General features: G+C 38.5%; 2 protein-coding genes across 2 annotated transcripts; both read right to left on the bottom strand.

The window, feature by feature from the left end:
* Nucleotides 1-1,061: 1,061 nt before the first annotated feature.
* LOC137387175 (short-chain collagen C4-like) lies at nt 1,062-21,053 on the bottom strand. Its single transcript, XM_068073501.1, has 6 exons — nt 20,908-21,053; nt 20,476-20,563; nt 20,034-20,072; nt 13,815-14,021; nt 13,352-13,630; nt 1,062-1,348 (listed from the first exon to the last, which is right to left on the bottom strand). The coding sequence occupies exons 1-6, from the start codon at nt 20,980-20,982 to the stop codon at nt 1,149-1,151; spliced, it is 888 nt and encodes a 295-aa protein (XP_067929602.1). The 5' UTR covers nt 20,983-21,053; the 3' UTR covers nt 1,062-1,148.
* Nucleotides 21,054-27,164: 6,111 nt separating this feature from the next.
* Nucleotides 27,165-36,187, bottom strand: LOC137387177 (short-chain collagen C4-like). The gene is made up of 6 exons (XM_068073502.1): nt 36,087-36,187; nt 34,746-34,821; nt 34,284-34,322; nt 32,026-32,187; nt 30,849-31,127; nt 27,165-27,667 (listed from the first exon to the last, which is right to left on the bottom strand). Exons 1-6 carry the CDS (start codon nt 36,138-36,140, stop codon nt 27,468-27,470), a joined length of 810 nt encoding a protein of 269 aa, XP_067929603.1. The 5' UTR covers nt 36,141-36,187; the 3' UTR covers nt 27,165-27,467.
* Between the last annotated feature and the right edge of the window lie 24,761 nt (nt 36,188-60,948).

Below are 60,948 nucleotides of genomic sequence, written 5' to 3'. Positions count from 1 at the left end.
CAATGGTCATTGGAAATGAGCATCTCCCATGATGCTTTGGTAAACAAAGATGTTAAAGGTTGACTTGCAACAAAATTCACATTACAGTTATTTGGTATCATAAGATTCACCATGTCTTACTCTGTTGTGTTGTAGGTGCAAAATATATGGGAATGTGATTACAAGCTCTTAAAAGCTCAAAAACATAAAGTTAATCGCAGCCACACGAGACCGCCGTAGTTTGGATTCGCTTTTCAAAACGGCTCAAATGGGACGTAGTTGTTACAGTCTATGTCTAATTTTTAAAGAGAACTGCTATACTCCCAGCATGTGAGCTGACACAAAGCTCTTCATCGGATTGCCATACCCTATATTATTACAATGGTTAACCATTGTAATGTAAAATGCTGTTGTAAAATTCAATTATAAGTCACAATCAAATAGTTTATTATAACAGGCCATGCACAAATACTTCCACATAGTACTGACTTTCAACACATTCATACACTTTACAATTCTGAAGCAATCGAAAATTTAAACCTTTTGGAGTTGTCCTTCCTATGTCGTGTAGACAACTCAACGTTTTAAGGCTATGACTAGGCTTCTATGACGCTGTTTATGTAATTTTGTGAGTAATTATGCATTAGCATGACTTTTGTGCCTGTTGATCAGTTAATTTGCTATTTATTCACCTGAAGATCAGTGCTATTAGATTCATGAAAACGCACAAACTTAAACCTACTGTTCTTAAAACTCTTCTCATTTTCCAAGATGCTCTGTTTCTCCTTTACCGGTGTCTAAACAGTAGACTTTTGTAGTCATATCATACTTACCAAACTAAAATCCATTAACAATATTGTTATTGTTTTGCATGTATTGCTATGAAACTCAGCATTTATAAAGCTAGACACAAATGTTGAACAAGCTGAAACAGACATTTATGTATTTCTCATTGTAGTTGCCATTTTAACAGGTAGAGAGGTCTTATGACATATCATTGTTGGATTTAGAAACAAATGATATACTCACTCCTAGCTGATATTAATAGAGTGTGACAAAAAATGCTGTCACAAAGTCAGCAGAGACTAAATGAAATAGAAGAGACTTGCATACACTCCAGCAAACACAATAACTAAACAGTTGTGTAAAAAACATCAAACTCTGTTAGACTACTTGGAGCAGACAACACATGTCAGCTCTTGTTTGTCAACATATGGTGGGCATTGACCTCCATGGTCACATTCAGTTCTAACAAAGTAAAACAGGGCCCCATCGTGATTAGAACCTTCTCCATCAATGTACTCTGGGTTTTCATCTATACATTCGAAAGTTCTTGAACTGCGTTTGTAGTAGCTAGTCATCAAGTAACCTAGAAATGAATAGAACATATTTTAGGAGCCATGATTCGGTTGCCCTTGATTACTGCACTCACTCAGCACTGTCACCATTTGTACATATTACAGATGACCAGAGCTTAAATATCTTTACATGGAGTATCTTTACATAAGTTAAACCGCAGAAGTAGTCCCATTAAAAACTTGCTATATACAGCAATTACGTTTTAATAGAATCTAAATGCTTGAAGATATGATTGCATTATTGAGGTCATTCAAATGGAATTAAGACCGATATAAGTCTAAAACATTAGCTACAATTTGATGCCATTTTAGTCTTTTTAGACTAGCTCTGTCCAGAGATATAAGCACTTGAATGAGATCAGTTTTTGCAGCGCTCATATTTAAGCGGGTGCTTTATTCGTGACGTACATAGTGAGCATATATGAAAAGAGTCAGTAAGCAAAAATATATGATCTCTTCTTTAGCCAACCATCAGCACGAGATTTTTATATAAGTTATAATAAATGTTATCGCTAGTAAAATGCGTTGACTGTGATCCCGAAGATTCCCAATGTTGGTAGATTTACTTAATTACTAGATCGCGCTTTTATTGATGAACAACAGAGTTTTAACAATGCTTCAAGTTCCAGCGAAGGTAACTCAAAGTTTTCTGAGCATCAGGTAGTTAAAGTTTGGGGCAGACAGCCTATGGTTAGAGCTGACAGGCGTCAGCAGCGTTATGCTGCAGAAGAAGTTAGGAGAATGAAGGTAAATCTTTCTTTAACGTTGACTCTCCTATATATTTATATATATATATATATATATATATATATATATATATATATATATATATATATATATATATATATAGACTAAACTAAAGATAATAATTTTAGTACTCATGAGTACATTTACTAATTCATAGAATCATGACTTTTTGCCATCACTAATCATTGTTTCACAACTTTATTATCGTTTCACCTAGCTATAATATTTGCTTCAAATTTTTTTTGGCAGTTTCAGCTAGTAAATTAGATTTATGATTAGAATTTATGTTCACTTCACACTTGTATAAAGTGAGAGCAATGGATTGATCAATGCTCATCTTTAACTCCCGGAAACAAAACTTCGAATTGTTAGCTTGGCATACTTACGCTTTTGTTAAACATTTGTTCATTTGGTAGTTTTACACCCCAATCTAACTCCCAAATTGAAAACTTTCACTAGATACACGTTAGAACAACATATCGATGGATGACATATACGCATTTAATACATTTGTTTTATTGATTACAGGATGTTTATGTGGCGCCAACAATAGAGCAGTGGTGTCAGTATAGAAACTGCCATACTTGGGGAATGACAGCTATGCATGTGCGCTGCACAAACTATGATATGTGGCATTCTGCTTCTCAGACTGGTCCTAAGTGTGTTGCAGAAGTGCAGGAGATTACAGACTTTATAAAACAAGGTCCATTGAGAGTCACCTTTCATAACTACCGACACTACCATGGTAAGTTTTGTAGCTAATGGTATTGTTTATGCTAATAATTTCACTAGATATCATATCACCTTTAAGCAACATTCAAAAAGTTATCTAAAAATAATACAAGTTTAATATTTTGTTAGTACTCAAGTATACATATGCAGAGTATCTGAAACCACCTGAAAGGCTGCAGGAACATGAGATGTACAACATGGTATGTAAAGACAGAGGATGTCATGCACCTACAGATCATTGGTATTTTTGCCGTACCCAGAAGGACTTACAAAAGCGGAGTGGCGATCACTACCAACCTGCATGTACAACATAGTGAGAGCTACATATCTTAGTAGTAGCTACATATCTTACATAGTAGGTGAGAACTGCGTTTTTTCCAGTGACCGCAAGAAACCAACGTTCGCGTGACCTTCTCGGTACCCGTTGGCAGTAAATATTAATCGCATGTAAATTACTATTCATTAGTTTATTTTATTTAATGATTAGTACATTTGTATAGCTGTATAGGCACCTTTGTATAGGCCACAGAACCTAGAACGGTGCTTTTTAACACGGCAGCAACTTTGCTGTTTCAAACGCACCAGTGTCGTTGGGCACCGTAAAGAGACACGCTAACCAGAGATGACGTAATTTTTGTGTAAAAACGATGAATAGGTTATGTATAGAGGCGTGTACTAACTGGAGATTCCCGTTAATGTGCCCTAGATACCTAGTAGCGGCTAATAGTCCAAAAAGTATGGTACTCTATGAGGCAGACACTCAATCACACACACGCACGCACGCACGCACACACAGACAGACAACGATTGCCGTTTATATAGTAGATTACTTGAGTTCACTCTATACAGTGATTACTTGAGTTCACTCTATACAGTGATTACTTCAGGTCACTTTATATCGTGATTACTTGAGTTCACTCTATACAGTGATTACTTCAGGTCACTTTATACCGTGATTACTTGAGCTCACTCTATACAGTGATTACTTGACGTTACTCTATACAGTGATTACTTCAGGTCACTTTATACCGTGATTACTTGAGTTCACTCTATACAGTGATTACCTGACGTTACTCTATACAATAGTTACTTAAGTTTGTTTTATACAGTTGACACTTAAGTTCACCCCATACAGTGATTACTTGAGTTTACTCTGTACAGTGATTACTTGAGTTCAGTTTATACAGTGAATACTTGAGTTCACTATATACAGTGATTACTTGAGTTTACTCTGTACAGTGATTATTTCAGTTCACTCTTTACAGGAGTTATTTATGTTCACCCATTTACAATAATTACTTCCGGTTACTCCATACGGTCAGGTATGATCAGGTGGCTGACTTTGAGGTTAGCTTTGTTTTTAGGAGCTAGAAAATAGTCACAGGTTTTGCAATTCACAACTTGTAACAGTATAAAGAATATTTTAACGTAGATTAATCTACTCTCGCTAAAATAGCGAGTGGTTGTGTACACCATCAAGAAGATCTTGCAGCAATCAAAATGCTTCTTACAGATACTCTAGTGAACTGCTGCGGCTGCTTTATCGTGTCAATGTTAGTATTCTGTTTGGGAGATTTTTGAGCATTCGCTTGCAACATGACTGACTGTTTCATCCTTTGTTTTGCACAGTCTACATTTAGCATCATTGATGCTATTGCCAATCCTTGCTTTTCTTTGATTGGCTCGCAGTGTTTGGTCTTGTGCTGCTAGGATCAGACTATCTGTTTTTTGCTTTAAGCTTCCACTTTTCACCCACTTCCATGTCTCTGGTGCTGTCTGCTCATTTGTCTGCCTTTGATATTGCCCATTCATCAGTTTCTGTTTCCATTCATCTAGCCATGCGCTTTTCTGTTTTTCTCTATATTCTGATCTTGACATCACTGATCTTCCTCATCAATAATTATCAGTTCACCTGAGTTATGTAGTATTCCCATTACGCTCATCTCTGTGTATTTCTTTAGACTGTGGTTTTTATACTTCACAGTTTTCTCAATACTCATGAGGCCTCTCCCTCTCTCCTTCCATTCTATATAGATCTTGTCTACATTCAGTCTAGGGTGCATTCCATGATGCAAGACAATCAATTTTTATGTCCTTTTTTCGATTTGCTTCAACTCTTCCTTAGTCTACTCTACAATGCCTGCTCTATATCTATACAAGTATACAGCCCAGGTATCAATAGCTTGGAATCCGTTTCCCAAATTCAACTTTGACTTCAAAACTCTCTTTACTCTGTCTCTGTGTTCTTCATATATTTTCATTGCATCATGTTTAATGTTATCTGCTTCCAGTAAACTAAGGTGTTGCATTCCTCATCTTCTTTGAAGTGAGGAATTTCTATTCCTCCTTGCATTTCCACTTTCTCTCTTACAGTCGAGTTTTCTCTCTTCGTGGTGATGGTGGCACATTTGTGTAGCTCAAATTCCATTTCGGTGTGATTGCTGTATATTCTAACAATGTTGATTACTGTGTTTATATCTTTTTGTGATCTTCCATAAACCTTTAGGTTGTCCATGAGAATTAGGAAGTTGGTTACATCTCCTTTTTTTGTACATTATGCTCATTTTAGAAACCTTAAAACCATTGTCAATGATGTCATGGCCATCGTTAGCATCAACAGTAACAAACTATCGCCCTGAAAGATTCCACACTTGATACATGCTTGATAGTTTTGTGGCTCTGCAACAATGTCAAAATTTTTTACTGTGTAGGGGTATACCATTTGCGAAGGTACAACACTTTGCCTATTTTAGGTACTGCTGTACCAAAACACCATTCTGTTAACAATGTTGTCTGAACCAGCAGCCATTCTTTTTATTGTCCTTTGGTCACGTTCGACAGATGGCCTGTATGTGCAACTTAGCAAATGATTTACGTTCCACATTTTTAGCATGCTAAAGAACTACACGCTTTTGAAGCATGGACTGGCGTCAGACAGCAACTCTTGTGGGAGACCCCGCTCTTCAAATATGCGTACCAAATGTGCTATTACAAAGTTAGCTGTCTCCTCTTTCAGATTTAACCATATTGCAAACCTGCTAGGGTCGCAATCCACAATGGTTTAATAAGGTATTTGGCCCACATGTGTGATGTCAACAGCAAGTCAATGCCACACTGTTTCTACTTCCAAATTTCCTTTCTCCCAACTCGCAAGTGAATGATCAATTTGTTTGCAGACTTGACACTCTTTCACAACCCTTTCAATCATATCTTTTGAGACCCTGTCACCAAACCTCTGATTAGCATATGAAGTACCCCATCTGATCAACTCCTTAATGATGAACTTGATGCATATTATATATTTCTTTATTAATACTTGCAGCCTCCTCTGCTGCTACACCCCGCATGATACTAGTGGTTTCAGCCATCTTTGATTCACCCTAGTTGAAATGTCAGCATGGTTATCATTTGATTTGAGCTAGGACATTCATAGAGTAATGCCATATTCTTCTACTAATTACACAATAACTCCAAGCGGTCTCTTGACTATCATTTCCAAAAATCTACTGACTTTGGAACGAAGGCTTTTCGTGATAATATAATTGACCCAGTTGTACACTGAAAATAAGTCTGTAACAATCATAGCTTGTTTTACTCCCAACTTTATTGCTAGGTTTAATCCTTTCAGTACTGCTTTAAGTTCAGCTACATTGATATGCATACTGTCATCAATTTTCCTCAGCCATGATGCATGTTCTACAATGGTACTTTCTATTTTTATGCTTGCACCAATAGCTATAGAGCTTGCATCACACCAGACCTTGCAACACTCAACCCTATCCTCAGACTATTTGCCTTGTACTGGATCATGTCTCAATACCATATTTAGTGTTTCATCTAACATTCACAGCAATTCTTGTGCTATTGCATCATCTCACTAGCCATCAGCCAGCTACTGGGTGACCAGTCAGTTTACCACCAGCAGAAAACAAATCTCTCTTTGTACTGATGCTTTCTATTGTTGGCACAGCTGAGCCACGCTGCCTGTACATATCTTTTTTCACTGACTGTCACGCAAAGCCCCAGAACTCGCGCTCCATGTAAATCAACAGGCTCTTTTGTGACTAAACCAAACTTTAACAAATTGCTGCAGACAACTTCGACTGGCACCACTGGCTTATTTCCCAAAATGTCATCAGTATATTGATCAGTACCATCATCATTGTTGACAATATCTTAAACATAATCTTAGGTGCCGCATTGAGACTGAAACCTAGTCTAGTCATGACACACAATGTTCCATTGAACATAACAGCTTGAAATCTTTGTAAACTAGCATCAACATGCAGTTGTAAACATGCTTTCTTTAAGTCTAACATGCAAGCATCACTGCCTAACTTACACCACTCATGGAGTTTATCTTGGCATACTGCGGTATTCAAACCAGGATAACTGCTGACATACTCATTCAGTTCTCTGCTATAATCCATTACAGGTCGTACCTTTGTTTCTTTGTTAAATTGTGAAGCCGCCAACAATGGAATAATTCAAGTCACAGGTCCATGAAGCGCTTCTCGGTGTGGCTGCAGCTAACAGTTGTCTATCCATTGCATAACCTGTTTTTCATATTAATTTCTGAGGATATCATCTATAGCATATTCTCCACATGTATTGAATACTGTATGCTCTCTACCTGACCATTTCCAAGCAACTGTCCACTTGTGACCGTTGAATTGCGCTTTAAAGTCTCGATCATCTATAAATATTTGCCGCTGCTGGTCGTCATTATGACTAACAGGACTAGCTGTGTTACATAGCAGCATACCAACTGTTCTTAACTGCCATGGTCCAAAAGACACCTCTATTTTGATCTATAGATACGCCACCTAGCTTTGCAATGCCATCCACACTTAGTATCCTCTGGCAACCACTTACTAGCTTCAGAGCAATCATACTCTGCGCTGTAATTTTACATGAAGTGTATAATTTTATCAAGAGTTGCCTCACTCTTGCATGTATTGATATATCAATTTAATATCATTATTTGTTGCTGAGCGCCTTTCGGCAGCAATCCTGACTGCTGTGCTGTATAATTGATTGCTTACATCTGCTATCAACCAAAGCTTTTATCTTTGTGCCTTTCACCCACACATAAACAAATGGTAGCACCGAGTTCTTTATTTTGGGGGAAGAGCCGGTGCATACACTTCCTCACTGGCTTTTCCTGCATCTGAAAACAGTTTCTTTAGATGTGTCCAAATCTTTTACATAAGTAGCATCTGACCTTACGGCACTGCCAATGCTGCCTTTTTTCCAGCAGCACATGTGGTTGTTTCACCATTTCCTGCAGCTAATATCATACACACCCTCTTTACTAATTCCGGGAGAGAAATATCTTCTACAGAAGCAATAGATGTTAGTTGTGTAGCCACTTCTGAAGGCAATTTTGCCATTAATGCTCATTTAAGCAACGGGTCAAGTTCTGATTGTCATATCAAAATCGCTAAACATTGTAGAGTTCTCTTAGTGTTCTGTTTTGCAGCTGCTCGTAAGCATTGAAATTGTTTACACTATCAACAAAACTGCCTTTAGCTTACGGTAATCTCCTTTAACATGATATTCTAAATGTTTATAAACAGCAAATGCTGTTCCTGACAAGAATACTGGTAAAAATGCTGAAAGATTGTCCACCTTTTGCAGCTTAGCCACCAACTCTAGCTTATCCAGATGCTAAAGTCACCGTTTTTACTATCTTCATATGTCTTGATTAACTTGGATACCTTCTCTGACATTTCTATTGCAGGTTAAGAACTGAAATAGCTTGTGGTTTAAAGGAACATATACAAGTTTCCACACAGATGCAATAGATGTATTTTCACTGATAGTCGCTTGAATAATGACTGCAAAAAGACAGATTACTAAAGGACAGACTCTAGTTACATAAAATAGGGGGTGTTGCATAGTACATATCAAAGAGTGTCTTACACCATTTGATAATGCAAACTCCATGAGTCAGCTCAGCTACCTCGGCTATACTCGGCTCACCTTAACCAACCTCATTATAATTTAGATAAAAAGAGCCGAGTCACATACACGAGTTGCATTACATAAGAAGATGACAAAAAGCGATAAGCATATAAAAGAAGCATATAAGCATACAAAAGCACACGTCAAACGATTTGCTTTATGCCATCTTCTAGCTTGGTCAGACACCCTAAAAGCCTGCTCCAGGAGTGTAGTCTCCCAAAGCTAGCCTAAAAACTGAGTCTGAGAGCAACTGACCGGCACGCAGTCGGAAGCCTACCTTGAAGGCAGCAGGGCCGACACACCGTCGTCGGTCAGACTCAGCAGACACATCAGAGAACTGTCTCAACAGATTCAGGAGTGTCTAGTCTCCAATACTTGCTTTGCAAAGCAGGGGTAAAACAGAACCAATCAAGGTGCAAGAGCTGATTTCAGCCTCACTCTGACAATTATTTCCTCTCTGGAAAGATGAAAGGGTGGCCCTTCCAGTTTCTGATTGATGCCCGGTGCACTACAAACTTGCTGAGCAAACAAGTGTTTGTCAAGCTCCTCCAGAGCAGGAAGATCTTGTTGAAGAGTCATAGCCACGGTTTCATGACCAAAGGAGTGGTTTATGAAGTCATATGCCTGCCTATACGATTCCGAGAAGTAAAGACCAAAGAGGTGTTTATGGTGAGCCCCATCAATAAGAACGCCATCCTTGGGATGCCCATATTGGTGGCTCACCAGTGCACTATGAAATTTAAGTAGTCTGTGATCTTCATGAACAGTCTGGTCCCTGCCCGGTACAAACAGGCATGGGCGATTGTTACCCAGCAAAGCGCAAATGATATGAGATTCGGTAATGTCAGCTAGAACCCAAAGAAACAAGATCCCAACTGATATAAGGGCTGAGCTGGAGTTGGCGAAATACAGAGCTGATGACTCAGAGTTTAGCAAAAAATTCGGGAGTTGGTTAAAAAAGCTCCGAAGGCAGTTATAAAGTAAACAGAAGGAAGAACAGAAGTGCGATGTCCCAGGAGAGTCAGCCTGGCCTGTGAGTCCCTCGCCAGCCCAGCCCTGGAGCCTGGGGCAAAGAGCACTTGGTGTCCCTTGCCACGGTCCTCAGCCACCTAACCTATATGAAGAGTGGACATTAGTTTCTGCTCTGACACCCGACTGTAGGAAAGGAGAGCGTCTTGGCCAAGCTGCCTCTATGAGCAACTGTTTTTATAACGGAGAGGCTCATGTTGAATTACACCTGGTTGGCGCTCTGCCAATCGATCAATCAGGAACGAACCAAGATGCGAGAAGTCTGGAGTACGAGACCTGCAATGTTGACCCTATGTCTGGCTGACTATTTCAGTGCCGGCAAGTTATTAGAATTGCTGATGTCTTTAATGGGGAGTGTGTAGTGGCGGCCAGCCAGGCACCAACACCAAACGGTCTGGCTAGAAGGTCATGAAGTAGTGGCATGTGTAATAAATTGAGTGATTGCTTAGCTGCCAACTCTGCTATTAGAATCAAGTTGGCACAGCAACGAGACCGTCCTATTTGTTATAAACAAAATGAGTCAGCTCAGCTACCTCGGCTATACTCGGCTCAGCTTAATTGACGCCATTATGATTTAGATATGAGAGCCGAGTCATGTACACCAAATTGCACCATAAAGAAAGATGGTGGAAAGAGATAAGCAGGAGGTGGAGCCTACTGTGTAGGAAAGCATATAAAAGATGCCTGCCTAGATCATTCCAGAGAAGTCACAAACTATGCACATGCTCTCTGTATGCACGCTTATTTGTTTACGGCATTGGCATTCATGTATATTTATATATTTTGCACAATTATGTATATTGATAGCTAACACTTGGTATGTTTATTGTTGACTGCCTTGTAGAGAGTAAAGGAGCAGGTAGTTTTGTTTACAATGGTACACTTCCTTTTCTAGGGATTTGGGAATTAGCTCCGTCTTACCAGTTGTCATCTACTCTGGTGGTTTCCCTTCTTCTAGGCATTTACTGAGCTAATTCATAGTTCTAGCATGTAGGCTAAAAAGTTTTTTAGCTAGTATCCTTGTACTTCATTTAGTTCGGCTGCCTTCTATAGTGTCAACTTACTTACGACCCTTCTTAAGCTTTCTGTGCTGATCTCCATGTTGTCTTGCTGTTCCACACCTGTCAAGTCTTTTTTTATTTCTTTTATCCATTCAGCATCTCGGTTATGTACATGAGTCTGTTCCTAACCGCTTCAGGACTTTAAAGCTGCATTCGGTTCAGGTAAAGGTACTTGTACCCGGTCTTTTTTCTTTTAGCCTTTGATAAAATTTTCCCTGCCTTTTTCTCAAACAGTTGGTTCTCTCGATGCTGGTTTACTCTGTCACTCTATCTGTTTAACTTGCTGCCATGGCTTTATGTCTTTGTTTCCGTTTTTCAATTACAGTGTCTATGCTTTCTCTCATGAGCCTGTATTTATATCTCAATGATTGTGTTACTTCTTGACGAGCTTCCTTGATATTAATCATCTTGTCAAGATCTTTCCTTATCTCTTCCACTTTTCTTTGCAATCTTATTTTCTATGCTGGCTCCTCTTGTTATTCTTTCCAATTGGTTTGTTCACCTTCAAGCATTTTAGCCCAAGGTCAGCTCCAGCAAGGACAAGCCTGTTGGTTTTGCTGATGTCTGCAGCTGCCATGAACCGCATCGCTTTTTGATCTCTGCAATTTCTCTACATAGCTTCTCTTTTGGTATTCTCATAAATTTAATAATTGCCAATTTTTCTTCATCATTAGCCATGATATCATCCAGTTTTCTAATAATTCTCTCTTTCTGTTTTGTTGGATCTCATTTCCATTTTTTACTGTTTGCTGTTCTGGTGTTTTTATGGTATATTCTGTTTGCTCGTGATGTGTAGTGGTTATTTCACTAAGGTCTTCATCTGGTTCTTCAGTCTCGCTTGGTGCGATATTCAGAAATCTACTCTTGACTTCTTCCATCTCCTGGTCTGACAGTAGGTCATCTCTTTTGATCACTTCAACTTGGTCTGCAATACTCTGATCAGTAATGCTGCACAGTCTCCTATCCTTCCACATCTGATGCATTTTTTTCATACACCCTTTTCTCTCAGGTTTGCTGAGGTAGTAACACTCCATTGTGTTGATGCTATTCTGCCTGTTTTTTCTCGTATTTCTAATATTAGCATTAATTCCAGTAGCAGATTGACGACAATTCCATGCCTGGTCTCCCACATGAGAACTGTTGGGCAAGAGTTGATTTGTGTTACAGGTCCACTCCGCGTTGTTAGGGTTCTTGCTTGTTTGTGTATTCATCTTAAAGTATGAGTATAGTTTTCTGTTGGGATTAGCTCTATTAGTCTTTTGAATTCCTATTGAACAACAGAGTTGTTCTGTTGAGGTTTTTTCTCTTAGCCTTTGACTGTCACAATGATTTATCCCGCAAAACAGTTATGTAGAGGTCCAGTGAAGCGCCGGGCACCATGCCAGTATTAGTGGGTCACCATTAACACCTATTCACTAATAGAGCCTATTATTACTAACATTATTATTATTATTATGTCCTTATTGATTTCCTCAGCTCTTCAGCCGGTGGTACGTTGGTATCAAGATAGGGCCCCTAACATGGGATATTCAACACCTTTCTCAGTATCCCTGCTGACCCTAGTAGGGCAGAAAATTGTACTCCATCTACTTCCTTTGTCTCTATGTCTAGCAGCTGCATTTGCTCGTGCAGGCTCTTCACTGTTACCAGTGCTTTCACGATGATTAGTACTACCTTTGCTAATGTTTTCCATATTCTTCATCTTTCTTTCCAGGTCTTGATACCTCTCCACTTTCTCTTTCTCTTTTTTGTTATCCTTGCGTCTCTTGGCACGACTATGTTGATGATTCATGTGTGGTTGGTTCTTTGTCTAGCACAACAATGTCTGGTCTGTGGGCTTGTATGATTTGGTCTGTTTATATAAAAAGGTCCCACAGTATTTTTACTTTGCCGTTTTCTGTTCCACTCTCTGCCTGGCGCTTATACCAATTCCTCTTGTGATCTAATCCATACCACTCACACAGATTTGAATGACTCAGTTGCGCAACCTTGTCGTGTCGTTTCTCATACTCGGTCTGTGCCATTTTCGAACACTCGCTGAGTATATTATACTCAGCGGGTGTTGGAAAATGGCGCAGACCGAGTATAAGAAACGACACGACAAGGTTGCACTTTCATACAAGGTTACAATTTTTCATATTATGAAAGAATGAATGGAGTGTTTCACCTCTTGGGTGAAGCACTCCATTCATTCTTGCCAACTTCCTCATTTTTCTATATATGCTTCTTATATCCTCCTGTGTCCAGCTAAGGATTTTAGTAGGGTATCTGAGTACAGCCACCAGTCCTGTGTTGGTTGCTCGTGTTATTTTTCCTCTATTTAAATTTGATCCCAGTATTAATGTAAGTCTTCTTCTGTATTCCTTCATCACTTTTTCCTTCATTTTAATAATTTTATTGTTCTAATTTTTTCTTATTTTTATGCAGATTACTATTATTATTATTACTATTATTATTATTATAAACATCTTATTGTACCTTCATATTCTTTGGTCCATCCCTCTGAGCAGTTCCTTTTTCCAGGAACCATCATCATTGCTGACCTGCTGTTGGTGTAGCATCTGGCACATGGGACATTTTGATTTTGAGCTGAATTAGGAAAAATACCATAGCTGGAGCTTTCATATTCTGCTCCTGCCAACCATGAGCCAACAAAGGTAACGGAACCAGAGAACTTGTTGTACTCTGGATCCAGTGGCATACATTGGTGGTTTGCTCCTCCACCAGAGTGGCTATAGTTAGAGCCTCCCGCGTAACCTGAAACAAATTGATTCTAGTCTATATTCTTTCTGGTTAATATCCCTTAATCAACAAAATTATCTGTCTTAAAAATGGCTGGCTATTAGCAACAACCAGAAACAATTAGCTATAAATTTTTGTAATTATATGATATTTAAGAAAAAGTTAGTCGATTTAGGCCGATTTTACAGGTGCTCTCTACCTGCATAGACTAATGTTGAGTCATTTCCACAGGTTTTCTTGCCCCACCGAGTGTAAACTGCTCCTGCAGATGTAGACAGACTTGTGGGCCCAGGCGGGCCGGGCGGGCCGGGCAGGCCGGGCGGGCCGGGCGGACCAGGCAGACCAGCAGCTCCAGAAGGACCTTGAGGACCAGTAGAACCTACGGGACCCGGCAAGCCATCCAAACCTAACAACATATTTTTCTCTGCATTGGTACGAAAAACACCTTATTGCTAATGTTTGGTTCAGGTTGTATATTCAGGTGAAAAAAGTGTGTATTTTTAGACAAACTCAACGATGACCTAAACTTTCTTGATATAACCATGGCAAACATCTATGAAATGAAAACAATGAAACACAGTATTGACAATGTAATGATACGCTTAGATGAATACGTATGCAACCTACTGAAGATGATTGAATGCTTTTGAGCGTCTGTATTTCTCATAAAAAAGCTTAAAAAATTTTCTAATGAAGTTTAGAATCTTAGATGAAAAGAAGAATTCGCTATTAGATCTATGCAATGTAATGTAAAGGAAACTTCCGGCTTCCTTTACTCTCTACAATAATGCAAGAATAAATACATTGAGTGTAGTAAATGCAAGAATATATATTCACCCAATATATATAAATATCCATGTCAAAACGCGTGCATGGCCTTATCGATAAGTCGGTCAGCCAACCTCTAGTCCGCAAGAAGGGTAAGGTAAACCATGTTGCCACTTTCAACCAACTGCCTGTGCCCTCCAGTGTGACATGACTTGGTCATGTGACACATGCCGATACCAGCAGAGACACACATAAATGGCAGAGTGCTAAACGGCGCGTTGCCAACTCCTGCAAACGCTAGTGGTGATTCGACATAGGACACAGGTCGAACAAGCCTTTCAAACGTTCCTCCTCTGCTGTCTCCATTGAGTCTATCAAGCTTAGAATATCAGCTAGAGAGTGAATTGCCTCACCTGATTTATCCATCTTGACACTATAGCAGGAAAGTCTATTGAGAGTGCTAGCTGTAGTAGAAAGCTTGTTGTGCTTCTGGGAGAGAACTGCATCACCGTAGGTGCAGAAAAATTGGCTCTGACTCACTAACTTCCCCCCACTCCACGGCCTCTGTACTCCTATGCTTCTGCTTCTTTAGATTGGTTGCCACTACTGATAGTCATGCTCATTCCCCATATCGGTCTGGTCACAAAATGAGCCGAGCTAGTTTGGAATTATGTCGAGCTACCAAGGGACTTGTGGGCCAGGAGTGTACTCCCGGAACATCACACTTCTGTTTCTCCAGCTGTTTTCAAAGCTCCTTTTGCAGTGCCTCGAGCTCCTCACTGAACTCAGGGTTAGTGGAGGTTCTGTTCTTCTGTCTTTTCTTCTTTTGTTCTTTTCTTCTGTCTGTTCTAGCTTGGCTTTACACTCAGCCTTTGGCTTTCCTGCTTTGGCCTTCATGTTACCATCCTTTTAAAGCTTTATGGTAATAGGCCCTCGTCCGAGCTCTTCTGGGCAAGCATAAAAAGCTTCAGCAAGCGCTCGCTCTGCACTGAAGATTGGCCCTGGCGCTCTATCAGACAAGTGTAGTTTAGCCATGCTTTCATGACCTAGTATGGTCTCACAAATTTGGCCTGTAGCTTGGGGTTGTCCCACTCCTTTTTCTTTTTTTTTAGAAGCCAGGCCAAGTCTCTTGGTACATATAGCAGAGGTTCCTCCTGGTCCTAATGATGACTACTTGCCCCTCTTGCAGGGTCCCTTGTACCTCCTCCAGCCGTCTCAGTATTTTTACCACATATTCATGCAATGTTAGGCCTAGATTGGTGGTGGGCTGAAGTCTAACTAGTCTAAAAGGCGCAATTCCCTCCCCAACATCAGCAGGTTAGTGTGTGTGGGCAGGGCCGAGTGTGGTGTACCTCAATGCGCTTGCATCAACAGAGGGAGCAGCCTGTATCGCTTCTCCTGACCACGGATCAGCAGCAGTGCTCGCAAAGATTCACTGAGTTGTCTTTTGTTGTGTTCGACTACACTGTTGGCTTGGGGGTGGTAGGGGGTTGTGTGAGTCTTCTCCACTCACTATGTTGGCACAGCTCGGTCGTCAGTTAACTTTCAAAGTGGGCTTGCTAGTTGGTGCGGACGTGATCCGGCAAGCCTTTGTAGCAAAACACCTGCTTTTTCAATGCACTACTGGCCACTAATGCTAATGCCACTACTGGCCTCCAGTTGGCCTCGAGCCTCCTACTGACAGCTGACCATCTATTGGCCTCCAGCCTACTTAGCTGTCACCTCCAAGAAGGCTAAGGTATTCTGTCATCTTTTGAAATGGTCCATGAGTACAAGGATATATTTATTGCCTCTTGGTGTTTTTAGCATTGGCCTCACCTGTTCCACGGCCTCCTTTTGCCAGGAACGTCCAGCAAAGTCTATGCCTGTCGCCGGCTGTCTTAGTCCTTCCGTGCTTTGTCACCTGGCAAACTTCACAGCTCCTGATCAGTCTTCTTACCGTAGCTATCATCCCTGGCCATTACCAGGCCAGTCGCAGTTGGCTGATAATTTTTCCTACACCAGGGTGGGTAAAGGTGTGCGTCTGTCAGATGGTGGTCTCTCTGATAACCTGTGGGCAAACGACACACCATAGAAGCTGGCTATAGGCAGAATTTGGGCCTCTAACACCCATTCCGGTCATTGCCTTAAGAATGGTCGGATTCGGTGCAGCGGTCAGAGCTCTTGGCCTCCCAACTCTAACTGCTCTCATGTCAGCTCCTCAAACTAAGTGATAATGTTGTATATAAAGGCCACAAGGTCCCTGTCCATAGCTTGTATCTGGGCCAGCTGCTCACCAATTTCTTTTTGAATCTTCAACTGAGTCGTGCCACAGAGTACCGAGGTGGCCTCGGTCAATTTTGGGCTAGCTCCCTTGGCTGTCGTAGCAGTGAACAGGTCCGTACGATCAACCACCTCACACTGGGTTCTAGCAATTCATGTCACGGTTGACAGGCTTTTCTCGAGTTCTTCCGATGAGCTCTGGTTCTTCCTAGCAAGCTCCCTTTGAGTTGGCCTTCTGTCTTTCAGCTAGAGGAGTTTGCACTGCCGGCAGTCCTTGCAGGTCTGTCTACTGAGCCCATTGTCATTCCCATGGCAGAGTCCAGCTCGGTGTTCTGCTGTATACTTGAACTCTGCTAGAATCTCCAACTATTTGATCACTTAGTTAAAAGGCTCCTTTTGCCGTCATAGCTATTGAAAAAACTGGCTGTGTTCGGTGCACAGAAGGAACGGCTTGTCATATGGCTAGGGCTAGAAGTCTTTTATAGTCTTTATCATGGCAAGAAGCACCCACCAGGTCATGCAATAATTTCTGTTGACAGGCCAGGGTCTTGCTAAAGAGCACAATCACTCTCTTGGTTGCCCTTTATACTTGAGAGAGCACAGCACTCATCTACAACCATTTGCATCTGTGTCCAACATGTACGGCCAATTTGGATCAAAATAGCCCATTACAGAGCCTAGGAAAAGTGTTCTTTTAGCTCATCAAAGGCCGTCTGATCTTCCTTTACTCCCTATCCATTTTTCACCCTTGCCAGTCATTCGGTGTAGAAGCCACCCTGTGGTGGCGAAGTTGAGTATGCATTACCGGTAGTAGCCCACTGTACCCAAGAAGCCTTGCAGTTCTTAAAGCTCTTTAGAGCCTGGCCACTCACAGACTGCCCTTAATTTTTTGGGGCAGTAAATGCGCAAGTATTGAACTTGCAGTTAAAAAAGCTCACATTTGAAAAATTTCAGTTTTAGTTGGGCGTCCTTCAAGCGTTGGAACACTTCTTCTAGCCAATGTAAGTGTGTGTTGAAGTTGGAGGCAATGGTTACGATGTCATCTAAGTAGATGCAACCCTTACAGCACATGCTCCATTAGTCTCTGTAAAGTGGCTGGCGCTGAAGTAAAACCAAAGGAAAAGACCTTCCACTTCCATAAACCAGAATGGGTGAAGAATGCCAATTTTTCCTGTGCATCGGTGTCCAAGGGTACTTACCAGTACCTACTGAACAGATCTAGTGAACTGTTATATTTTCTGCCGAATAATGCATTGAGACTGTCATCGATCCTGGAAATGGGGGGTTAGTGTCTTACTCAGTGATGGCATTCAGCTGTCAGTAGTAGAACCAAAACTGCCATCTGCTGTCCTTCTTCCGGACTAACACCACCAGGGAGCTTCAGGTGCCTCCAGTTGGTTTGATGACTCTTTGCTCAGCAGCTTTTTGACTTAGTGTTTAGCTTCTGCTTATTTTTCTGAACCCAGCCGATGTGGAGGCGGTCAGATGGGATGAGTTCCCTTTTTCAGTAGAACAGACTGTTCCATCTCCGTGGTTGAGCCCACATCTTGTCGCTGGTGCTGAATGTGCCCTAGTAATTTATCAGCAACCATACCAGCCATTCGGCATGTCCCAACTCAGTGCAGTTTTGTCTGGTCGTTGTAAAAAACCTATTAGCCGACCGTAATAGCCGCCATGATGCAGCCATTACAACGGGCTTCTGACACGGTGCTGACAAACTTTCTCTTGTTGGTGAATATGTGTTGGGGGCCTTAATGCAACTAGTAGTTGGCACTATTGTTGTGGCCTTTTGCTGTTTCCCTGGTGTGGTGGTTTCTTACAGGGACAGTTACGTTGAACGTGCCCCTGTCTCCCTACAGCCCTAGCATGGCAAGGGTTTTTTTCATGGCCCCTTGAAGGCAACTTTTTTTGCTGCTGTAACTGCTGTACCTATTGGAACAGCTGCTGCACTAGTAGGGCTAGCTGACTGACTGCTTCGTCCTGAACCACAGCTGTCCATTCCTCAGAGACCTCTTTCACAACCCAAACTTTTGTCACTGCGTGGCCTTTAGGCTTAACTTAAAGGAATTTGGTCTTAGCTCAAGCTGCTTCCGTCATGGTGGCTGTCAGCACAACCAACAGGTGTCACTGTAAGCTTGCCTCATTTATGGAACTGCAGAACAGCTCATGAGACATGTCGGCCCTATAAGGTGCCAGCAAGTCTCAATACGCTACACGAAGCAAAGGCTCTACCTGACAGGCATGCATCTGTAAAGTGGTACCTGCTGCTTGTCGGAGGATGCTCTCTATACACCGAGCCTGCCAAAGAGAGAAACTGAAGCAGCCTGGAATTGTGTCAATGACGACTTCTACGTGGTCAGTATGTCCACAGTTTTCTGCTTCTCACTTCAGAACCTCCCGAAAGTGCAACAGGCTGGTCCCATTTGTCTAGTCGTTAGCTTCTATCCCCTCCTAAAACAGCTAATAAAGTACTTTTAGACTCAAGTACTGGAGTGACTTGAACTGATTACCTGAAGCATGGGCCTACAGAACAAACATCATTTGCTCAAGCACCTCGGCCAACTATTTCGTGCCACCGGCGGTGCTTTTTGGGCGTTGGGCATTTTGTCTGCCTTTGGGAGTGCTTGCCCATGGCCGAGGTGAGTGGCGTTACTCCAGCAATACAACCTGCCAATATCAAGGTTAACCCTCATCTTTTGGTGTTCTCGGTTTTGTGTAAAGCCGGGATTCACAATCCTACTGCTGCTACCAGTGTAAAGGGAACTGCTCAATCTTTTTACTCTTCATAAGAATAAATACACTTACTGTACTTACATGTACATGTACTCACACTTACTGTATTATTCAGAAAAAAATTTGCTCAATATACACAAGGATACTTGAAGTCAATACAATAAACAGTAAACAATCGTAAAGAGAAAATGCACAAGCTTTGCTGGCTCTTTGGTAGCGCGCTCCTTATATCCTCTTGCTTTTCCAATAGGCCTCGCTTCTTGCGTATCGTTTACCGTCATATTTTTTTGTTGTGACTTGGATCATTGAACACTCACGTGCAGCTGAGTCTTCTGTTGTGGTACTGAAACTCGGCGCAACTATCACATTGGTCGTGTAGACGATCCTGACAACCCTAGTCATGTCGTCCCGTCAAAGTATAAAAACGAGGACAAGGTCATAACTTCTTATCACCTTATAGTCGGTGAGTAGTAGCTTTTAGTTAAAGTACACTGCTGTAATTATAATCTCTAAGTAGTATACTCTAGTAGAAGTACATTACAGTAATTATAATCTGTAAGTAGTATTTTTTAGTACTGTCGATTGCTGCCATTTTTGCTATAAAATGTTTGTCTTGAGTCAGCTAGACGCATCAAATCGTTGAATAGAAACTCACCATCTTTACCAGGAGGTCCGACAAGGTTAGACAGGTCTCCTGTAACAGAAAATATTGTAATCCACCAGAATTACACTCTATGAGTTTAAATTGTATAGAAAGTGTTCAGCCTTGCTCCCACTCTATTCTCGCTTCCCATTTGTTTTGAGGGCAGGTCTCATCTGATTTTATTTATGAAGCAGAGTTTGCCAAACAATTAGAGTTGTCAGAATTGCACTCAATAATTCATTCCAAAAACTGCCATGCCTTCAGGCAGATCAAGTCTATAACACCTCACGGATTGCATGCTAATTACTTGCTGCCAAATTTAAGCTGGCTGAGGCAATTGACAAAGTAAGGTTTTCCTGCCTCAAAGGAGTTTGAGGCAAGGATATTAAAATACTAAAATGTTTCTTCAGTCTAGTCTGTTTTCAAAGATATAATAATATTATTATTGTCTAACCGTATGGGAGGCTGTGGATGTCTTCCATGATTGCTCTCTTTCTAATGTTTGGAGTTGCCTCTCTTCTGTTTTCTTGCTGTGTGAGCATCTTTAAGCAAAGATTTTAAAGTTAATATTCACCTTTACATATGTCGTGTATATATTACAGGGCACCTTAATCCTTGTAGGACTTCTTGTAGCCTGTGATTTTTGCCGAATAAGTAAGTTATCTTACCAACATCATTCATTTAGAGAAATCAGACTTCTAAATTATTGGTTTCTTTTAATCAATAAGGAATTTATTTAAAAGTCACCAGACACAACTTTTTTCTGCTACTATCACAGGTTGTTCTGTCATAGAAAAAACTTATCCGAATAATACTCTATAGCGCATTGATTGATATCTTTGCATTTTGCATTACTTTTCCCATGACTCACAAAAGAAAATCTTACCATAGACACTAGTTTGTCTAGGAGTTGTTTCATCTCATTCAATGCTTGTTTGTTCGCAAAAATCTGTCTCTGCATATCTGAGCTGTCGGAGTCAGAAGCAGTGCTACCAGAGCAGTTAGTCAGTAGACTCCAGAGCGCTGCCAACGCTATCAGATAAAACCATCCTTGCATGTTGTCCTTCAGGCTTGTAATGAGAATGGAGTATGAGCCAACGTTTTTGATGCTAGTTTATCACAGTTTCAGTCGCCAATGAAGTGTAGCCGTTTGATTGGCTGTTTTCACTGACTAGTACTAGGCAGCTTCCTCTTCTCATTGAACAAGCTTGAAACTTTTGAGCAGCATTCAAGAGGTTTGTAGAGCAACTTAAAAAGCGTTTAATCGATGTATAGAGTCCTACAGATATATACACGGTGAAGATTTGCTTTGCACAATCATAAAACCCGTTACCACTTATTTATATGTTCAGAGTCTGCTGTGCAGCTTTGTGTTAGTTTATATTTCAGTAGCTTGTCGGTCATTGTTAATCTATATATATATTTCTCAAAGTCCGTCTGTGGATCCGTCTGTAGGTTTTCCGACTATACACTGTAGCTATTATTAGAACACCTGAGCTGGACAACAATGCAGACTCAAAGTCATGGCTTACCGGCATTGGAAGCCTAACCTTATTAACTAGCTTAGTGGAATTTTCCATTGGCAATATGCCAGGCTACTAGCTTGAAAGGTACTGTTGTTTCACAAAGTTTTAAAACCTTTACAGTTGTTTTTATTTTTCTCCTGATATGTAGTTTGAAAGTTAGAATGGTAAATGTTGTTATATATTAAAAACAAATCAATTTTCTGTCCAAATACTCTTCTATTACACTGGCAACGCCGAGTGGTACAGCTAGTTTCTATATATTATGCCTGACACATAACTGCTAGTAGTAACTGCTAGTAGAGATTCACAATGCGGAGATTTAATTGCTTGGTGATGACTTTTTAGGTGGACAATTTGAAAATCGCCAGCATTTAAAGAGATATTGCCAATTGTATAAACAATATAATCATGTAATGGCGCATTATCTCATACCTGACTATTTTCAAAGTGGCCTGGAACTAAAAGGGACAGGCCTTCTAGTCTTATAATAACCTTATTCCATGGCCTTCCTCGCACACTTTATGAAATAAGTGTTTCTAGTTGTCGAGGACGAAAAACAGTTTCTTTTTACTTTAAAATATACAAAAAAAATTAACAAAAATTTACAAGTTTTTCTACATAATAATGATTAAACACTCAATTCTAAATCAGATGAGATTGATTGATTGCATTGATTTTTGAGGCTATGAATCACATGACTAGACTTTTTGAATCATTTGAACGCAGAAGGATATTAGTACCATTAGTGCCATGTCTGGGCATACATTTTTAACCTTTTTTGCCAGTTGCCCTCACCAATTACCCTCACTAGTTGCCCACACCAGTTGCCCTCACCAGTTACCCTTACCATTTGCCCACACCAGTTGCCCTCACTAGTTGACCTCATTTTGATCGGCTTTGCTCTGGTTATTCTCGTTTTAGTTACCCTTCTGCTGATTGTCCTTGCCCTCACATTCGTCTAGTTTAATTCATTAAGGTATTTGCAACCCAAAGTCAATGCCATAAGTAACTGGTAAAGGTTAGTGGTAAAGGTTAGTGGTTAAGGTTGGATGGACACTAAACCAAAGATATATTGAGTCAAAGAATGATAGAACTAGCTGTAATCCACTACTGTGATCATCATCAGGTAACACTCAACACTTGTAAAGAGAAGGCTGTTCTTGACAATATTTATTTTATAATAATTTCTTCACAGGACCTATTTAACTTTCTATTCAACCGATGATCAGCTCTGACTGAATATGCATACTTTAAAACTTCCTAGGAGAAAATTGGAACTATCAATAAATGTTTTTAATATTTACTGTAGCTTCTTAGCTATACGCTTGAAACAGCTGCAAATACTTCGAGGGAAGAATGTAAGAATTGCCAATCAATGATTCTAATATTTGCTGCCATAAGCATCTTGTTAAGTTGCTGCCGTAAGCATCTTGTTAAGTTGCTGCCATAAGCATCTTGTTAATTAAACACTTGAAGCAGCTTTTAGCACTTGATAAAAGGAAGATAAGAAGAGTTATCATGTGTTTAGTAAAACTTCATTTAACCTCACTGCTTATCTTAATTATTAAAGTGTTTTTAATTTTAAACTAAGTTCATGTTCGTGTCTTGATGGATATTGTGATCAGACAATGGCCAGTGTCTATGATACTAATAAGTGCATATTGTAGGTCAGAGAATTGACAGATAAATGCTCAGTGCTTACTTATAATTACATTTGAATATAATCGACTGCCATGCTACTGAAAATAGACAACAAAAGTCAGCTAGCTCGATCGGCACAAAGTTGCGAGTGGTTTTCTGACCCCAAGTACGGCATTATAAATATGTGATATGCGTGATTAGATTAAATTCTTATTTGCTTGATTTGGAATCGAACTCATGGTCTTCAGCCATGTATTAGTTCATTATAATGTGAAGAAACAGCCGTGAACCTTAATGCTCCACTTAAAACGAGTAGCTTTGTTCAAGTATAAAGTGTATATTCGTAATAAATATATAGTGTACTGCCAATATAAATATATAATGTACTGACAATATAAATATACAATGCACTGACAATGGTTTGTATCTTGGACAGGCCGGTCCCTCCATCAATCGATCTGGTAGGGTCGGGCTGTCTCTCTCTGGGCCAAGCCGGTCTTTTGCCTGTCGGCAGGTGCGGCCGGATGGTTGGCCATGCTGTTGCTCAGCTAGGGATTAGCTGCTACCTTCCAAAATAAGAAATGTTTTGTGTTGTTTATCTCAAAGCTAGCAGACACCTAACTGGTGCAACACTTCATAGGTTAATAATGCTAATGAGGCGGTTGATGAAAGCCTAGAGTACATTGACGGTGACGGTTTTAATCACGATGGGGCCCTGTTTTAATTTGTAAGAACTCAGTGTGCTCGAGGAGGTCAATGCCTACCATATGCTGACAAACAGGAGCTGCCATGTGTTGTCTGCTTTAAGTAGTCAAGCAGAACTATATATTTGTTACATAGCCTTTTATTTGTCATTTCTGGTGTAGTGCGTACAGGTCTCTTCAAATCTGTTACTCTGTACTGACTGTGACAGCATTTCTTGTCAAACTCTATTAGCTAGTTACTGAGGAGTAATAAGAATGAAGATGTGTGAAAATAAACATGAAAGTGCTAGAAGGGCAACTCAAATGTATCTCAATTATAAGAACAACAATGATTTACCTGCGATGGTCTACCTTTGAGTAATTCTTCATATCAAGGGATCAGCTACAGAAGATTAATGACCTCATTTTATGATGTAACAGAGAGTTGAGCTGGTCACGTTAAATACTAGCCTCTCTTGACAAACTGTTGTTTTTGCGAAGTTGTCCTCTGGCGAGCGGGGCGAGAAAAACAACAGCTTGTCACAAGACGCACTGCACCTGATGCATAAGCTGCACTGAAAGGGAGTTGTTCTCTTCCGTCTATGCAGCTTGGCTGCGATGTTGTCGGTCGCTCCATTGGTAATCAACAGATTTCGCGCAAACATTTATGTAGAAAAAATAAGAGACCGTAAGAACATTTGACCAGAGACCAGTCTCTGCGGTAAACTTTACTCGAACTTAAGAACTTAGGCAACAACAGCAACTAAACATGTTGTTATTTGTGTGCTCAGTCAGTTTAATTTTATTTTTGTATCAGTCAGTTTTATTTGTTCTTATTGATTTTATTTTTAATTTATTTTATTTTCAAGTTCTACTAAAGTTTACTGCAGAGACTGGTCGCTGGTTAAACGTTGATATCTTTTTTTCAACATAAATTTTTGCGCGAAATCCGTTATGATTACTATTTGAGCGACTGACATAACATCACAGCTAAGCTGCATAGACGAAAGAGAGCAACTCCCTTTTAGTGCAGCTGATGCATCAGGTGCAGTGCGTCTCATGACAAGATGTTGTTTTGCTCACCCTGCTCAACGGGGAACAACTCTGCAAAAACAACAGTTTGTCAAGACAGGCTAGTTAAATACTCATATAACTAAGTATTTATTATATCCGTAGGTGTAAAAATAGATATAACAAATAAATAAATATATACATTTATTATTTATATTATATATATATATATATTTATATATATGTAATGTAGGTGAATGCAAGCATGTCTTCTGTGTGTGAGCGCCGGCGTGCGCGCGTGCTTGCAAGCATGTCTTCTCTGTAGGTGTGAGTGCAAACAAATTTCCTCTGTAGGTGTGAGTGAAAGCATATCATTTCTGTAGGTGTGAAAACAGCAGGTCTAGTCAAAAATATTCTCTCAAAACTTGACACTACCAGAACAGTGGATGAATGGTTGTTCATTTAGCAGTTGTCTACACATGCCATGCTAGACAGTTGTATGGTGGTAAAACACTGAACTAAAGCTAGTGCAATAGATCATAAACAGACAATAGAATGAAATCTCTGTGTATTTGTTTGCTTCAACCAACTCATGTTTACCAGTAAAATAACATCAATTATACTGGGGCATCAAGAAAGCCTAGTCATATTTTATTTAAGCATCTCATCGGCTGAATACTTTACTGGTAGAGCTGACGTTGTTGTTAGCTGGTAGATACTTAAAAATATCCAACCATCTCGGGTTAACTTGGATGTGTTTAGATGCAGAATTTTTGTCAGCAACTAAAATAAGGAAATAAAATTTGACAATCATTTATTTGAAGAGTGAATATCTGCTAGCTAGGCCTACAGTATGCATTGCGAAAACAGCTTTATCTAAATTGGCAAAAAGCTGACTGGTATCTTATAAAAAGCTGGTAAAAAAAGCTGTTGGTATCCCACAAACAATGTTAACCAGACTAAATTAATAATAAGATAAGTCAGTGTGTAGTGAAGTAGTAAGGCTTCGCTTGCAGCATCTACCGCAGCTACCTACTGTAATAATATTTCACCAAGTAGTATCCACTATTTAGGACTCGGAGTTGTCATTCCTCTATCTTTTAGCTGCTTTTAGCAATTAAAATAAAAAAATGCTAACTTACCAAAGAATCTTCATAGATACAACTTCTAATCTCACACTTGTGTAGTTATCATCTATATGTATGAACCGTAATTTACAGTACCTGATAACTATCTTACTGGAGAGGTAGACACCTACATGTATGTCAAAAGGGAGTGTAGTTTTTACTGTTAGAGCGATGACAAAGTTTCTTGATGATCTTTTGATCAGTGATACATGTAGTACCTAAATTTGAGCAACCAATATATATGCAAGTATGCCTCTTCTGTAGGTGTGAAAACAAGTATGTTACCTCTGCAGATCTAACTACAAACATATCATCTGTGTAGGTGTGAGTGCAAGCATGTCTTCTTTGTAGATGTGAATGCAAGCATGTCTCTTCTGTAGGTGTGAGTGCAAGCTTGTCTCCTCTGTAGTTGTGAGTGTAAGCATGTCTTCTCTGTAGGTGTGAGTGCAAGCATGCCTCCTTTGTAGATGTGAGTGCAAACATGTCTTCTATGTAGGTGTGAGTAAAAGTATGTTTCCTATGTTACAGGTGTGAGCGCAAGCATGTCTCCTTTGTAGGTCTGAGTAAAAGCATGTCTCCTCTGTAGGTGTGAATGCAAGCATGTCTTTTCTGTAGCATAAAACAGACCTTTGCAGGTAAATATCTGCATTTGTTATAATTAAGATACCCGTGAGTTGAATTTCAAATGCTTTCAAGTTTTATTGTTTAAACAACAAATTCATTTCTTCACAGATTTTATGAAATAAAATTTGTTGAGTCAAAATTCAAACTATGGAGTAACATAAAACGGAACACCAACGATTGAACAAATAAAATACCATGTATTATAAATAGTGGAATAGATTGGCCATTGTTATATCATGAAATGTAAGCATTGATCTTCTGTGACTGATATTTTGTGACAGAAAAGTATCTACATGTACTTTTTTACTACAGGTAAGTTTTTCTTGTTATATGAATTTGAGTTTTGTGTCTCTTTACTCTAGCTAAAGTCAGACTACATGTAATTCCCTCATTGACACATATCTAAAGGCGATATTATTATCAACCTTGAGTGTTTGCTATCATGATTGATGTGTGTGTGTGTGTGTTTAGCATGAAACAAGGATAATAAAGTAAAACAACACTATTAACCATATTCATAATTTCTCAATATTACCTTCAGGAAGATAATTTATTAGACTACGCATAGAAGGTTGATAAGAACCGATATTTATGTATAACTATTTGCCTTTTACGTGTCTCTTTGACATTGTTGGGCAGTAAAACAAACACTGAACTCATATGACTTCTCTGCAACGACTTAATATTAACTGAGTTTGATGAGAAATGCTGTCACGAAGTCAGCTGAGAGTAACAGGGTTGAAGAAAAGACTTGACAAAGAAGAGACAGAAAAAAGGCACTCTACCAGACACAATAATTACAAAGTTCTGCAGTAAATATCGAACACTGTTAGACTACTTGGAGCAGATGACACATGTCAGCTCTTGTTTATCGACATATGGTGGGCATTGACCTCCTCGAGAACACTGAGTTCTAACAAAGTAAAACAAGGCGCCATCGTGATTAGAACCTTCACCATCAATGTACTCTGGGCTTTCATCGACACACTCAAAAGTTTTAGGACCTTGTCTGTAGTCACTAGTCATCAGGTATCCTAAAAATATGGAAACGAGTTTTGGTTAGTAATCGAAAAAGATTCACAATATCAATTTCTTATCACAATATGTAGTTCTTTTGCCAATATTGAATACTTTAAATAATGACCAGCCAATGACCTCTACAATGTTATCAGGCCCGTATTCCCTGGGGCGGCTGGCCGGCTTAGCCGCTCCAACTCTTTAGGAATTTTCTGCGGCCAAGGACAGTCAAACTCGGAGAACTCGCCCTCAGATAAAATGTAACATTTCATCTCGAACACGAGGTTGACTTGAACGGATTTGTTTGGTTTGTTCCTATGCAAATATTCTTCAGATAACTCGACCTCAACATCATTTACTCGAACAATTATTTGCCTAACGGCTATGGAGATGGTCTTTATCGCTGTAAAATATCACTTTATTCCAAGCCATAGAGACAACCATCAACTTTTAATAGTTCTTAGGCGTCATTATTATCATCAGCGGCAAAATATTCTTGTTAACGACTTTTATAAAGGTTTGCAAAAGGTCAAGTTTTACAAAACATTCGCTTGGCCATGTTCCATCGAAAGTGTAGAAACCTCCGATAAACTTAAATAAAATCGGCAAAACTGATCTTTATAAAAACGCTCAAAAGAAAAAGATGTCTTTTTTCTGAGCGCTTTAACTGCGGTCAAGTTTTGCCTATTTAAATCTAAAAACATCCCTGCAGTCACATCACCTAAAACAAATCTCAAAAAATAGAAAAATGTTTATTATTTCCGATAAAATTTTTAAAAACTTCACATGAGAGAAACCTGTTGGGGGCTTACACCTCCCCCTCTACACCCCCAAGTACTCATAACTAGTCGCCTAACATTAGCCACCCCAACTTGCAATCAGTGAATACAGGCTTGAATGTTATCATCTAATCTCACATTACACACTAGAAATTCTACTGTCATACAGCCCATGACCAAAGTGATATTAGAAAAAAGAAAAGGTACTGCTGGTTGAGAAATACAATATTAGCAGTCAAGTGGCAGTGCAGTGCAACAGGATAACTGCAATGGTAGCTGTAATGTACTGGGTGTTATTATGTACAACAAACAGCAATAATGAAAGGAAAAGATTATATGTTTATATCTCTCCCCTGCAATAGGAGAAATGCAATATTAGAAGTAGAATGGCAAGCTGCTGGGTAATATTCACAGGCTGGGGGGCTGTATATCATTGGTCATAGCAACCAATATCAAGAAGTTGAGATATTTATCTAGATTTCTGTATTTTTATCTAAAAAATTATGCTGAAATTAAAAATCTAAACAGATTTTAGCTGGTTGTCATAGAAATAGAATTATATCTATAAGAACATGTAGGCCTATTACTTAATTTTGCAAATATTAAAAACGGTTTGACAGTACCGCGATATTGGGCACAGCCGCAGTATCATCAACTAAATCTTTAGAAAAATAATAACAGTAACATATTGCATTGTCACTATGTACTTCGACCTTGTAAATTTGAATGATTATTCTTATAAAATCTTATACAATCTCATAAAATCTTATAATAATCTTATAAAATCGAATAATTATTCTTGAAATTAAATATTGTAATAATCTTATAAGAATCGTTAAAAAAATACCATCGTCATTTCCTTTACTTTCACTGCTTTGGACATCAGTTGGAATACCAAAGCACTCATTATAAGTGTCCAAAATGTCAGAGTCCGGTAGAATCGGCAAAAAAGAAACAATTTCTTTTCAGTACTTCTACGTTACTTACAGAAACCTTCGATAATTAGATAATGCCATAGACTGGTGAAATGTGCACGTTTTTCTCGAGAAATGCGCACGACTTAATGGTTCTACTCTCTATTGCACGGCGTTATTGGTGTTTCGTTGGCCAGTCTTAAATTTGATTAAAAAAGGCTTGTCAAGTTTTTATTGCAATATTAGGCCAAATTCAACTGTCTATTTATGTATAATCCGATCAGATGGGTTAGTTTTAGGATATTGCGTCAACTTTTCAAAGACTTAGTAACATATTTAAATATGTTTATATGTGTTTTGTATCACTTTTATACTTAAACGACTCTACACAAAAATGGTTAAATTTTTTGATTGGATTTCAGTACAAGAGTTTGGTAATGGCCGTTGACAGATAATTTTTCGGGAGTAGTGTTTGCATATGCATTTATCATAAAGCTACCAAACATTCGCTTCGCTCGTGTTTGGTCGTGGGAATAGAATATTTACTAAGAATAGCTCTAAACCGCTTTTCAACTATTGAATGGAATTTAACTGTCCCTCCTCCTTTATTGGCAGATAATCTCTAGTTACATCTTTCCATAATTTTGCCATCCTAAGAGTGTTTAGCATTGACTTTGCCTGTTCAATTCTCGTCTCAGTTATGCTTCGCAGTTCAGTTCTGGTAATTTCTCATGAACTTTATTACTATACATACAAAGTTCTGTATAAGCATGTGTATGTACATAGGTGTGTACATGTACTTGTATGTACAAAGGTGTGTACACATACTTGCATGTACAAAGGTGTGTACACGTACTTGCACGTGCAAAGGTGTGTACACGTACTTGCATGTACAAAGGCGTGTACACGTACTTGCATGTACAAAGGCGTGTACACATACTTGCATGTAGAAAAGCATGTACACATACATGCATGTACAAAGGGGTGTACACATACTTGTATGTACAAAGGTGTGTACACATACTTGCATGTACAAAAGCGTGTACACATACTTGCATGTACAAAGGTGTGTACACATACTTGCATGTACAAAGGTGTGTACACATACTTGCATGTACAACGGGTGTACACATACATGCATGTACAAAAGCGTGTACACATACACGCATCTATACTAATTGAAAAAGTTTAGAAGACAGTTAAAGCGTTTGTAAGTGTTAAAACTATGAGTCATACTTCAAAGAATCTAGTATCTACTTCGCTGAAATTCACATTTTACGGGTGGGTTTGAAATTCAACCTCAGTAAAGTAGGAACGATTAATACAGTAGTTATACAGTTTATTTTAGTACTGCCAAAAAGCCAGCCGACCTTTCCCAGACCTTGAGATGTGACCAGCCACTGATGCAGCTGAGCTTGGAATAGCCACAGCAAGTTTCTCCATAAACTGGAAAAACCAATTACAATAATCGGTCACATCTATTATAATCATTCTATTGTATTTACCTTCATATTCTTTGGTCCATCCCTCTGAGCAGGTTCTTTTGCCAGGAACCATAATCGTGGCTGACCTGCTGCCGGTATAGCATCTGGCACAGGGAACATTCTGATCATGTGTTGATGTCGCAAAAATACCATATTTGTAGCTTTGATATTCTGCTCCTGCCATCCATGAACCCAGCCACGACCCAGAGCCGGTAAATTTGTTGAACTCAGGATCAAGTGGCATACACTGGTAGTTTGCTCCTCCTCCTGGGTGGTCAGAACCAGAGCCTCCGGCATAACCTGAAACCGTTTAAAGGAATAGTGACAGCAGCCAAGTCAACAGATTTCGTGTAGATAATTATTAGGTATGCAACTGTATTTTAATGAAGAGTAATTACCTTGTGAATTGGCATACTTACAGACAAGCAGCACCGTAGGTCAAGGTCAAATATGGAGTCCTATCATTATAATTATAACGCTGACCATCTAAACGATTGGCTAAAAAACTTAATACTCTCGGCAGCCTATTATTAATCCGATGTGCTTCTATCAAAACTTTTAAAAAAACTTTCTTCAAAATATTTGAATATTCATAACAAAATTAAATTTTATTGCAAATATAGGTAATTAACGATGTGAGTCAATATTTTGAATGGGCATTGCTAAAGAATTTCAGTCTAGTATACATCGCTGCTCATTGATACAAATTATATTATATTGTTATTGCAATCGCTGGACGGTTTGAAAAGTTTAAAACTTGTTGAATTTTTGTTTTGCTTTCATCAAACCTACTCAAACATTAGAAACCATGCAAAATCTTCAAACTTTAGCTACAGTAAAATATAATAGAGCGTAATTTTTCCTGATATTCTCCTACTTGAATTATGTATTTAATGTATTCAATATTATTATGTAATATGTAGTCAGCAATTATAATGCATAGCTAGCAGACAAAAAGCTGACCAAGGGAGGCAAATCTATAATGGTTTCAGCTAAAGGTCAATCCTGAAGAAATGGTTACTGTAGAGAGTAGTTAACTCTCACGCCCTCATTTAATAATAAATCACTCAATACTGATCATAGTAGAGCCTCTACATACACCGAACCAAAAGCATTTTTATCCCCAAAGCAGTCTTATTTGATATTAATTTTTGGAAAGTTATTGTTCTGCTAGACAGGGTTAGCAGGTGCTCTTTACCCGCATAAAGTAGAGTTGAGTCATTTCCACAAGATGTCCTGCCCCAACGAGTGTACACAGATCCTCCAGAAGCTGGCAGACTGGCAGGTCCTGGTGGACCAGGAGGCCCAGATGGGCCTTGAGGGCCGGTAGAACCAATGGGTCCAGGTAAACCATCCAAACCTAACAACATGTGTTATTCGAGACTAGTTTTTCCTCACGGATCTACTTTCAATATCATGCGAATGAAAAAACCCATAATTTAAAACAATGTACTTAGCGGGAAACATATTCCTTAATAGTGAATCTATTGATAAAGCTTTTCTATACAAAAGCAAGTTCATAGCTTGAGGTTTATGCACATGTGCCGCTTTTATCTTACGCCCACAAACTATACAATTGCAAGTAGCATTGGTTCTAAGACTAAGTATTTTACTATTTAGCGCATTATTGTTTCCTTTAAGATGTCTACTTGTGTCCCTAGTGTGTGTTCCTAGTGTGTGTTCCTAGTGTGTGCCCCAAGTGTGTGTTCCTATTGTGTGACCTTAGTGTGTGTCCCTAGTGTATGTCCCTAATGTGTGTCCCTATTGTGTGTCCCTAGTGTGTATCCCTAATGTGTGTCCCTAGTGTGTGTCGCTAGTGTGTGTCCCTAGTGTATGTCATCAGTGTGTGTCGCTAGTGTGTGTCCTTAGTGTGTGTCCCTAGTGTGTGTCCCTAGTGTGTGTCCCTAGTGTGTGTCCCTAGTGTGTGTTCCTATTGTGTGTCCCTAGTGTGTGTCCCTAGTGTGTGTCCCTAGTGTGTGTCCTTAGTTTGTGTCCCTAGTGTGTGTCCCTAGTGTGTGCCCCTAGTGTGTGTCCATAGTGCCCTCCTATCATTAGCGCAGAAACCTCAGAGCTGCTTAAATGCAGGTAGAATAATTTGTTAAGTTTGTGCACTGAATTATCTCAGATATATACAAACAATTATCGTCTATTGCTGATCGCTTGTAACACTCTTTACAGACAACTCATAGGTTTTTCAATCTGCTCAACTTTTATTTGTGGGAGCTTTTACTCCCCCTCCCTTTACTCTGGTTATCATACCTAGCTATATATATGAAGGAATGAAGCCAGATGTTTCACTACCTCCCTACACTCCATAAATATAACCAGCTAGTGACTGGAAAACTCAGAGGAGACATGGCGAGTTGGCCGCATGGATCAAGTATAAATAGTCACCGTTCCATTTTTGAAGTGTTCTAGGCAATGTGTTTTTATATTGTTAATATGTGTTGCATTAGATGTAAAACAAGTTTTAAATTCCTAAAGCTATATTACTAAATCCACTGTGTAATATCTGAGCCAGTCGAAACTAACTTTGAAAGAAGAAAGAGTCAAAGTTTAACTGTAACGGGAGACAATATTTTCAACATGTCTAGCTGTACAATGGGGTGACCTGCAGGTGGTAAAAGGCTAATATATAATGCTTAGATTGCCTCGGCAAAGCCTTATGGATTCCATCATGATTGAGCTGATGCAAGTAGGCTTTTTCAAACCAGCAAAACTAGTCAATCGCTTAAGGTGAAACTCTAAGAGTAGAATTTATGATGAAGTCAAATATTAAGGCTGATAATAATCGCGTTAGTTTATTAAATTTGTTATCATATTCAAAAAGAACTTGCTTGCCACTTTGAGCCCGACAGTTTACAGTTTGCAAGCAACATACATATATAAAAAATATATATTTTATATAATATATATATAATAAATAAATATATTATATATAATATCCTGAAATAAAAAGATTGGGACTATACAAGAAAGTAAAAGCAAAAGCATCGAGGTCTATTGATCAAACATTCCTATACAACATGGCACTGTGCCAAAAGATTTTTCATATTTATATTAGTGACAAATATGCCAGAGTGGATTGAGTTTAAATATTTGGCACCAAGCTATGGTGAAATGTTGTGCAATGATTTTAGAATGGTTTTGAATACATTTTCTATAAGGAAGTCTACCTATATGAATCTGCCCATTTTCTTGCTGTAGAATCATGCAATCAATGCTGATACTAGTACTTTCATGACAAACACGCAAACAGAGGCCAGCATTCTGATGAGCTAGTTGTTAGTTTGATTCTATGCCTGACCATGGCTATGATTAGAAAGCAGTGTAATAGTTAGTAAACCTTGAATACTGTTTATATCATGAATACTACAAGAAAGTGCTGCATATTTCAGCATCACCCTCCTGCTTTGAGTCAGCGACGAAGTATAAAAAAGTAGAATATAAACTCACCATCTTTACCTGGAGGTCCGACAAGTTTAGACAAATCTCCTGTAACAGAATAATTTACAGGAATATTTAAATGCTTGTAGACTGTCTGCGTTTAAATTTAAGAGTTTAGATTGTATAGAAAGTGTGCTGCTCTCACTCTATATTGTTTCATAAGTGTATTGAGGACAAGTTTTATTTGTTGCTGGCCATAAAACAAGTCATAGAGTTATCAACAAAGGTCATGAGAGCTACCAATCCAAATAAATCCAAATAACTACAGTGACTCTTGAGGCAAAACAGACTGACAGTGCTTCACCCGTTGTTGTCTTCTCACTGAGTACATGGAAAAGGAACTAAATCAAGCAGAAAAACTGATCAATTTTATGCTATAAAAAACTTTTACAAACACAGATGCTGCATGTTAGACCAGTTTTTGGTACAATTTCTCATCCTACATCACATGCGATTAACATGTAGTCTCACCATAGGGGAGACTGTTGATGTCACTAATGATTGCTCTCTTCTTTATACTTGGAGTTGCCTCTCCACTCTCCTGTTGCTGCAAAAGTATTTTCAAGCAAAACTTTAAAAAGCTTCAAGCGGGAATAAATGAGCTGTCGATTTTGACCTTATACTGATTGTAAGACCTTGACCTTATGCTGATTGTAAGACCTTGACCTTATGCTGATTGTGAGACCATGACCTTATGATGATTGTAAGACCTCGACCTTATGCCGATTGTAAGACCTTGACCTTGTGTTGATTGCAAAACCTTGACCTTATGCCAATTGTAAGACCTTGACCTTGTGTTGATTGTAAAACCTTGACCTTGTGTTGATTGTAAAACCTTGAGCTTGTGTTGATTGTAAGATCTTGACCTTATGCTGATTGCAAGACCTTGACCATATGCTGACTGCAAGACCTTGACCTTATGATGGTTGTGAGACCTTGACCTTATGCTTATTGTGAGACCTTGAGTTTGGTCAGATCTAAAAAAGAGAACGATTTGTGAGTTTCTAGCCCGCAGTTCCTAACTCGGTTTGAAAACTGTGTAACTGTGTTGGCGATTATATGTAATCAGTAATACCATGGACGTCATGGATTTATTTAATAGAAATATTAACTGTTTTGTAGCTAGACTAATATTTGCTGAAAAGTCAGGTTCCAATATGTATTTAATAGAAATATAACTGTTTTGTAGCTAGGCTAATAATTGCTGAAAAGTCAGGTTCAAATTTGTATTGTAATTAGAAGAAAAAGTAAAACGGTTTTGTGGGCAAGCCAAAACCTGCTGTAGTCATACAAAATAACCGTTTTGCAGTGTAGTACATACGTAATAGTTCGTAATAATATTATCAATGTACAAGCTCTATTCAAAAGTATACTAAAAACCATTTACAACAACAGCCTACTACAACTACTCAGTGCAACTAGCATTAGCAGTTTTGTAGTTGCGTAGAAACGACCTTATTAACGCGCAGTTATATTGTAGGCGCCGAAATTAATTTACGTGTCCATTCCGCAACCGATTTAGGAATTGCGGCTAGAAACTCACAAATCGTTATCTTTTTTAGATCTGACCCTTGAGTTTATGCTGATTGCAAGACCTTGACCTTATGCTGAACATGAGACAAACTATACAGACCAATAGTGTTATTAACAATCTACTTGTATTTCGAGACAAGGCCACTCGACTCTCTCAATGTTCCAATCCATAATAAGTGCAGCTAATCGTGTCACAGAAAGAACCTTTTCAATCCTCATCAATAAAAGGCTGGTTTTGCTATTTATGTTTTTCCAACAAAGTGTAATGTTAAACTTTACCACAGATGCCAGCTTGCTAAGTAAACTTGTCAGCTCCTTGATGTCATCTTTCATCTCATCCAATGCCTGCTTATTTGCAGAAACTTGCTTTTGGATATCAGACAAGTGAGGCTCCTCAAAGGTGCTGCCAGAGCAGTGAGTCAGCAGACCAGAGAGTATTACCAACTCCGCTAGGTACATAAGCCTCTGCATGTTGCACTTGAAACTTCTTGTAAGTGTAGAATGCAAGTGAGTTACCACTTTATCTCTCAGCTGTGCTAGTCCAATAAATACCTCTTTTTAATTGGCTCTCCTGTACAGTTTATCACCTGGCTTTATATGCGTATAGCCAAACAGGCATTGTGATAGGATATGGTAATGATGTTTGTCTTATGCCTTTTTATGATATTCACTAGCAATGTGTCTTAGTTAAACTAAACAGGAGTTATCTCTTTTTATAAAATTGGAAATGTCCTGATGAGTAGCACAACTCCATAGTAGAACATGATTGCTTACCATGACATCACTGATGGATGATACTACACTCATTCTTTTATTGGATCCAATTCTTCAGTTTTTTTATAAGGTAAAACTTGTTGACTATGTGTCAGAATCCAAGCTATAGAGCAGCATAAAGCAGAATACAAATCATTGAACAAATGAAATACCATGCAATATAAATATTCTAATAAATTGGTCATTGTTACATCACCAATTGTAAGCATTGCTTTTCTGTGACTGATCTTTTCTGATAGATCATTATTTGCAAGTAACTGATCATTGCAGGTAAGTTTTTGTGATTGTTATACATGTATGTATCTGAGTTTCTTGTCTCTTTACTCCAGCTAAAGTCAGACTGCAGGTAATTCCCTCATTGACACATATCTAAATCTGATATCATAACCAAGCTCTAGTGTTTGCTATCATGATGGATGTGTGTGTGCGTGCGTGCGTTTAGCATGAAACAAAGACTATGAAATAAAACAAAACCATTAACCATATTCATATTTGTTAGTATGGTTTTGTTGCAAATGTGGGGGGTCGATAGCTAGGGCCAGGGCCGAGTTAGAGAGAACGCCAGAACCAGGCCGAGCCCCGACTCGGTAGGAGCCATGGCTCTTGGAAAAACCTCCTGACAACTAAGGGTCGACTACCAAGTCGGCCCTACCATTGAGAAGCTGAGCCAAACCAAAGTCAAGAACTATACAAAAACGCCGTGGAAGTGACCAAAATTAGAGCACCTGGAAATCTCACACTCTGCAATTACTTCTACGTTTATTGCATATTTAACTGTACCCTTATACACTTGATGCAAAATATATACTCAGTTGCCTCGTATTCAAGCGGTTTGATTCTTGGAGAATGAGCAGAGAAACTCGATCAGTTCTTTTACACTGGTGACAGCAGTGAGATCGGGAATCCCGATTTCACAAAAGTCAGCAGACATCTTGGCACTCTTACTGAGGCTATCCTAGTAATAGTAAGAAGAGAATTCCAGAGGAAACAAGTGCCCAGAGGTGACACCACTTTTTGATCACGGAGAGCTTTAGCTGCCCTAAGGGCAGCCCGCCTACGAGGGTCTGAAAGGTACTCTCATAAAGGTTGGCATCAGGATGGCCACCAGAGCACAAAGTGCTGGGCAGGATGATGATGGTGCCTCAAGCCAAGGCATCAGCTCACCAGCTCAAATCACTTCAGTTCAACAGCTCAAGAGATGTGGAGTACTTTATCAGCTGCTTCTAGAAAGTGGCCGAGGCTATTGGATAAACTGAGGTGACCAGCTCAACTCATCTTTGAGAGACTCTGCAAAAAGAGGCAGAAAACTGTAGACAAGCCAAATGAGTGGAAACCGTTTTCAACTCGCTGAAAGCTTAGTTTGACCTCTCCCTGGCAGGCTTGGCTTTAACTGAGTGCTGTGAGACAATCCACAGTCGACTACTCTCCAGGAGCACTCGTGTCAAGTGGGATGGCTAGTCCGAGTGGTTTACGGGAACTTGCCAGCACCATATTGGGCGGATATGGCCACGAAGCTGTTCTGCTCTACCCTGAATAACTCTAGCCTACAACACCATTTATTGACAGGACCTAGACCCACTTTGACCGACGCAATCCTAGTTGGCACAGAGTTTCTCTAGGTCCAACCTGAGGAATACCAGTCAACATATGTCCGGTCTTTGAAAGAAGGGCAAGAAGAAAGGATTGCAAAACAAGACTGTCACCCAGCTGGTGCTACTCGTACAGCAGGTGACTAAGCAGATTCAGCAACTGCAGAAATAAAAGAGTAGACCTAGGGAGGCTACAACAAGGAAACTCTTCCTATGCTTGGGGTGTGGGGACCACAGGAACATATGTAAAGACTGCCACAGCCACAAAATTGGGATACAACATTAGTGGTGACAAATAATTGCACTGAGTACTGAGTGCTGTCATGTCATGCTAAGTGCTTTAGATACTGGTCTGAGCTATCAAAGATGTATTATGTATCAAAAGAGCTAATTTTTCACGATACAAAGATTATCGCTGAAAACAAAGTCATTAATTAACTGCAGTTGAAAGTGTAAACATTCACCGAGCGAGATTATAATTATATTTTCAAGTAACTAAACATTGTATATTTCTATAAACAAACAACATATAGGGTTAACTATTTACGGACTATTGATGTTAAACATATAGCTATTGGCTGATCTAGCGAGTAATGATGTTAAACATACAGTGATTGGTTGGTCTAGTGAGAGAAGGCCTTTTGTGCATGCTGATTTATAATCCTTCAACAAAATTTAAGACTCTGTCAGCTACTTTGAACAAACAACACAAGTCAGCTCTCTTTCCCCAACATATGGTGGGCAGTGACCTCCATCAGTGCACTCAGTTCTGACAAAGAAAAATGCACCGACGCTACCATCAGCTGCTTCCCCTTCCACGTACTCTGGGCTGCTGTCCACACATTCATAGGTATTTCGGTTGTGCTGATAGTAGCTTGACATTAGGTAGCCTGAAAATACAATTTTTTTACCCTGATGAGGGAAATATGTTATAACATAAGTATTTATGTACAATAGCTAAGGACCTGCTTCTAGCCAACTACATGTACATTAGTTGCTGACAAGGCGCACGGGTGCAGGCTTATGTTCACTTATAGAGTCTTGACCTTATTGAATTAAACATCGTAAGTAAAACTATTATTTAGTAGATTTACCCACTAAAATGGTTCAGCATTCACAGCTCACTTTAAGATCTCTTAGTGAGACAGAATGCAAGAGATGGCTCAGCCTGACATACAAGCTTTAGAATGCAATACTACACCTATTAACAGTATTTGTTGTTGAGAAGCTTCCACAAGCAAGTCCACCGTGACAGAAAATAATATTACCGCTTTAATAGCCACAGTGCTTCCTCTTTGGTATTTCAAAACCAAAACGAGTACATCAACTAGCTGGCACTTAGCAGTTAGTTATGATAGCCTTAGTTACAGAAGTATTATGCTAGCTATTTGTTTCCTGCCTTGCCTCATACCACTGCAGGTGTTCAACTACTATTGTCAACTATGAAAAGTTGAAGAACAGTTCTTTATATCTCTGTTCGCAGTTAGATATGACTAGTGCACAGTTCTTTTTTTAAATGTCAATTAAGGAACTAGCTGCCATGGCAACCAGGCTTGTCACCGTTTAAAAAATTCAAAACCGTTTTTAGAAGACTGATGTTGAACTTTATTCCACAATTCTGCTTGGTCATAGTTATAAAGGAAGTTGGTGGCACACTAATTGCTTGTGCACACTCTAGCCATTCTTGCATCATATGAGTTTTCATTTCTTTCTAATCTGACAATCACCTTCTGCCCAACAGGTAGGCCCAAATCGTAATTCTAGGTTTATCATAATGCAGTAAAGCCGACACAACAGGTTTGCTTTCAGTGCAAAGTAGGACCTCAATGATGGATGACATATTTTTTACACTGTTGTAAATGCTGTTGACACAAACTATGTCTACCTTTCTGATCATCTGTTAAGGACTTTGCCAAGCCCTTTACTTTCCACAAGACCGATACAGCAAACAAACACATCAAGTGTTTATCCAGAAGAATATATACCGTATATACGTGGATATATTTAATAGTGAATATATAAAAGTACATGAATGTCAAAACATGAATAAGCAAGCAGAGAGGGTGTGCAGTAATAAGTGTGTGTACAGCTCTGCCTAGTAATAACCAGTCAGACCCTTATATACATTTTTTTCTCGATAGGCTCCGCTCCTTCTATTATTTTTCTCGTGATCGTTCTTCATCTTCTTGACTTACCGAGCTCGCTCGTCGACAGCCGAGCCACCTGCCCTGATAGAGAGGCTCGACCTGACTATGCCGGAGCTCGTAGGGTTGGCCCCGCCGGCTCTTTCCACAGGACTCTGTCGTAGCACATCTGTATGTACTTAACGAGTAACTATACATATATATATATATATATATAATTTTGTTTCCTCACCCCGGATACCCTGTATGGGTGGTAAATTCCGCTCTAACTCGGGTCTCCTACCAGAGACCTGGGAGTTTGAGCACTCGCCTCAAGATCTTAGCTGTTCCCAATAGCACACTTTTCTGCAACTCACCTGAGTTGATTGCTGTTGGTATTTGGGCAAGCCACATTTTATGCGCCGGTGTTATTGCGCCCAGTGCCCCAATGACTACTGGGATTACAGTTGTTCTTACATTCCAGCATTTTTCGATTTCTTCTCCAAGAGGGAGATATTTCTCTACCTTTTCTTTTTCTTTGCTGGCTATATTGTAGTCATTGGGTACTGCTATATCTATTATAGTAGCCCTCTTGTTCTCCTTGTCTACCACCACTATATCTGGTTGGTTTGCTAGGACATGCTTGTCAGTTTGGATGTAAAAGTCCCAGAGGATCTTAGCCCGGTCATTTTCATTGACCTTACCAGGAGCTTCCCACCAGTGTTGTGGTTTATTAAGGCCATACTCATCACATAGACTTCTATACACAACACCTGCGGCATGATTATGCCGCTCAGTGTATGCATTCCCTGCTAGCTGCTTGCATCCACTGATGATGTGTTGGATGGTCTGAGGTGCATCTTTGCACAGTTTGCATCTAGGATCGTCTCTAGTGTGATAGATTTTCGTTTGGAATTGCCTTGTTGGGAGCACTTGCTTCTGGGCTGCCATGATTAGCGACTCTGTATTGGCCGTTAGGTTTCCTTTGTTCAGCCACATATATGTCTGGTGAAGATCGCCAACCTTAGATATTTGTTGGTGGTAAGCACCATGAAGAGGTTTCGTGTGCCAGTCAATTTCCTCATCATCAGGGCGTAGGTCCGTTGTAAGAGCAGCCGATTGAAATTCAGCTAGCAACTTATCTGAGATGGCCATGGAGGCTGCATATGCTTTGATGCTTTGCTCCTCCTCTTTCACTGTCTGCTGTACACTTTTGAGTTCCCTAATATATATATATATATATATATATATATATATATATATATATATATATATATATATATATATATATTCCACTCACTATGCATATCAACTCAGGTGAGTTGCAGAAAAGTGCGCTATTGGGAACAGCTAAGATCTTGAGGCAAGTGCTCAAACTCCCAGGTCTCTGGTAGGAGACTCGAGTTAGAGCAGAATTTACCACCCATACGGGGTATCCGGGGTGAGGAAACAATTTTTTATATATATATATATATGGTATACATTTAATCTATTTTATGCCTGATTAACAATTTTACCTCTTGTTTTTTCTCTGGTTTTATTAGGCACATTATAACACTGTTTTATATGCACTCAAATGGAAATATACACTCGCATGCTACCATATGCATCTGCACCCATCCGCAAGCACCCGCACCTATCCGCACACATCGGCACACATATGCATGCATCCACAATACCGGATCAGTCATACTCTATCAACAACCCATGTCTGATACACCAGCCAGTACCTCCTCCATTAGTTATTGGACACAACTAGGATGTTTGATGCCTAAAATGTCACTTATTTACTTGAAATCTTTGGGTTCGCCTCACCTTGTGACTTTATACATGAAGTTTTTCTGTGTTCTCGTTGACCTATCACCTCTGAAGTACCTCAACAAAATTACATTAAACTACAGCCTTCTTTCTCAAATTCTCATTTATTCTAAACTCATTTTAAAGTATTGGACTTTTGTTACAAGATTAAAAGTAGAAGTCAAGTACAATCAGGATATATAGTAAAATATATAATATAAATACATTAAAATAGTGATAAGATTTGGTGAGGAGGGGTTCACATGGAGGATGGTGAGTCTCTGACCTGTGACCACAGTTCTTACAATCATTACAAACTCTCAAAGAAAATGAAAATAACAAATAATGATATTTCAAGATTTCATGTAGTTTTTTTAAATTGTTAGGATGCTTGTTAGTCCAAAACTCTGGCCAGCCCGACGCTATTGTTAGGATGCTTGTTAGTCCAAAACTCTGGCCAGCCCGACGCTATTGTTAGGATGCTTGTTAGTCCAAAACTCTGGCCAGCCCGACGCTATTGTTAGGATGCTTGTTAGTCCAAAACTCTGGCCAGCCCAACGCTATTGTTAGGATGCTTGTTAGTCCAAAACTCTGGCCAGCCCGACGCTATTGTTAGGATGCTTGTTAGTCCAAAACTCTGGCCAGCCCAACGCTATTGTTAGGATGCTTGTTAGTCCAAAACTCTGGCCAGCCCAACGCTATTGTTAGGATGCTTGTTAGTCCAAAACTCTGGCCAGCCCAACGCTATTGTTAGGATGCTTGTTAGTCCAAAACTCTGGCCAGCCCGACGCTATTGTTAGGATGCTTGTTAGTCCAAAACTCTGGCCAGCCCGACGCTATTGTTAGGATGCTTGTTAGTCCAAAACTCTGGCCAGCCCGACGCTATTGTTAGGATGCTTGTTAGTCCAAAACTCTGGCCAGCCCGACGCTATTGTTAGGATGCTTGTTAGTCCAAAACTCTGGCCAGCCCAACGCTATTGTTAGGATGCTTGTTAGTCCAAAACTCTGGCCAGCCCGACGCTATTGTTAGGATGCTTGTTAGTCCAAAACTCTGGCCAGCCCAACGCTATTGTTAGGATGCTTGTTAGTCCAAAACTCTGGCCAGCCCAACGCTATTGTTAGGATGCTTGTTAGTCCAAAACTCTGGCCAGCCCGACGCTATTGTTAGGATGCTTGTTAGTCCAAAACTCTGGCCAGCCCGACGCTATTGTTAGGATGCTTGTTAGTCCAAAACTCTGGCCAGCCCAACGCTATTGTTAGGATGCTTGTTAGTCCAAAACTCTGGCCAGCCCAACGCTATTGTTAGGATGCTTGTTAGTCCAAAACTCTGGCCAGCCCGACGCTATTGTTAGGATGCTTGTTAGTCCAAAACTCTGGCCAGCCCGACGCTATTGTTAGGATGCTTGTTAGTCCAAAACTCTGGCCAGCCCGACGCTATTGTTAGGATGCTTGTTAGTCCAAAACTCTGGCCAGCCCGACGCTATTGTTAGGATGCTTGTTAGTCCAAAACTCTGGCCAGCCCGACGCTATTGTTAGGATGCTTGTTAGTCCAAAACTCTGGCCAGCCCAACGCTATTGTTAGGATGCTTGTTAGTCCAAAACTCTGGCCAGCCCAACGCTATTGTTAGGATGCTTGTTAGTCCAAAACTCTGGCCAGCCCGACGCTATTGTTAGGATGCTTGTTAGTCCAAAACTCTGGCCAGCCCGACGCTATTGTTAGGATGCTTGTTAGTCCAAAACTCTGGCCAGCCCGACGCTATTGTTAGGATGCTTGTTAGTCCAAAACTCTGGCCAGCCCGACGCTATTGTTAGGATGCTTGTTAGTCCAAAACTCTGGCCAGCCCGACGCTATTGTTAGGATGCTTGTTAGTCCAAAACTCTGGCCAGCCCGACGCTATTTTTAATGTGCAGCAAGAACTTTTTTGAATACTGTAACTTGCTTTATTGAGCAAATCCAAATTTCCATCTAATTAATATTTCCTTCCATTTTAAACCAGATAGCACACAGAGCACATGTAGATTTTCAACATATATTGCTACACTGATTTCATTACAACGATCCATAAGTGCATTCATTGAGGGCAGTTGTCTTTCATGCATTGTAAACACATTGTTGAGTTTCTAATCTAATAGGAGACGATCTGTTGTTTGTGTGTTTGGGCAATCTGACGGAAGGCTTGAAACATACAGCTTTGAAAATACACAGAGTTTAGACAGATACGCACACGCATGCAGACGCACCCACGCACGCACACGCACACACATGTATGTATTATTGCGTGTGTATATATATATTTCTAAAAGTCCATCTGTTTTCGGTATGTCCAGCCATAGCTATTAAAATACTGATATTAAAATTTTGCATTTTGATGGATGAACTCATGACGAATGCATCGACAAGTTTTTTATCCGGGTGCTCTACCGCTGGGTTAGAACGGCATATTGATCAAAAACTTTTTCATATACGTTTTCATGCGCATATCCCACGATAATTATTTTAGCCTTACGAATAGGCGTTGCGATGCCTCTGTTAAGAAATATTTTGGGACCTAAGTTTACGCGACACGATGCTTCTTCGTTTTTTTTTCATTAGGGCTAATTTATTTGGCCCCACGACATCGACAATAATTGATCTCAAACATAAAATTTGGCGATTTGTGTACTGATGATAAGCGTTATTAAAAGATATACATTGCTGAACTTGCCATGGCGAGTTAGCCGTATTCATTATACATATATCCGGTATCCACTAAAATAAAAACGTTTCGCAATGATAAAATTAATGTTAAAAGTTTAAGATTCACTAAAATACATATTAAAACTTCCTTCAAGTATGTGACTATTAAACTAAGCTCATTTAACTTAGATTCAGGGTTTATGTTACATGCCCGTCTCGAAGGTAAGAACTCTCCACGTAGTACATTGTAATGTTATATAATCTTGGGCCCGCAGATCCTAACCACAAAATGCACAAAAGTCATTGTAGGTACCTATAGTTATTAAGGTTAACATATAATTATTAAGGTTAACATAGTATTTTGGTACTATTTTTAATGATGATGATTACGATAAAAGATGGTTTGGTAATGACACAGTTAATACGAACTGGGAAAACAAAATAAAAATCCTGAGTATGTAGAATTAATATAACAATTCTTGCATAGAAGTGTGTGTATAAAAAAGGTTACTGTTTCACCAAAAGCTATCCATCAAAGCTTTGAATATGAAAATACTGATACATCTCGATACTTGTACAAACAAAAAATGAGATTATCGTATTATCTTTGTCTGACCGAACGGAGAAAGAATCTTGAGGCTCTTCCTACTGAGATAATACAACTGTCCGCATGAAAAGAATTGGCCTTGACCGCGAATATAGCAAGTGAACCTTACGAAAAACCGAAAATAGAAGTTTAAAAAAGCACAAAAAAGCATCATGTGTCATAGAGTTAACAGAATTCATAGAGTTTCAAACAATACGGCATTTAGCATGTGTATACGTTATACGGTATATGATAGTGCCATCGATCGATAGCCTACACCTTGTGCAGCTCAATGGTAGGGCGTGTGAATATAAAACTTGTGGTTGCAATCTCCGCGAGTTCAAATCCATCAACCTGCGGAATTTTAAATTCCAAGATTTTAATAGCTACTGCTGGACATTCACAGGCACATACCAACATCGAGAAATATATATATATTGATATATATATATATATATATATATATATATATATATATATATACTATATACTATATACTATATACATTGTATATACAAAAAGACAAGGACGATTAGCTATTTGATAAGAAGCAACACACCCGTATGGATCAGAAAGAATATTATAAGATTATGTTTATTCTACCTTCATACTCTCTTTCCCATCCTTGAGCACACTCCATCCTGCCTGGTACCATCATCAGTGCCGGTCTGTCATTTGTGTAGCACCTCGCACAGGGAACATTCTGGTTTCCAGCTGAGCCTGGGAAAATATCGCTGGAGGCCACCTCATACTCCACACCAGCCATCCATGAGCCATACCATTTTGAGAATCTATTTGAGAAGTGGTTATACTGAGGATTGAGTGGCATACATTGGTAGTTAGCTCCTCCGCCCGATTGAGTTCTGCTCGTTACTCCAGCATAGCCTAAGTGTTTCGAAAAAGAAAGGGTTGAGCCGCAATACTCAACCTGACATAAATGTATCTTGATTTACCTAAACTAAATACGCCTATTGAATGATACTTCTATAGTATAATGTAGAAACCTTCTACCTTTGTAGAGTATAGTTGATTTACGGCCACAAGTCGTTCTGCCCCAGCGAGTGTACACCGCTCCTGCTGATGGCGATTGACCTGCAGGTCCTGGAGGCCCCGGATATCCAGGAGGGCCTCGAGGGCCTCGAGGGCCTGTCGTTCCAGCTGGTCCTGCAGGCCCAGCTGGTCCCGCAGGTCCCTGTAACCCGTCCTTCCCTAAAATCGTAAAGCTGGATTTGTCTATGTAAGAGTTGAAGTTCTTTTATATGGTTTACTGGTTTACAACTAAAATGAGCTAGTGTTATAAATAATAACAATAAGCAATAATAATAATATTCATAAATAGATAATCATAATGATGAGCAATAACAATAATATATATATGTATATAGATAATAATAATGAGTAATAATAATAAGATTTATATATATATACATTTATATATATAAATATATTGAAATTTATCCTACTTAGAACTAAACTCAGAGTGCTCAACATAAGATGGAGCAGTATAAATTGGAAAAGTAAATAGTTCACTTATCTTTTCAGCTACCGACAGTTTCCTGCTGTTGCATTTTTCAGGCTGTAAACTTCAACTCATTGATGTTTACAGCCTGAAGAAGTAGGAAAACAACAGCAGGAAACTGTCGGTAGCTGAAAAGATAAGTGAACTATTTACTTTTCCAATATATATATATATATATATATATATACATATATATATATATATATATATATATATATATATATATATATATATATATATATATATATATATATATATATATATATATATATATATACATATATATAGATAATAATGACAATGAGCAATAATAGCAAAATTTATATATATTGTATATATATAGATAATAATAAGGGATAATAATATTTATATATATATACATAATAATAACAATAAGCAATCCCTCGAGGATTGAGCTTCATGCCTGCTTAACTTGCCGCAAGCAGAGGCCATGCATGTCGATGTTACAAAGAATGTTAACAATGTTAACATTGTTACACAAAGAATTGCTCTGTGATCATGGCTGAACTTGTCTGAGTCCAGTGGCAAGGGATCCTCCACGGCGGGAGACTTGCCCAGTTGCAGAAAGCAATTTAAGGTTGGATACCATTTTTGTCACCACAAGTGACCTTGCTTGATGACTCAACCCCAACCCGTTGTTTACGTATCAGGCACTCTAGACCACAGACAACACGCTCTCAAGAGTTACTGTTAGACTAAATAAATAGTGGAAAAGCATAGTATAGCCCATCAAACCAAGTAAGCTATACTGCCTGAAAACATTAAAGTCATCCAACAACTTGACTAACAGACCAGGTGATATGCTAGGAAATACTTGTGATGCATGAAATGGGATATCATCCCAGTTAATATGCCCTTTCCCCCTCCAATGCTTAACTGTTGATACAGGTTTCTTGATTCTAAAATAAGACACCTAAGGCTCTAAGGCTTTCTCTAAGACTATATTAAGACATTTGAGACTAATCAGGGATTGAAAGCGTAAGTCATCTGACAAACTTAGAAATCTAATGCAGTAGAATATTTTAGAACTTTCCATTTGATAGCCAGGGGTAAAGATTCTTTTAAATTCTGCTGGATGTATGAGAGATGCAGTGTCTAACTGGCCTGCTATAGCTGAATCAAATAAACTTTCTAAATAGAGGGAAACCTGAGAAAAGCGGAGTAAAAAATATTCGTGTGTAAAACTAAACGTTGTTAGCTACAATAAGAAGGGATCAGAAACTATTTAGATCAGAGCCAGCTTATTTCTTTAACAGGAAATCACCGTCATACCCAGAATGCATGACTAAAGTCTTTGTCTGACAATCTTCTTTACGATTATCTATAATACTTACACTAGTGCTTCTCTGCCTTAGGTGATGAAAACTTTCTAATAATAGTAACTAAATAAAGATAATAATGGTAACATAATAAGTATAATAATAGTAACATAATAAGTATAATAATAGTAACATAATAAGTATAATAATAGTAACATAATAAGTATAATAATAGTAATATAATAAGTATAATAATAGTAACATAATAAGTATAATAATAACATAATAAGTATAATAATAGTAGCATAATAAGTATAATAATAACATAATAAGTACAATAATAGTAATATAATAAGTATAATAATAGTAACATAATAAGTATAATAATAGTAGCATAATAAGTATAATAATAACATAATAAGTACAATAATAGTAACATAATAAGTATAATAATAATAACATAATAAGTATAATAATAGTAATATAATAAGTATAATAATAGTAACATAATAAGTATAATAATAGTAACATAATAAGTACAATAATAGTAACATAATAAGTATAGTAATAATAACATAATAAGTATAATAATAGTAACATAATAAGTATAATAATAGTAACATAATAAGTATAATAATAGTAACATAATAAGTATAATAATAGTAGCATAATAAGTATAATAATAGTAACATAATAAGTATAATAATAGTAACATAATAAGTATAATAATAGTAACATAATAAGTATAATAATAGTAATATAATAAGTATAATAATAGTAACATAATAAGTATAATAATAGTAATATAATAAGTATAATAATAGTAACATAATAAGTATAATAATAGTAACATAATAAGTATAATAATAATAACATAATAAATATAATAATAGTAATATAATAAGTATAATAATAGTAACATAATAAGTATAATAATAGTAACATAATAAGTACAATAATAGTAACATAATAAGTATAGTAATAATAACATAATAAGTATAATAATAGTAACATAATAATTATAATAATAGTAACATAATAAGTATAATAATAGTAATATAATAAGTATAATAATAGTAACATAATAAGTATAATAATAATAACATAATAAGTATAATAATAGTAATATAATAAGTATAATAATAGTAACATAATAAGTATAATAATAGTAACATAATAAGTACAATAATAGTAACATAATAAGTATAGTAATAGTAATATAATAAGTATAATAATAGTAACATAATAAGTATAATAATAATAACATAATAAGTATAATAATAGTAACATAATAAGTATAATAATAGTAGCATAATAAGTATAATAATAGTAACATAATAAGTATAATAATAGTAACATAATAAGTATAATAATAGTAACATAATAAGTATAATAATAGTAATATAATAAGTATAATAATAGTAACATAATAAGTATAATAATAGTAATATAATAAGTATAATAATAGTAACATAATAAGTATAATAATAGTAACATAATAAGTATAATAATAATAACATAATAAGTATAATAATAGTAATATAATAAGTATAATAATAGTAACATAATAAATATAATAATAGTAACATAATAAGTACAATAATAGTAACATAATAAGTATAGTAATAATAACATAATAAGTATAATAATAGTAACATAATAAGTATAATAATAGTAACATAATAAGTATAATAATAGTAACATAATAAGTATAATAATAGTAGCATAATAAGTATAATAATAGTAACATAATAAGTATAATAATAGTAACATAATAAGTATAATAATGGTAAAATAATAAGTATAATAATAGTAAAATAATAAGTATAATAATAATAACATAATAAGTATAATAATAGTAACATAATAAGTATAATAATAGTAATATAATAAGTATAATAATAGTAACATAATAAGTATAATAATAGTAACATAATAAGTATAATAATAATAACATAATAAGTATAATAATAGTAATATAATAAGTATAATAATAGTAACATAATAAGTATAATAATAGTAACATAATAAGTACAATAATAGTAACATAATAAGTATAGTAATAATAACATAATAAGTATAATAATAGTAACATAATAAGTATAATAATAGTAACATAATAAGTATAATAATAGTAACATAATAAGTATAATAATAGTAGCATAATAAGTATAATAATAGTAACATAATAAGTATAATAATAGTAACATAATAAGTATAATAATAGTAGCATAATAAGTATAATAATAGTAACATAATAAGTATAATAATAGTAACATAATAAGTATAATGATAACATAATAATATGATAATCTATATACATGAATTTCAATGTTTGTCTGTCATCTGTGGCTCGTCTGTCCAGTTATTGCAACAAAAAACCACATTCGTACTGGGTTTGAACTCGGGACATTCAAATCGCAAGTCTACTACTAAACACGTGTAATCACAATGCTAAAACCTTGAAAAGAAAGCTGAAGATCTGGGGAGTATGAATCTACACAGTAATAAGCTGTTTAACTCTTGCTAGGGTGATAGGAACTGCCAGTTAGTTTAGCAATACTTATTTTAGGAGGCAAAGTTCACAGCTGACAAAAGAAGTTGTCTTACAACTGTTCTGAGTAAATATCCTGGCCAGTTGAGTTTGTATTGCTAATAACCAGATTACCCAACAACCGAGCAATTAAAATGCTCATAGCTTATTGGTCAAACGTATTGAAATGCTCATAGCTTATTGGTCAAATGTTTCAAGGGTGCAAATTGGTCCATCCTCATAGGTGATTGATCGAACTTTCTATCAAGGTTGAGGATTGCGTTAATCACCTTCACACAAATGGCGTGCTTGACCATAGCCTTAGCAGCCAGCAAATGGTGTGCTTGACCATAGCCTTAGCAGCCAACAAATGGTGTACCGTAAGTCCTCATGCTCAAGCTGCGCGGCTTGGGCTCAAAAACAGATGACTCACGAAGGAAAAAATAATTATAGATGCCCCGATTCTAATTTCACCAGCAGATTCAGATACCGATTCGATATACCGATTCTTATTGAAAAATAATCCGATGCAGATACCGATTCAGATCTTTTGGGTTGCATAGATAATTGTTAATTTTATTATGCAAATATAAATATAATGCAAAGAAAATATAAATATTCATGTATTATTTGTTTGTGGTTATTGAAAAAAGACATGCATGTATATACATTCATATACTGCCATACCGTGCATCTAGTAACAAAACAGTCCATGGTTTTTGAAATCTGTTATTAATAATGGTAATCACTGTTAGTGGTACAGCTTTATCTGTGATAAATTAAGTCTTTCTTCTACTGCTGAACAAACTGCTGCGCCTGTACTGTCTAGAACAAATAAATGTTTCGTTTAATTACCGTTAGTGATTCAATTATCTCTGCGAGACGTCTTTGTCTTCTATCACTATCAATGTAGCCAGTAGTACTGAAGGTTCACTTGCCACAGATGACGAGGACAGGCTAAATACCGATCAGCCCCTGAGGTTAATTTATGCGATACAAACGATACATCATATAGTCAGGATCAAGAGACAGATAGATAACTTTATGGGTTTATGCATCGGCTGCTCAAATTACTTTTGTAATGCTAGTAAATAGAAACATTACACCGCATTCATGTTTCTTGATTGTTCTTTTGTTCGTGATTGGCTGCAATAAATAATATCACTGTAATTGGGAAATACCGCACTTTGTGATTACGTCCTGACTAAAGCCAAAATATTTCTCAGCGGTGTAGATGTTTATTAGGCTGTAGACATGAAATATATTGTGTGACAGGCTCGGAATTCATTAGGTAAAAAGAAGGAACTTGCAGCTGATGATTGTTGTATAACTTGGTTATTCTATCGAGTCAAGGAATAGGACTTCTAGAGAATAAGAACTTCCGGTTGGGATCCGAAATAAAGTTGGCCGCACTATTCACTCTTATTAATTATTGATCTAGACGCATCGCCCTTACTACCCATATTCACACATGGTGGCAGCAATATGTTTGTGAAATGGGAGATGAAGAAGACGCCCAACAACCACAAACCGTTATCGTACAATGAAATGCTCCTAGAATTGAGCCTCCTGGTGAAATCGTTCTTGATTGTAAACGTGAGCTTAACTTTAGACGTTTTAAGAGCAGGTGGCAATCATATTACATTTTGTCTAGGCTTTCAGAAGAGAAGGAAGATTACCAGCGTGCTCTGCTATTATATACAGTTGGTGACAATGCTGCTAGAGTAGTTGAAAATAGCGATATATACACAACAGACCAGTCACTCAACACTATATTAGATATTCTTGAACAGTATTGTATAGGCGACAGAAACATTGTGCATGAGCGTTACAAATTTAACGTGCAAAATCAACTACCTAATGAGCCATTTGATGCTTTTTATGCTGACTTACGTTCGTTGGCAGACAAATGTGCATACAACTACCGTCCTGCAACTACAGGGGGAGCTGCTCCACTAGACGAGATATGGAGAGATTGTATAGTGCTAGGTATTGTAGATGAAAATGTAAGAAAGAAACTAATTTCTCAAGGCAACAATTTGACACTAGCTGAAGCAGTTAGGGTTTGCAGAAGCAATGAGGTTACGTTGGCTGTCATGCAATCGGTGGCAAAAAGCGCAGGTCCTGGGGCAATAGATGCTGTAGTAAAAAGGTCAAGTATTGCGTCACAAGGACAGAGGCCTAGCCAACCAATAAGACAAAGAGACTATAACTAACACACTTCACAAACACAACAGCAACAGCCTCGAGTTGCTCCACTCAGCACCAAAACATACCAAAGCCAATGCTATCAATGTGGGAAGCAATCTCATGCTAAAAGAGATTGTCCTGCTAAAGAGGCAAAATGCAGAAACTGTGGCAAGCTTGGTCACTGGCAGGCTATGTGTAGGAGTAGAGCAATACATGAAGCTTCTGCAAGGATTGATCTGGAGTTTATGTTTACTGGAGAACTTTGTATAAATCAAATTACTGAGAAGACCTGGATGGCTGAAGCAGATGTTAATGGAAATAAAGCCAAATTCAAACTAGACACTGGTGCCGATGGTACCATTATTGGTGGTCAAGAGGCATGGCTAAAAGACCAACAACTGGAGAAATCACATGTTACTTTACTAGGACCAGGTCGCAAACGACTTCCTGTTCTAGGTACCCTGAAGGCTCGGCTGACTTACAAAGAAAGATCTATAACAGAAACAGCATACGTCATCAAAGACCAACCAGTTTTGCTTCTGAGTAGACATGCCTGTGAGAAGCTAGAGCTGGTCACTTGTCACATCAAAGACCAACTGGAAGTGACAAAGGAAATTTGAGCTGATTTTCCAAATCTGTTTAGAGGGCTTGTACTTCTAAAAGGTTATTATTACAAAATCTCACTTCAACATGAGAGCAAACCAGTCTGTATATTCACACCAAGGAAGGTACCACTGCCTTTAAGAGAAAAAGCTAGACTAAAGCTTGAGGAGATGGTACACCAAGGAGTGATATCTCCTATGACTAAGGCCACTGACTGGTGCAGTGGCATGGTACCAGTTTTAAAACCTTCAGGCGAAGTACGAATCTGTGTGGACCTAACTGTCCTAAACAGAGCTGTTAGAAGAGAAATCTTTCCTATGCCAGCAGTTGATGATAGCATAGCTCTCTTAGGAAACAGCAAAGTATTCTCAAAACTTGATGCCAACAGTGGGTTTTGGCAGATATGTCTAGATGAAAGCTCCAAAAAGTTCACAACGTTTTTGACACCGTTTGGCCGGTACTGTTATAACAGATTACCTTTTAGAATCTCCAGTGCTCCTGAAATATTTTCATGAGTCATGCCAGGGTTACTAACGGGCATAGATAACGTTATATGTCACATGAATGACATCTTAGTTCATGGTGCTGATGCCGAGAGTCATGACAGAACTCTGCGCTTGGTGTTAGCTAGGTTGGAACACGCAGGGCTCACCCTCAATGAAGCAAAATGTGACATCGGCAAGACTTCTGTAAAGTTTCTTGGTCACATAATTGATGTTGGAGGAGTGAGCGCAGATCCTGCTAAGATAAAGGCCATACAAGAGTATCCAGCGCCAACTAACAAGACTGAGCTAAGAAGATTAAATGGAATGCTCAATCAGCTAGCTCGCTTTATACCTCATCTTTCATCAATCAATGCACTAATGAGGGAATTGTTGAAAGAGAGCAAGACATGGGTCTGGGGACTCCCACAAGAGGAAGCTTTCCAGGAGATTAAAAAGGTTCTCCCCTCAACAGCAGTCATGCCTCATTATGAGTGTTCACTACAAACCATTGTAACTACTGATGCTAGCCAATACGGAATCGGGGCCACCATGTTCCAGATTCAAAAGGATGAAACAAGGAGGCCAGTTTATTATGCATCTAGATCTCTTACTGACGTCAAAAGAAACTATGCAGTGATTGAGAAGGAGGCCCTTGCGATGGCTTGGGCTTGTGACAAGTTAGATCAGTTCTTGAGAGGTCTAGTTTTCACTGTGGAAACTGACCACAAGCCGCTCGTTCAGCTTATGAATGTGAAAGACCTGGATCAGGTGCCAGCCAGAGTTTTGAGAATGCGTCTCAGATTGATGCGATATGCTCCCAAAGTTGAGTATGTTCGAGGCAGTCAGAATCTTCTCTCTGACGCTTTATCTAGGGCACCTGTTGAGGAACGTTCTGTTGTAGATCTTGCCTTTGTCTCGGAACTGAATATCTGTACTACACCTATAGTAATTGAAGATCCACAGATTAGCAAGATCAAAGAAGCACCACGTGTTGACACTATCTGTCAGGAGGTTCTGAAGTCAATGAGACTAGGATGGTCTACTTACAAGACAGACGCCAACACGGCGTTACACCCGTACTGGGACAAGAAGGGACACTTCACGGAGGTTGATGGCTAACTGTTATATAATCAACAGATTGTTATTCCCATCGAGATGCGGCTAGAGGTTTTGGATCAGATTCACCAAGCTCACCAGGGCATTACAAAATGTCTAGGAAGAGGCAGGAGATCTGTTTGGTGGCCAGGAATGTCAGCTCAGATAAAAGAAATGGTACAAAGCTGCCGCCAATGCAAGATCAACTCACCCACTCCTGTTGAGCCTCTCAATCGTTCAACGTTTCCTGACAGTGCTTGGTCGAGACTGGGAACAGACATATTTGAGTTTAAGAAACAACAATATCTATTGGTTGTGGACTATTATAGTCGCTATATAGAGGTCAGACGATTGGACTCAATGGGGACTCTTACTGTCATAGACAAACTTAAGGCTATTTTTTCAGCGCATGGCATTCCACAAGTCATGATATCTGATAATGGTCCCCAGTTTAGCTCAAAAGAATTTTATGAGTTCTCTCGTTTTTATGGCTTTCAGCATACTACTAGCTCTCCTCACTATCCTAAGTCAAACGGAGAAGTTGAGAGAGCTGTTGGCACGGTGAAGAAAATGTGGATGAAATCAGCATATCCCTATTTGAGCTTAATGATCTACAAAGCTACACCCTTAGAGAATGGCTTTACTCCATCGGAGCTTTTGATGGGCCAACTTCTCAGAACTACTCTGCCGATCCTTCCTGCTCAATGTTCTCTGCAGAGGGGCACTGAATCAGTAGTTGACAAAGAGAAGGAAATAAGAGAAAGGACCATGATGAACTACAACAAAAGACACAGAGCACACCAGTTACCGGAGCTCAAGCCTGGCTCACCAGTTTATGTTAGGGACATGAAATGGGAAGGCACAGTACTAAGTAACATTGCTCCACGTTCTTACAATGTGCAGACTGCTAAGGGAACAATCAGAAGAAACAGGAGTGCTCTGGTGTCTGTCCGGGAGGAGAGCCCCGAGGTGCCATCACCTAAAGCTTCTCCGCCGGGGCCTGAGAGTACAGAGGTGCCAGGTCCTATGATTAACATTGAGGCCGACTTTTCTGGACTGCAGGCACCTGATCTGGATAGCGCAGAGGGCACGAGTTCGCATCTAACTCACTCTGCCAGTTATCCTAGATCAGGGGTTATGCTCTAGCTAGAGAGCGAAGAATACCTAAACGACTAGAGGATTACCAGCTCTATTAATATGGACATGCATTCTAAAGACAATCAATGCTACATGCTACCAACTACTTAACTTTCTTCAAAGATAGCCGACTCCTAATACTTGAGGATAGCAATTAACACAATCTTAACTAAGACTCTCATTTTACTGTTTACTTCACTACTATTTGTTCAAGTTGTATACTTACTTTATAAGCTTTCAAGTCGTACGCTTACTTTAGCCTCTGTATTTAGTTTTTCCCAAAAGTGCTTGTGCGATTCATTTAGTTCAGATGGTTACCCGCTTAGAAAGGGGGATGTTGTATAACTTAGTTATTCTATTGAGTCAAGGAATAGGACTTCTAGAGAATAGGAACTTCCGGTTGAGATCCGAAATAAAGTTGGCCGCACTGTTCACTCTTATTAATTATTGATCTAGACGCATCGCCCTTACTACCCATATTCACACAATGATTTGTTATTAGTGTAGCAGGCTAAAATACTGTTTTCTGCTAAATAGTTGACCTGTAAAAAGTATCTGAAGTTTCCGATTTTAAAGAAAAGATCGGCCGATACCGATTAAGATACTTAACACCCATATCGGCACCGATACCGATATTCCGATCTTAGAATCGGGGCAACTCTAAAAATAATCCTCTAACAAGCCGTCTGTGCTATCTAGCTGCCCTTACTAACAAGCTGCATATGCCAACAGACCGCGGCTAACGACTCAGGTTTTGTCGTCCTTTACCCCTTCGGGAGTGAGAGTGTTGAGACGATTTTCGCTATACCCCGTCTTCTTGAATAAGAAAACAGGCTACATCAGTACATGTGAAAATAATTTTCTTTTACTTCCAAGTTCGAATTAAAATTCCTGAACCCTTGCATCAATAACTTACTTGCCATGTCTCAGCTAGATTTTTATTGCGCTGTTAGAGGGCTTATAGGCTACACTGTAGGTTTTTCATGAAGGTTTAGCACTAGTGAACATGGTTGTATTAAGTTAATGAGTTCAGTCTTGCTGCTGCTAACAGTGTGAAATAGCTGAACGCCTGTGGCTTGCTGCAATTTGTTTGATGTGGTGAGTTTTGCAATCAGTTTGGTCCATAGTTTCTGCTTCGATATCAGCAGGTATTAACACGCTACCAACCACTTGTCTCTCACTCAACGAATTCATCTCGACTTGGAGCGATAAATTCTTTTTTAGGACCTTGAAAATAAATGAGTAGGTCACCAAAACCCCAAAGCCAAACCACCCCCCCCCCCCCCCCGTACATAAAAGTGAATCATGAATGCGATTCTATGGTTATAGCGCGGGAGCTGAGCAGATACCGCATTTATCGAGAAGCCACCCTGAGCCCCACGTAACTTTTAAAAAAATGGCCTTTAGCCGCAGTCTATGACCTTGAACCAGAAGCCGCGCCCAACAACAAGCCGCGCGGCTTGAGCATGAGGACTTACGATACTTGACATAATATCTCCATCACTCCAGAAACTTAAAAATTGTTATAGAGTGCTGCACTAGACATGGTTAATTCCTTTTTTAGAAAAAAGGAGAAGGGAGAGATAGCTTTGGTTAGACTGTAACAATAAGAAAAGGAGAGTGTGTGCTGCGCAGCTCTGTAGCATAAGGAGAGGGTAGGTATGCAGTTCAGCCCTAAAACATGAATGGAGGGAGGGTGGGGGTGCTGTTCAGCTTAAAACATAAATCGAAGAAGGATTGGGTGCTGTTCAGCCCTGAAACATGAATCGAAGAAGGATTGGGTGCTGTTCAGCCCTGAAACATGAGAGTGGGGGGAGGTGCTGTTCAGGACTTTAGCATACCTTTAAAGAAAACAAAGGTGTGCAGTTCAGCCCTAAAACATGAATCGAAGGAGAGGGGAGGGGGTGGTGTTCAGGACTTTAGCATACCTTTGAAGAAGGCAAAAGTGGCAGACTCACACTAGGACCTCCTTCAATTTCAAACTTACTTTATGAGGTTTCTTTGTGTGGAACACTTGCAATCAGAATACGAAAATTGGCATTGGTGATGTCATCTTGGTACTCCAAGTTTTTTACTGCTTGGATAAAATCTGTTTCACTAGCCTCGTCCCTTACTCCCAACTCAATTTGAAGGCGCATAGAAGATGAAGAATTAGAATACATCTATAGTAGATTATCATTTCTAGGGCCATAAAAGTTCTACTAGCCGAAGGAAAGCAACAACAGCAAATAAAAAAAATTGTAGGAGGCAGTAACGAGTCGACGAGGCACAGCTAGCTCTCATAAGTTACCTTAATTACACTATACAATATCCGATAGTTTTAACCACAATCAAGTTTTGCAGATTTTAATCTTAAAAAATCCTGACAGTCAGACTACCTTAAACACAAAAACAATTGCATATGATAGACAAATACCGATTCTTTTTAATAAAATCTTGTTGTCATATGTGTAGATTTTTTTATTGTATCTAATATGAATACTATGGAATGGCAGATATTTGAGGTTATACATGTATGACACTCCACTCTGACTATTTTCTAACTTAGTATATTTCCAGTTGCTTCTGTTTAGCAGCACTCCTGCCTCTGGTACAGTTTCTGCTGCTTCTTCCCAAGCCTATTTTTGGTAGATATTATGCTCTGTTTACTGTCATTACATAGAGCTATTACATAGAGCTATTACATAAAGCTATTACATAGAGCTATTACATACAGTTATTACATAAAGCTATTACATAGAGCTATTACATAGAGCTATTACATAGAGCTAGTACATGGAGCTATTACATGGAGCTATTACATATAGATATTATATAGAGCTATTACGTAAAGCTATTAACTTTGTCACCCACCTTTTTCTCCTTGAGCTCCTTTGAACCCTTTCAAGTCTCCTGTAAAAGGTAGAGGTGGTGGATTACTGAAACTATATCTCACTTACATAAATCAAGAAAGACTGAGCTGTAATCAGACATCACAGCTATTTGGATGTACCTGTTTCAAACTACGAGAGAGTACATCAATATGTAAAAGTGTAAAAAATACTTTCAGGGTAGAGAGGATTAAAAATGACTGAATAAGTTGGTTGTACACGCTTGCGAAAAGAGTTAGCTATACAAAGAACAAAGTCCGTCGTCAGCAATGCATATTTAAGGAAAAGCTGATAGTAGCCTGGGCATGGCTCTCGTGGGGGATTGGGAGAGAGAGCCTGGGACACATAGCAAAAAAAAGGTAAGATAACTTCTGCAAAACTAGCGACATATGTTACATATGACGCTCAGGCTGATACTAATGGAAGCGTGTCGTTAATTTCAGATCTCACGATGTATTAGATGTGACGCGTTTAAAAACCAATTGTCATGATCATGTGACTTGATCTATTAAAAGGCTCTATGTTTTTGATAGGCTGGGTGCTTACGTAGTACCCCGTTTGATAATAAAACGATAAGAACCATAGGTTACTATTCTCTTGCGTTTTCACGTTAGCAGTTTCATTTCATATACTGATAAAAAATGGAGCGATTCAAAATTACTATCAAAGCTAGGCATAGTCACACTGAGATCAGAACAGTTTCAAGCTTCACAACATATTATCGCAGGTTTTGACCAATTTATAGTTCTTCCTACTGGCCTCGGAAAGAGTATATTTGCTTTCAGATGGCACCGTTTTGCAGTGGTAGGTCCGAGTTGTTCATAATAACTGTCGCGAGTAATCATAATACTCGCGAGTAAAATAAAACTGAAATTACTTTTTACTAGATAAACTTTTTTTACTAGTAGCTTGCAATTCATTTTTGTTGTACTATTGCTATACGTTTGCTATGTTTGTATTGTTATTGTGATGTTTTTTATTTAATTGATTTAATTTTTTATTATAACTAAATCAAAACCTAATTAATTAAACATATGAAATAATATACCTCCTGTGATTGATTTATTATGCAACCAACATTTCATACTTACCAACCAGCGTTTGTTTGCTGCCAATTCAGATTAAAAATAATATATAATACTCGCGTAGATCATAAATAAGACCGTCACATGATATTCCTTCGGAAATAATGATTGTGATATTAGCGACTGCAGAAGTCGACTTTTAGAGTTGTCTTCCCTGAGTGTTGCTATGTGTCCCAGGCTCTCTCTCCCAATCCCCCACGAGAGCCATGCCCAGGCTAAGCTGATAGTAGAACATAACTAAATGCAAGGAAATCTTTCCAAGGTTAGAGGCTTTCGTTATTTGCCATCACCAGGTCAAGTCAGGCTATCTAATGGCCTTGACAGGTCAAGGCCATTTCAACAGCATCTTTCAGCACTTTGTAAGGTGACATATCATCTCTAATAATGGCTAAAGACAATGACCAGTGTTTCAATTCTGCAATAAAAATTTAAAAACCACAAAGCAGTGATAGTCCAGTGCATGACATGTTTTCTGATATTTTACAATTCAGCATCACATGCACTGGACTATGAGGCAAGATTGGGTTTATCTAGCCAGCTGCAAGAAATCCTTTAGACTCACCGTAAGGGAGGCTGTTGACCTTACTAATTAATGTTCTTTTTTTGCGATCGAGAGTTGTCTCTTCATCTTGAAACTGCTCAGCGAGCTGCTGTAAGTATCAAACCTAAATATTATCGCTGCCGACTAGCCCTCAGTACAGTCAGACCTTGTCCTTGACCTACACTCACCTCAGCATACACATCTATTATTTCTGACAACAATGTACAGTATGAGCAATTATTTATGTAACGTGTAAA

Source organism: Watersipora subatra, chromosome 2 (assembly GCF_963576615.1).
Source record: "Watersipora subatra chromosome 2, tzWatSuba1.1, whole genome shotgun sequence".
Classification (NCBI taxonomy): Eukaryota; Metazoa; Bryozoa; class Gymnolaemata; order Cheilostomatida; family Watersiporidae; genus Watersipora; species Watersipora subatra.
Note: the sequence above shows the minus strand (reverse complement) of the source record. Positions and strands in the feature narration are given on the sequence as shown.

Excerpts from the sequence above, each read along its gene's own strand:
- LOC137387177 (XM_068073502.1), bottom strand. The coding sequence starts at position 36,140 with ATGAAAGATGACATCAAGGAGCTGACAAGTTTACTTAGCAAGCTGGCA. Across the intron at positions 34,323-34,745 it reads CATCAACAGTCTCCCCTATG|GAGATTTGTCTAAACTTGTC; the intron begins GTGAGACTACAT and ends ATTCTGTTACAG. Across the intron at positions 32,188-34,283 it reads CGGACCTCCAGGTAAAGATG|GTTTGGATGGTTTACCTGGA; the intron begins GTGAGTTTATAT and ends ACATGTTGTTAG.
- LOC137387175 (XM_068073501.1), bottom strand. The coding sequence starts at position 20,982 with ATGCAGAGACAGATTTTTGCGAACAAACAAGCATTGAATGAGATGAAA. Across the intron at positions 20,073-20,475 it reads CATCCACAGCCTCCCATACG|GAGACCTGTCTAACCTTGTC; the intron begins GTTAGACAATAA and ends TTTCTGTTACAG. Across the intron at positions 1,349-13,351 it reads ATGGACCAAAGAATATGAAG|GTTACTTGATGACTAGCTAC; the intron begins GTACAATAAGAT and ends ATTCATTTCTAG.